Here is a 72,089-nt window from a genome sequence, read left to right as displayed (position 1 = left end):
CTTACCCCACTTCTCTCCTACCCCTCCATCCCAAACACCTCCAGTTCACCTTCTCCTTCCGCTAACCTCACATGTATGCCCTAACCCCAGCCCTCCTCCACCTCCCCTTCCCCTACCCCTTTCCCCTTCCCTCTCTCCCTCCCCTTCCCATCATCCTAAACCTTGCCCTTCCCTTCCACCTTCCCTTCCTACCACTAAACTAGGGGATAGGGTTATGGAAAGGGGATAGGGGTAGGGTTTAGGTTAGGGTTGGGGAAGGTGGATAGAATTAAGGTAAGGGTTAGGGCGGGGTAGAGGTAGCATTAGGTTTAGGGTTAGGAGACATGGGCTAGGGTTAGGTCCAGGTTAGGTTTGTTCGGGGAAGTGGGCTTGTGTTAGGTTTAGAGGAATGGGGTAGGAGTAGGAGGTAGAAGTGGGATGAATGTTGAGGTTAGAGGATGAAATAGGGGTAGGTATAGGGTTAGGGGACAGGGTGGAGGTAGAGGTAGGGTTAGGGGACGTGGGGTAGTGGTTGGGGTATCAGTAGTGTTAAGATTATAGTTCGGGTTTGTGTTCGGGGTTAGGGTTAGTAGTAGGGGAGGGGAATGTGGGAGGCAAGTGGGGGATGGGAACTGGGGAGGGGAAGGAGGGAGGGGTTGGGGAGCGAAACGGGCAGGGGAATGAGGTGGGTTACGGAATAGTTCCCTCCCCATCCCTTTGCCCGCATTTTCCCTGCCTCTCCTCTCCTCCTTCCAGAAGAAGCCGGCTGATGTGGAGCAGTGGGGAACTCTGTGCAACAGTGGAGAATCAGTGGGGAACTCTGTGCAACAGTGGAGAATCAGTGGGGAGCAGAGGGGAACAGTGGGAAACTGTTCGGGAACAGCTGGAGAAAAGTGGGGAACAGTGAAGAACAGTGGGGATCAGAAGGGAACAGTGGGAAACAGATGGCGAACTGTGGATAATGGGGGAACAGTGGGGAAGAGTGAATAAATATGGGGAACAGTGGGGAACTGAAAGGAACAGCCGGAACAGATTGATGAGGAACAGCCGGAACAGATTGATGGGGAACAGTGTGGACCCATGGGGAACAGTGGGGAACAATGATGAACACTGGGTAACACTGAAGAACTGTGGGGAACAGTGGGGAATAATGAGGAACGTTGGGGAACAGAGGGTAACAGGGGAGAACAGTGGGGAACATATGGTGAACCATGGAGAACGTGGGGAACTGTGCTCAAAAGTGTGTGTCAGGTGTGGAACAGTGGGAAACACTTGGGGAACAGCTAGGGAATAGTAGGCAACAGAGGGGAACATTGATGATCGGAGGGAAAAGATGGAGAACAGTAGGGAATTCTGCGGGACAGTAGTGAACAGTGGAGAAATGGTGTGGAACTGCTGGGGAACAGTGGGGACTTGTGGGGAACATGTGTTTAACATGTGTTTAACATGTGTTGAACATGTGGGGAACAGTGTTAAGCTGTGGTGAACACTGTATAACAATGGAGACAGAGTGGAATAGTGGGGAACGGTGGAAACAGATAGCAATCCATGGTGAATGGGGAACAGTGGGGAAATGTGGGAAACAGATTGGGAAAAGAGGGGTATAATGGGGAACTGTGCGGACAATGAGAAACAGTGAGGAATTGCGGGGCAAATGGGGGAACAGTGGGGAACATATTGGGAAATGAGGGGAACAGTGAGGAACAGGTGGGAATAAGTGGGCAACAGTGGGGAACAGGTAAGGAGCAATGAGAAACAGGGGAAACAGATGGGGAACCGATGGTGAACTGTCGGGAAAGATGGAGGTGAACTCTGCATAACAATGGCGAACGGGGGGAATGGTGGGGAGTAGGGGAGAGCAATGAGGAACTAAAGGAACAATGTGGGAAATGGCGGAACAGTGGAGAACAGTTTGGAATAGTGGGAAGCGGCAGAGAATAGATAGAGAACTGTGGAGAATGAGGAAACAGTGCGAAACAGAATGGGAATTGAGGGTAAAAGTGGAGATCCATGGGAAACAGTGGGGAACATAGAATCTCAGTGGGAACTGGTTGGAAACAGTTGCAGAACAGTAGGGAACAGGTGAAAACAGTGGGGAACAGGTGAGAAGCGGTGGGAAACAGTGGAGAACACATGGGGAACTGATGGGTACCTGTGGAGAAATGGCGAGGACCTGCTAGGGAACAGTGCGGACTTATGGTGAACCTGTTTTGAATAGGTTGAGAACAGTGATGAACAAATGGTGAACAGTGTGGAACCGTGGTAAACACTGCAGAACAATGGGGAACGGAGGGGAATAATGTGGAGCAGGCGGGAACAATTAGGAAAGGGAAACTGGGGAAAACTGCAAAATGGTGGAGATAAGACGGAAACTGTAGGAAGCAGGGGGAACAGATGAGGAACAGTGGAGAACCATGGGGAACAGATGTGAAACTTCTGGGAAACAGTAGGGATTGGTGGGGAACAGTGAAGAAATGTTGGGATCAGTGGGGAACTGAGAGGAACAGTGGGAAATAGATTGCAAACTAATGGAGAACAGTGTGTAGCCATGGGGAACTGTGGGGAACAATGGTGAAGACTGGGGACAGTGGGGCAAATTGGGGAACAGTGAGGAAAAGTGGGAAACACGTGGGGAACAGCTGGGGAACAGTGGAGAATAGTGGGCAACAGAGGGGAACATTAAGGAACGGACGGAACAAATGGGGAAATGTGGGGAAAACTGCAGAACAGAGGGGAATAGTGGGGAACAGATAGTGTGGAGAACGGGGGAACAGTAGGGAACTGGTGGGATAGAGTGGAGAACATATGGGGAACAGTGGTGAAGTTGTGGGAAACTGTTGCAGAACAGTACGGAACAGTCTGGAAACTGCTGGGAAACAGTAGAGATTGATGGGGAACATTGAAGAACTGTGGAGAACAGACGGGAATAATGAGGAACAGCGAGGAACAGAGACTACTAAGGGAGAGCAGAGGGAAACAGATGGCGAACTGTGGAGAACGTGTGGAACAGTGGTTAAAAGTGTGTGACAGGTGGTGAATAGTGAAGAACAGTGGGAAAAACTTGGGGAAAAGCTGGAGAACTGTGGAGAATAGTGGGCAACAGAGGGGAACATTGAGGAATGGAGGGAACAGATGGGGAACTGTGGGGAAAACTGCGGAACAGTGGGGAACAGAGAGGAATAGTGGGGAGCAGTGGGGAATAGATTGGGAAATGAGCGGAACTGTGATGATCATTGGGGAACTGTGTGGAACTATCGTGAACAGTGAGGAACTGGCGGAAAACAATGGGAAACAGTGGAGATCTAATGTGGAACAGTGGGGAAGATTGGAGAGATGGTGGGGAAGTGCTGGGGAATAGTGGGGCTTGTGGGGAACATGTGTCGAACAGATGGGGGACAGTGGGGACCACTGCTGAAGTAGGGAACAGAGGGGAATAGTGGGGAGCAGGGGGGAACAATGAGGAAAGGGGAACAGATGGGGAACTGTTCAACTGGGGAACTGTAGGGAACAGTGGGCAACAGAGGGGAACTGTGGGTAACAGTGGGGAGCTGTGGTGAACAGTGAAGAAAAGGTGGGGAACTGCTGGGGAAAAGTGGGGACGTATGGGGAACATGTATCAAGCAGGTGGGGAACAGTGAGGAACATATGGGGAAGAGTGGTGAACCGTGGTGAACACTGCAGAGCAGTGGGGAACAGAGGGGAATAGTGGGGAGCAGGGGTGAATAATGAGGAAAGGGAAACAGATGTTGAACAGTGGAAAACATTTCTGAACAGTGCAGAATAGAGGGGAACATTGAGGAAGAGTGGGGAACAGAGGGGAACAGTAGGGAAAACTGCAGAATAGTTGGGAATAGTGGAAACTTGTGGAGAACATTGGTGAACAGTGGGGAATGGTGAAAAACTGTGGGAAAAAGATGGGGAACAGTGGGGAAAAATGTAGAACAGTGCGGAACAGAGGGTAATGGGGAGCAGTGGGGAACATATGGTGAATCGTGGAGAATGTGGGGAACAGTGGTCAAAAGTGTGTAACAGTTGGGGAACAGTAAGGAACGGTGGGAAAAAGTGAGGAACAGTGGGAAACACTTGGGGATCAGCTGGGGAATAGGGACAACAGAGGCGAACATTGAGGAATAGAGAGAAAAGATGGGGAACAGTTGGGGATACTGCAGAACAGTGGGGAACAGAGGGGAATAGTAGGGAACAGTGGGAAACAGTTCGGGAACATCTGAAGAATTGTGGGGAACAGTGGAGAACTCTGGGGAGTAATTGGGAGCAGTGAATAACAGATGAGGAACATGGGTAACATTGGGAAAAATGGGGAACAATGGGTAACAGAGGGGATCAGTGGAGAACAGATAGCGAACAGTGGGTAACAGTGGACAAAAGTGGGGATAAGTGAGGAACGGGGGTCAAATAGGGAACAGTGGGGAACTCTGCGGAACAGTGGAGAAGAGTGGGGAGCTGTGGGGAACGGGAACAGTAGGTAGTAATGGGAAACAGTAGGTAGTAATGGGAAACAGTTTGGGAACAGCTGGAGAGAAGTGGGTAACAGTAAAGAACTGTAGGGAACAGTGGGCAACAGAGGGGAACTGTGGGTAACAGTGGGGAGCTGTGGTGAACAGTGGAGAATGGGGGAATAGTGGGGAACAGTGGGAAACATTTTGGGTACAGCTGGAGAACAGTGGGAAACAAGTGAAGAACTGTGGGGAACAGTGGGGAACTGAGAGGAACAGTGGGGAACTGTGGGACACAAATTGGGAACTGATGGGAAACAGTGCGGCCCATGGGGAACAGTGGGGAACAATGGTGAACACTGGGGCACAGTGGGGAACCATGAAGACCTGTGGGGAACAGAGGGGAAGAATGAGTAACAGTGGGGAACAGAGGGGAATACTGGGGAACAATGAGAAACAGTGGGGAACAGATGGGAAAACTGGGCAGTAGTGGGGAACAGATTGCAAAAAGTGGAGAATGCGGGTACAGTGGGGAACAGATTGGGAAATGAGGGGAACAGTAGGGAACCATGGAGAACAGTTGGAAAATGTGGGGGTCAGTGGTGAACAGTGGGGATCTGGTGGAAAACTGTTGATTTACAGTGGGGAACAGTGGAGAACATGATGATGAACTGATGGAAAAGCGTGGGGAATTGTGGGAATCAGAGTATAACAATGGGTGAACTGTGGGGAAATGGTGGGGAACTGCTGGGGAATAGTGGGGATTTCTGGTGAACCTGTTTTGAACAGCTGGGCAACAGTGTGGAACCATGGGAAACACTGCAGACAATGGGGAATGAAGGGGAATAGTGGGGAACCATGAGGAAAGGGGAACAGTGGGGAACACTGCAGATCAGTGGAGAAAAGCAGGCAACAGTAGGGAGTAGGGGTACAGGTGGGAAACTGCTGGGCAACAGTAGAGATCGGTGGGGAACAGTTGTGGAACAGGTGAAGAACAGTGGGGTGCAGTGAAGGAATGTGGGGAACATAGTGTCACAGTGGAGAATTGTGGGGAAGAGTGAGGAACTGTGGAGAGCAGTGGGGAATAGAGAGGAATAATGAGGAACAGATGGCGAACGGTGGGGAACAGTGGTAAAAAGTTTGTGATAAGTGGGGAACAGATAGAAACATTTGGAGAACAGCTGGGGAAAGGTGGGGAAAAATCGGTAACAGAGGGGAACATTGAGGATTGTAGGAAAAAGATGGTGAACAGTAGGAAAAATTGCAACAGCCGAGAACAGTGGGGAACAGAGTTGAACAGTGGAGAATGATGGGAACAATGGGTAACAATGGTCAAAAGTGTTCAACAGGTGGGGAACGGAGAGGAGCAATGGGGAACACTGCGTAACAATGGAGAAGAGAGGGGAACAGTAGGGATCAGAGGGGAACAGTGGGGAGCACTGGGAATCAGTCCAGGAACAGCTGGAGAAAATTAGGGAACAGTGAAGAACTGTGGGGAACAGTGGGGAACAGAGTGGAACAGAGTGGAACAGATGGCGAACTGTGGAGAAGGGGATAACAGTGGGGAAATGTGGGGAACAGATTGGGAAATGAGGGGAAAAGTGGGGAACCATGAAGAACAGTTAGGGAACAGTGTGAAACAGTGGGGAAGAAAGGGGACCTGGTGGGAAACAGCTGTGGAACAGTAGGGAACCAGTGGGAAACAGTGGAGAATGAATGGGGAACCGATGGAGAACAGTGGAGAAATGGTGGAGAACTGCTGGAGAAGAGTGGGGCAGATGGCAAACAGTGGAGAACCTGGTGAAATGTGGGTAACTGTGGGGAAAAGATTGGGAAATGAGGCAAACTATGGTGAACAATGGTGAATTGGTGGAAAGCTCCTTGGGTACAGTGGGGAACAGGTGTGGAACAGATGGTGAATAGTGGGGAACTTCTGGGGAACAGTGGTCAAAAGTATGTGACAGGTGGAGAACAGTGAGGAACAAATGGTGAATAGTGTGGAACTGTGGGAAAATTGCAGAACAATTGGGAATGGAAGGGAATAGTGGGGAGAAGGCGGGAACAATTAGGAATGGGGAATAGTGGGTCACATTGCAGAATGGTGGAGAAAAGTGGAGAATGGTAGGGAGCAGGGGGAACAGATAAGTAACTGATGGGGAACTGTGGGGAAAAGGTGGTAAACTGTTGGGAAACAGTAGGAATTGGTGGCGAGCAGTGGGGAAGAGTTGTGGAACAGGTGGAAAACAGCGGGGAACAGTGAAGAACTGAGGGGAATAATGAGGAATAGTGAGCAACAGAGGCTACGAGGGGAGAGCAGTGGGGAACAGATGGGGAAACGTGTGGAACAGTGGTCAAAAGTGATGACAGTTGGGGAACAGTGGGAAACACTTGGGGAACAGCTGGGAACAGTGGGGAATAATGGGAAACAGAGGGGAACAGTGAGGAACAGATGAGGAAGAGTGGGGAACCATGGGGAACTCTGCAGAGCAGTGGGGAACAGAGGGGAATAGTGGGGAGCAGTGGGGAACATTGAGGAATGGAGGGAACAGATGGGAAACTGTGTTGATAACTGCAGAACAGAGGTGTACAGAGGGGAATAGTGTGGAGCAGTAAGGAACAGTTAGCGAATTGTGGAGAATGGAGGAGAAATTGGGGAACAGATTGGGTAATGAAGGGAAAAGTTGTGAACTATGGGGAACAGTGGGGAAACGTGGGGAACAGTGGCGAAATGGTGGGGAACTGTTGGGGAACAGTGTGGAATTTTGGGGAACATGTAACGTACAGATGGGGAACAGTGAGGAACAGAGGAGGAAGTGTGGGGAACCATGGGGAACCCTGCAGAGCAGTGGGGAACAGAGGGGAATAGTGTGGAGCAGGGGTGAACAATGTTAAAAGGTGAACAGTGGAAAACAGTTCAGAACAGTGAAGAACAGAGGGGAATAGTGGGGAGCAGGGGTGAACAATGAGGAAAGGGGAACAAATGGGGAACAGTAGAGATGGGGAGCACTGGGTAACAGATGGAAAAGAGATGGAGAACAACTGGAGTTAGGAACCGTGGGGAACAGAGGGGAACATTGACAAACAGAGGGGAACAGTAGGGAAAACTGCAGAATAGTGGGGAACAGTGGAGACATGGTGTGGAACTGCTGGGGAACATGTGTTGAACATGTGGGGAACAATGAGGAACAAATGGGGACCAATGTGGAACTGTGGTGAACACGGCACAATAATGGGGAACGAAGGGGAATAGAGGAGCGTAGCAGAGAACAATGAGGAACTGAGGGAACATATGGAGAACAGTGGGGAAAATTGTGGAACAGTGGAGAAGACTGGGGAACAGAGGGCAATAGTTGGGAGTGGTGGTGAACAGATAGCAAACTGTGTAGAATGGGGGAACAGTAGGAAACAGATTGGGAAATGAGGGGAACAGTGGGGATCCATTTGGAACAGTGGGGAACATAGAGTCTAAGAGGTGAACAGTGGGGAAATGGTGGGAAACAGCTGTGGAACAGTAGGGAACAGGCGGGGAACAGGTGAGGAGCAATGGGAAACAATGGAGAAGAGATGGGTAGCCGATGGGGAAATGTGGTGAACAGTGGGGACAGATGGTGAATAGTGGAGAACCTGGGGAAATGTGGGTAACAGTGGGGAACAGATTGGGAAATGAGGGAAACTGTGGGGAACTGGTGGAAAATTGCTGGGGTACAGTGGGGAACAGGTATGGAACAGTGGAGAACAGATGGGGAACTGATGGCGAACAGATGAGAATAGTGGTGAAATGGTGGGGAACAGTGGGCACTACTGGGGAACCTGTTTTGAACAGTGAGGTAAAAATGGGGAACAGTTTGGAACTGTGGGAAACACTGCAGAACAATGGGGAATGCAGGGGAATAATAGGGAGTGGGGGAAACAATGAGGAAAGGGGAATAGTGGGGAACACTGCAGAAAGGTGGAGAAAAGAGGGAAACAGTAGGGAGCAAGGGGAATAGATGAGGAACCGATGGGATGCAGGTGGGAACTGTGGGGAACAGGTGGGAAACTGCTGGGAAACAGTAGGGATTGGTGGGTTTCAGTGGGGAACAGTTGGGGAACAAGTGAAGAACAGTTGGGATACAGTGAAGAAATGTGGGGAACAGTGGGGAATATGGGAAAAAAGTGGGGAACGGAGAGTCACAGTGACAAATTGTGGGAAACAGTGTAGAACCGTGGGGAACAATGGGGAATAGAGAAGAATAATGCGGAAAAGTGAGGAACAGTGGGTAAAAGGGGAGAGCAGTGGGGAACAGATGGCCAACCATGGGGATGAGTGGTCAAAAGTGTGTGACAGGATGGGAACAGTTAGGAATAGTGGAAAACATCTTGGGAACAGCTGGGGAATAGGGGCAACAGAAGGGAACTTTAATGAATGGAGGGAAATGATGGGGAATAGTAAGGAAAACTGCGGAACAATGGAGAACACCGGGGAACAGAGTGGAACAGTGAGGAACAGATGTTGAATGCAGGGAACAGTGGGTAACTGGTCAAAAGTGTGACACAGGTGGGAAACAGGGAGGGACAGTGGGGAACAGATGGGGAAGAGCTGGGGAACGGTGGGGAACATAGTGGAAAAATGAGTAACGGGAGGGGGGGGGGAATGGGACACTGCACAACAGTGAAGGACAGAGAGGAACAGAGGGGAACAGTGGGAAACAGATGACAAAAAGTCAAGAATGGGGTAACAGAGGGAAAAAGTTCAGAAACAGCTGGAGAAGAGTGGGGAACATTAAGGAAATGTGGGGATCGGTGGGAAACTGAGAGGAACAGTGGGGAACAGTTGGAAACAGATTGTGAACTAATGGGGATCAGTGTGCAGACATGGGGAACAGTGGGTAACAATGGTAAACACTGGGGATCAGAGGGTATCAGGGGAAAGCAGTGGGGAACAGATGGTGAACTGTGGAGAACGTGGGGAACATTGGTCAAAAGAGTGTGACAGCTGGACAATAGTGTGGAACAGTGGGAAACACTTGGGGAACAGCTGGGGAAAAGTGGAGAATAGTGGCAACATTGAGGAACAGAGGGAACAGAGAGGGAACTGTGGGGAAAACTGCAGAAAAGTGGTGAACAGAGGGGGATAGTGGGAAGCAGTGGGGAATAGATAGCAAACTGTGGAGAACGGAGGAACAATAGAGAAAAGTGGAGAACAGAGTGGAACAGTGGAGAATGCGAGGAACAGTGGTCAAAATTGTGTAACAGGTGGGGAACAGAGAAGAACAGTGGGGAACAGTCTGGGATCAGCTGGTTAAAATTGGGGAACAGTGAAGAACTCTGGGGAACAGTGTGGAGCAGTGGGGTATAGATTGGGAAATGAGAGGAACTGTGGGGGAACAGTGGTGAACAGTGGGGAACTGGTGGAAAACTGCTGGGGTGCAGTGGGGAACTGGTGGGTAACCGATGGTGAATTGTGGTGAACAGTGGAGAAATGGTGGGGAGCAGCGTGGAACAATGAGGAAAGGGGAACAGGTGTGGAACAGTGGACAACAGATGGGGAACTGCTGGGGAACAGCGGGGTCTTCTGGTTAACCTGTTTTGAACAGGTGGGGAACAGTGAGGAACAAATGGGGAACAGAATGGAAGCGTGGGGAACACTGCAGAACAATGGGGAATGGAGGGGAATACTGGGGAGCAGGCAGAAACAATTAGGAAAGGGGAACAGTGAGGAACGCTGCAGAACGGTGGAGAAAAGAGGGAAACAGTAGGGAGCAGGGGGAACAGCTGTGGAACAGATTGGAAGCAGGGGGAACTGTGGAGAACAGGTGGGAAACTGCTGGGAAACAGTAGATATGGGTGGGGAACAGTGGAGAATAGTTGCAGAACAGGTGAATAACAGAGGGATACAGTGAAGAAATGTGGGTAATATGGGGAAAAGTGGGGAACAGAGAGTCACAGTGGCAAATTGTGTGGAAGAATGAAGAACGGGAACAGTGGGGAAAAGTAGGGAGCATTGGTAAACAGTGGGGAACAGTGAAGAACTGTGGGGATCAATGGGGAACAGAGGGGAATAATGCAGAAATTCGTGAACAGCTGGAGAACAATGGGGAACATATGGGAAACTGATGGAGAACAGTGGGGAGCCATGAGGAACAGCTGAGAAACTGCTAGGAAACAGTTGGGATTGGTGGGGAAGAGTAGGGAACAGTTGGGGAAGAGCTGAAGAACAGTGGGGTACAGAAGGAAAAATGGGTACCAGTGGGGAACAAAGCGGAACTGTGGGGAACAAAGGAAAACTGTGTGGAATAAAGGGGAACTATGTGGAACAGTTCAGGAACAGCTGGAAAACAAATGGGAACAGTGGGGAGCAGGGGCAACAGATGGTGAGCCGTGCAGAATGGGAGAAAGTGGGGAACAGATTAGGAGATGAGGTAAACAGAGGGGAACCATGGGAAACAGTGGTGACAAGTGGGGAACAGAGTGGACACATGAGGAACAATGGGCAACAATGCACTGGAACAGTGGGGTACAGTGGGGAACAGTGAACAGTGAAGAACTGTGGGGAAGAGTAGGTAGCAGTAGGAAACAGATGGCAAACAGTGGAGAACAGGGGGAACATATTGGTTAACAGTAGACAAAAGTGGGGAAAGGTTGGGGAACACCTTGTGAATATTGGGGAACAGAGGGGAACAAAGAGGAAGAGGGGAAATTGATGTGGAACACTGTGGAACAGAGGGGAACAGAGGGGAATATTGGGAGCAGTGGATAACTGTGGGGAACAGATAGCGAACAGTGGAGAATGGGGAAAAGTGATGAACAGATTGGGAACTGTGGTGAAGAGTGAGGATCAGGTGTGGAACAAATGGGAACAGATGAGGAATAGACGGGGAACTGATGGGGAACAGTAGAGAACAGTGGAGAAATGGAACTGCTGTGGAACAATGTGGATGTGGGGAACATTTGTCAAACAAATGGGGAACATTTAGGAACAGATTAGGAACACTGGGGAACAGTGCAGGTCATTAGGGAACAGTGGGGAATAATGGGGAGCAAGGGCAAACAATGAGGAAAGGGGAAAAGATGGGGAACAGTGGGAACAATTGGTAAAAGTGTGGAAAGTGCATTGTGGAGAACAGTGGGGTAAAGTTGGGAAAATACTGTGGAACCATGTGCAATAGTGGGGAACTGTGGGGAGCAGGTGTGTAACAGGTGGGAAACTGTTGGAGTACAGTGCGGACTTGTAGGGAACATGTATCAAATAGATGGGGATCAGTGAGGAACAGTTGGGGAACCATAGACAACACTGCAGATCAATAGGGAAAAGTTGGGGAACCATGGACAACACTGCAGATCAGTGGGGAAAAGAGTGGAATAGTGGGGAACAGGGGCAAACAATGAGGAAAGGGAACAAATGGGGAACAGGGAAGAACTGCAGAACAGTGGGGAACAGTGGGGAAATGGGAAACTGCTGGTGAAGAGTGAGGATCAGGTGTGGAACAAGTGGGAACAAATGAGGAATAGATGGGAAACTGATGGGGAACAGTAAAGAACAGTGGAGAAATGGTGGGGAACTGCTGTGGAACAGTGGGGACTTGTGGGGAACATGTGTCAAACAGAAGGGGAACAGTGAGGAACAGATGAGGAACACTGGGGAACTGTGGAGAACAGTGCAGATCAGTGGGGAACAGAGGGAAATAATGGGGAGCAGGGGCAAACAATGAGGAAAGGGGAACAGATGGGGAACAGTGGGAACCATTGGGAAAAGTGGGGAAAGTGCGTTGTGGAGAACAGTGGGGTGAAGTTGGGAAAATACTGTGGAACCATGTGCAATAGTGGGGAACTGTGGGGAGTAGGTGTGTAACAGGTGGGAAATTGTTGGAGAACAGTGCCGACTTGTGGGGAACATGTATCAAATAGATGGGGAACACTGAGGAACAGTTGGGGAACCATGGACAACACTGCAGGTCAGTGGGGAACAGAGGTGAATAGTGGGGAACAGGGGCAAACAATGAGGAAAGGGAACAGATGGAGAACTGCAGAACAGTGGGGAAGAGAGAGGAATAATGGGGAGCAGGGGGGAAAAGTGGGGAACAGTTGAGGACAGTGGGGAGCAGTGGGTAATTCTGGGGATCAGTTAGAAACTGTGTGGAAAAGTAGGGCACAGATGGAAAACAGAGGAGCATCTGATGGGCAACAATGGGAAACATGGGGTACAGTGGATAACAGTTGGGATCTGTGGGGAAAATCAGGAACAGTGGGGAACAGATGTGGAACAGTAGGGAAAAGTTGAAGAAATGGACAACATTGGGGAACAGTGGGGAACCACACTGAACACTTTGGAACAGTGGGGCACAGTGGGTAACAGTGAAAAATGGTGGGGATCATTGGGGAAGAATGAGGAACAGTGGGGAAACTGGGGGAACAGTGGGGAGCAGTGTGGAACAGGTGGCGACCAGTGGAGAACAGTGGGTAATAGTTGGGGGACAGTGAGGAACAAATGGAACAGTTGGGGAACAGTGGAAAACAAGTGTGAAACAATGGCAAACAGATGGAGAACAGTGGGGGACAGTGGGATAAATGGGAACTGTGGGGAACAGTTTGGGAACAGCAGTAAAACAGGGGACCAGGAGGAACAGTGCGGAACAGATGGTGAACAGTGGAGAATGGGAAAACAGTGGGGAAAAGTGGGGAACAGAATGGGAAATGAGGTGAACAATGGGGAACCATAGGGAACAGTGGTGATAAGTGGGGAACTGGTGGAAAACAGCTGAGGAACAGTGAGCAAAACAGTGAAAAACTGTTTAGAGCAGATGGGGAACTGACATGGATCTGTGGGGATCAGTGAGGAACAGTGCAGAAATGGTGGGGAACTTCTGTGAAACTTGTGTCGAACAGATGGGGAATAGAGAGGAACAGATGGGGAACAGTCAGGATCTGTTGGGACCACTGCTGAACAGTGGGGAACAGAGGGGAATAGTGGGGAGCAGGGGGGAACGATGAGGAAAGGTGAACAGATGGGTAACACTGCAGAAAAGTGGAGAACAGAGGGGAACAATGGGTAAAATGGGGAACAGTTGTGGAACAGCTGGAGAAAGTGCAGAACAGTGAAGAATTGTGGGGGTAAGTGGAAAACTGCAGGGAAACAGTTGGAATTGGTGGGGAAGACGTGAAGAACAGTGGGGTACAGAGTAAAAAATGGGGTCCAGTGGGGAACAAAGGGGAACTGTGGGGATCAAAAGGAATCTGTGTGGAACATATAAAACAGCTGGAAAACTGAGAGGAAAAGTGGGGAGCAGGGGGAACAGTGTGGAACAGATGGTGAACTGTGGAGAATAGGGGGAAAAGTGGGGAACAGTCAGGGACATTGGCGGAAAGTGGGGAACAGTTGTGGAACAGTGGGAAAAATGGGGAACTGATAGGGAAGAGTGGGGAACACTGGGAGAATTGGGCAACACTGCAGAACAGATCAGAACAATGGGGAACAGTAGGGAGCAGGGGGAACAGATGGGCAACAGTATGAGGCAGATTGGGAACTGATGGGGTACAGTGTGGACCCATGGGGAACAGTGCGCAACAATGCTGAAAACTGTGGAACAGTGGGGAACTGTGAAGAACTGTGAGGAACAATTGGGAGCAGAGGGGAAGAATGAAGAACAGAGGGGCACAGTGGGGAGCAGAGTAGAACAGGTGGCGAACTGTGGAGAAAAGTGGGTAACAGTGGGTAAATGTGGGTAACAGGTGGGGAACTGTGGGGAACACTTACGACTGGTGGGGAACAGTGGGGAAATGTTGGGGAATGGGTGAAGAAGAGTGATGAACTGTGGGGAACAAATTGGAACAGTACGATACAGTGGGAAAACGGGGATCAGTGGGGAACAAAGAGGAACAGTAGGAAAAATGGGGAACAGTGCAGAACAGTTTGGGAACAGCAGGAAAACAGGGGAACAGTGGGGATAAGGGGAACAGTGTGGAACGGATAGTGAACAATGGAGAATGGGGTAACAGTGGTGAAAAGTGGGGAACTGGCGGGGAACAGTGGGGAGAAGGTGAGGGACAGTGGGAAACAGTTTAGAAGAGATGGGGATCTGATGTGGAACTGCGGGGATCAGTGGGGTACAGTGGGGAAATTGTGCAGAACTGCTGGGGAACATGTGTTGAACAGGTGGGAACAGTAAGGAACAGATGGGCAACAGTAGGGAACTGTGGGGAACATATAGGGAAGAGTGGGGAACATTGCGAAAATTGGGCAAGAGTGCAGAACAGATGATGAACAGTGGTGAACATTAGGTAAAATGGGCAACAGTGTGGAACAGCTAAGGAACTGTGGGTGAAGGTAAGGAACAGTGGGGACCAGTTGTGGGAAAGTGGAGAACAGGTGTGAAACAGTGAGCAACAGTGGGATAAATGGGGAACATTGGGGAAATTGGACAACATGGCGACAGATGTGGAACAGTGGGGAACACTGAGTAAAAGTGGGGAATATAGGGAACAGTGTAGAACCGTGGGGAACACTGCAGAATTAAGGGGAATGGAGGGGAATATTGGGGAGCAAGGGGAAAAATGAGGAATGTTAAACTGATCAGGAACAGTGGGTAAAAGTGAAGAAATGGTGGAGAACTGCGGGGGAATATGTGTCGAACAGGTGGGGAACAGTGAGAACAGGTGGGAACAGTGGGGAACAGATAGGGAACAGTGGGCAACCGTGGGAAACTGATGGGGAAGAGTGGGAACATTGCAAAAATTGGGCAAAAACAGATGAGGAACAGTGGTTAACATTATGAAAAATGGGCATCAGTGCGGAACAGATGGGGAACAGTGCGGAAAAGTAAGTGGGGAACAGTGGGATAAATGTATAACAGGTGAATACCTGTGGGGAACAGTTTGGGAACAGCTTGAGAACATTGGGAATAGATGGGGAACAGTGGAGAACACTGCATAACAGAGGAAAACAAAAGGGAGCAGGGGTAACAGATGGGGAACTGTTGGGAAACAGTGGGGAACCGTGGGGAACGTTTGGGAAACTTTTGTGAAACAGTTGGGATTGGTGTGGAACAGTGTGTAAAAGTTGGGGAACAGATGAAATACAGTGATGAAATGTGGAAAACAGATTTGTAACAGTAGGGTACAGTGGGAAAATAGAGAACAGTTGAAAAGCAGAGGGGAACAGTGGGGAGCAGGAAGAACAGTGTGGAACAGATGGTGAACAGTGGAGAATGGGGGATTAGTGGGGAAAAGTGGGGAACAGTTTGGGAAATGACGTCAACAGTGGGGAACCATGGGGAACAGTGGTGAAAAGCAGGGAACAGGTGGGAAACATCTGGGGACCCATGGGTAACATGTGGGAAACTGCTGGGAAATAGTTGGGATTGGTGTGGAACAGTGTGGAAAAGTTGGGGAACAAATGAAGAACTGTGGGGAACAGTGGGTAACAGATGTGGAACAGTAAGAAAAATGGGGAACAGTGGCGAACAGATGGCGAACAGTTCGGGAACAGCTGGAAAACAGAGGGGAACAGGTGGGGTACGGATGATGAACAGTGGAGAACCGTGGGGACCAGGTTGGAAACTGATGGGAAACAGTTGGGATTGGTGAAGAACAGTTAGGGAAGAGGTGAAGAACAGTGGGGTAGAGAAGGAAAAATACGGCCCAGTGGGGAGCTGTGGGGAACAAAGGGATACTGTGTGGGAACAGGTCGAAAATAGAGGGGAACAGTGGGGAGCAGGGGGAACAGATGGGGAACTGATGGGGAACAATGGGAAGCAGATTGTTAACTGATGGGGAACAGAGTGGACCCATGGGAAACAGTGGGCAACAATGCTGAACACTGTGGAACAGTGGGATACAGTGGGGAACAGTGAAAAACTGTGGGGAACAATGTGGAAAAGTGGGAAAGTTTGAAGAAAAAGGTTACACAGGGGGGAGCAGTGTAGAACAGCTAGCGAGCAGTGGAGAACAGGAAGGTAACATGGGGAAAAGTGAGGAAAAATGGGGAACAGTTGGTGAACAGAGGGAAAAAGTTGGGAACAGTTTGGGAGCAGTGTGGAACAGTGAAGAACTCTGGGGAAGAGCAGTGCGGAACAGATGGCAAAAAGTGGAGAATATTGCGGAACAGAGGTGAACAATGAGGAAGAGGGGGCACCGAGGGGGAACAGTGGGGAATACTGCATAAATGTGGAGAACAGAGGAGAATATTGGGAGCAGTGGATAACTGTGGGGAAAAGATAGTTTCCAGTGGAGAATGGGGAAAAGTGGGGAACAGATTGGGAACTGAGGTGAATAGTGGGGAACTGGCAGGAAATTGAAGGTGAATAGTGAGTATCAGATGTGGAACAAGTGGGGAACAGGTGGGGAATAGATGAGGAACAGTAGGCAACAGTGGAGAAATGGTGGGGAACAATGGGGAACAGATGGGGAACACCGGAGAATTGGGGAGAACACTGCAGATCAGTGGAGAACAGTGGAGAATGGGGGGAACAGTGGGGAACAGATGGGAAAAAGTGGTGAACACTGGGGAACAGTGGAGAACCGTGGGGAGCAGGTTGGAAACTGATGGGAAACGGTTGGGATTGGTGGGGAAATGTCGGGAACAGTTGGGGAACAGGTGAAGAACAGTGTGGTGCAGTGATGAACTGTGGGGAACAGATGTGGAACAGTAAGGTACAGTGGGGAAAATGGGGAACAGCTGGAAAACAGAGGGGAACAGTGGGGAGCAGGGGAACCAATGTGAAAGAGATGGTGAACAGTGAAGAATTGTGGGGAACAGTGTGGAGATGATGGTGAACAGTGGAGAATGGATAGTACAGATGGAAAAGAGATGGTGAAGTGATGGTGAACATTGAAGACCCGTGGAGAACAGATGGGAAACTGCTGGGAAACAGAGGCGATCAGTGTGGAACAATGGAGAACCATTGGGGAACAGTGAGGAACTGTGGAGAACAGCGGGGTATAGTCGGTACAGTGGGGTACATAGAATCACAGAGGGGAACATTGGTGAAGACTGCTTAACATTGAAGAACAATGAGGAAATGGGAACTGATGAGAAACAGTGTGGACTGATGAGAAACAATGGGCTCTGTGGGGAACACTGCAGAACAATGGGGAATGGATGGGGAATATTGTGGAAACGTGCGGAAAACTGCAAAACAAGAGGGAATGGAGAGAAGTATTGGGAAACGGGGAACAATGAGGAAAGAGGAACTGTGGGGAACACTGCAGAACAGAGGGGAACAATATGGAAGAGGGGAACAGTGGGAAGCAGATTGGGAATGGAGTGGACCCATGGGGAACAGTGAACAATGCTGAACACCGTGGAACAGTGGGGAACCATGGGGAACAGCTGGGAAACAGTTGGGATTGGTGGGGAACAGGTAAAGAACAGTGGGGAACAGAGAGGGTAACCGTGGGTAAATTTGGGGAACAGCTGGGGAACAATGAGGAACAATGGGAAGAGTTGGGGAACAGTGGGGAACATTTGGGAAAATGGGCAACGGTACGGAACAGTGGGGAACAGTGAGGAACAGTAGGGAACAGTAGGAAAAATGTAGAACAGATGCGTAACAGTGGGGAACAGTTCGGTAACAGCTGGAGATCAGTGGGGAACAGATTGGAAACTGCTCGACAGCAGTGGGGAACATATGGGAAACTGATGGAGAACAGTGGGGAACCATGGGGAACAGCTGGGAAACATTTGGGATTGGTGGGGAACAGTTGGTGAACAGGTGAAGAACACTGGGGTACAGTGTGAAAAATGGGAAACTGTGGGGAACAAAAGGGAAGGGTGGGGAACAAAGTGGGAGAGTGGGGAACAAACGGGAACAGTGCAGAACAGTTCAGGAACAGCTAGAAAACAGAGGGAAACAGTGGGGAGCGGGAGAACAGTGTAGAACAGATGGTGAACACTGGAGAATGGGGGAAAGTTGGGAAAAGTGGTGAACAGATTGGGAAATGAGGTGAAAAATAGGGACCCATGGGGAACAGTGGTGACAAGTGGGGAACTGGTGGGAAACAGCTTGGGAACAGGTGGGGAAAATGTGAGGGACAGTGGGAAAATGTTTATAACAGATGGGGAATTGATGTGGAATGATGGAGATCAGTGGGGAACAGTGGAAAAATGGAGGGTAACTGCTAGGGAACATGTGTCGAACAGGTGGGGAACAGTGAGGAACAGATGGGGAACAGTGGAGAACAGTGGGGACCACTGCTGAACAGTTGGGTTTAGTGGAAAGCAGGGGAGAACAATGAGAAATGTTGAACAGTGGAATATGGTGGGGAGCAGTAGGGAACAGTGTGGAACATTGGGGAATATAGGGAACAATGGGAAACAGTGCAGAACATTGGGGGAAATGGAGAACAGATGGGGAACTGATGTGTAATATAGAGGAACATTGGGAAACAGTCAGGAATGGTGGTGAACAGATGTGGAACAGTGGGGAAGAGTGGTAAAATTGAAAAAAGTGGAGAACAGTGACAAACAGAGAGGAAAAGTGGAGAGTAGTTGCAAACAGTTCGGGAACAGCAGGAGAACAGCGGAGAACAATGAAGAACTGTGGGGAACCGTAGGTAACAGAGAGGAACAGTGGAGAACTGTGGGGCATAGTCGGGAACAGTGGTGATCAGATGACGAAAAATGGGAAATATGGGGAACAGTGGGGAACAGTTCGGGAACAGTGAAGAACTGTGGGAACAGTGCAGAACAGATGGCAAAAAGTGGAGAATGGGTGTAACAGTGGTTAACAGTGGACAAAAGTCAGGAAAAGGTAGGGAACAGTGGAGACCACTGCTGAACAGAGGGGAACAGCGGGGAATAGGGGGGAGGAATGAGGTAAGTTAAAGAGATGTGGATCAGTGGGTAACACTGTAGTAGTAGTGGGGAACAGTGGGTAAAATGGGGAACAGTGGGGAACAAAGGAGAAAAGTGGGGAAATGTGGGGAACTGTCAGGAACAATGGGGACCAGATGTGGAACAATGGGAAAAGTGGGGGAAATAGGCAAAGTTTCGGAGCAATTGCAGAACTGTGGGGAAAAATGAGGAACTGTGGGAACAGTGGGAAGCATGGGGAAGAGTTGGGAACAGATGGGGAAAAGTTAGGGAAATGATGGGGAAAGGTGGGAATCATTGGGAAATGTGGGGAACAGTGTGTTGTGGAGATTAGTGGGGTAAAAGTGGGAAAATACTGTGGAGCCATGTGTAACAGGTGGGGAACAGTGGGGAAATGTGGGGAACAGTCAGGAACAGTGGGGAACAGAGGGGAAAAGTGGGGGAACATCTGGAGAAAAGTGGGGAACAGTAAAGAAATGTGGGGGACAGTGGGAGACAGAGGGAAAGAATGAGTGACAGTGGGGAACAGAGGGTAACAATGGGGAACTGTCGGGAACAGGTTAAACTGCTGGGAAACAGTTGGGATTGATGGGGAACAGTTAGGGAAGAGGTGAATAACAGTGGGGTACAGAAGGAAAAATGCGGACCAGTGGGGAGCTGTGGGGAACAAAGGGAAACTGTGTGGAACAATTTGGGAACAGGTCGAAAATAGAGGGGAACAGTGGGGAGCAGGGGGAACAGATGGGGAACTGATGGGGAACAATGGGAAGCAGATTGTTAACTGATGGGGAACAGAGTGAATGCATGGGAAACAGTGGGCAACAATGCTGAACACTGTGGAACAGTGGGATACAGTGAGGAACAGTGAAAAACTGTGGGCAGCAATGTGGAAAAGTGGGAAAGTTTTAAGAACAAGGTGACACAGTGGGGAGCAGTGTAGAACAGCTAGCGAGCAGTGGAGAACAGGAAGGTAACATGGGGAAAAGTGAGGAAAAATGGGGAACAGTTGGTGAACAGAGGGAAAAAGTTGGGAACAGTTTGGGAGCAGTGTGGAACAGTGAAGAACTCTGGGGAAGAGCAGTGCGGAACAGATGGCAAAAAGTGGAGAATATTGGGGAACAGAGGTGAACAATGAGGAAGAGGGGGCACCGAGGGGGAACAGTGGGGAATACTGCAGAAAAGTGGAGAACAGAGGAGAATATTGGGAGCAGTGGACAACTGTGGGGAAAAGATAGTGTCCAGTGGAGAATGGGGAAAAGTGGGGAACAGATTGGGAACTGAGGTGAACAGTGGGGAACTGGCAGGAAATTGCTGGTGAATAGTGAGGATCAGATGTGGAACAAGTGGGGAACAGGTGGGGAATAGATGAGGAACAGTAGGTAACAGTGGAGAAATGGTGGGGAACAGATGGGGAACATCGGGGAATTGGGGAGAACACTGCAGATCAGTGGAGAACAGTGGAGAATGGGGGGAACAGTGGGGAACAGATGGGGAGCAGGTTGGAAACTGATGGGAAACAGTTGGGATTGGTGGGGAAATGTCGGGAACAGTTGGGGAACAGGTGAAGAACAGTGTGGTGCAGTGATGAACTGTGGGAAACAGATGTGGAACAGTAAGGTATAGTGGGGAAAATGGGGAACAGCTGGAAAACAGAGGGGAACAGTGGGGAGCTGGGGAACCAATGTGAAAGAGATGGTGAACAGTGAAGAATTGTGGGGAACAGTGTGGAGATGATGGTGAACAGTGGAGAATGGATAGTACAGATGGAAAAGCGATGGTGAAGTGATAGGGAACATTGAAGACCCGTGGAGAACAGATGGGAAACTGCTGGGTAACAGAGGGGATTAGTGGGGAACAATGGAGAAACATTGGGGAACAGTGGGGAATTGTGGAGAACAGCGGGGTATAGTCGGTACAGTGGGGAACATAGAATCACAGAGGGGAACATTGGTGAAGACTGCTTAACATTGAAGAACAATGAGGAAATGGGAACTGATGAGAAACAGTGTGGACCCATGGGGAAGAGTGGGGAACCACGCTAAACACTGTGGAACAGTGGGGAATAGTGAAGATTGGTGGGGAACAGTGGGGAAGAATGAGGAACAATGGGGAACTGGGGGAAAAGTTGGTAGCAGTGTGGAACAGGTGGCAAACAGTGGAGAACAGTGGGTAATGTGGGTAATAGTTGGGGAACAGTGAGGCACAATGGAAACAGTTGGGGAACAGTGGATAACAAGTGTGAAACAGTGGCAAGCAGATGGGGAACAGTGGAATAAATAGGGAACGCTGGGGAACAAAGGGAAACTGTGTTGAACAATTTGGGAACAGCTCGAAAACAAGGGAACGGTAGGGATCAAGAGGAACAGTGTGGAACAGATGGTGAACAGTGGAAAATGGTGGAAAAGTGGGGAAAAGTGGGGAACAGAATGGGAAATGAGGTGATCAGTGGGGAACCATAGGGAACAGTGGTGACAAGTGGGAAACTGGTGGGAAACAGCTGGGGAACAGGTGTGAAACAGGTGAGGAACAGTGGGGAAAAGGTTTGGCACATTGGGAAACAGTTTAGAGCAGATGGGGAACTGATGTGGCTCTGTGGGGATCAGTGAGGAACTGAGGTGGGGAACTTGTGGGAAATGTGTCGAACAGGTGAGAAACAGTGAAGAACAGATGTGGAACAATCGGGATCAGTAGGGACCACTGCTGAACAGTGGGGAACATAGGGGAAGAGTGGGTAAAATGGGGAACAGTTGTGGAAAAGTGGGGAACAGTGGGAAAAATGGGGAACAGTGGGGAACTGATAGGGAATATTGGGGAAAATTGGGCAACAGCGTAGAACAGATGGGGACCAGTGTTGTACATTAGGAAAAATGGGCAACAGTGCAGAACAGATGGGGAACAGTGGGGAAAAGTAAGGAAAAGTGGGGAACATTGCAGAACAGTGGAAAACATTGGGGAACAGTGGCAAACAGAGGTGAAGAGTGGAGAGTGGCGGAAAACAGTTCGGGAACAGATGGAGAACAGTGAAGAACTGTGAGGAACTGTAGGCACCAGAGCAGAACAGTGGAGAACTGTGGGGAATAGTCGGGAACAGTGGTAATCAGATGACTAACAGTAGGATAAATGAGGAACAGTGGGGTAAGAAGGGTAAGAGTTCGGGAACAGCTTGGAAACAGTGTGGAACAGTGAAGAACTGTGGGGAAAAGATGGTGAACAGTGCAGAACGGGTGGAACATTGGGGAACAGTGGACAAAAGTGGGGAAACGATGGGGAACAGTAGTGAACACTGTGGAACAGTGGAGAAAAGAGGGGAATTATTGGGGAGCAGTGCATAACTGTGGGGAACAGATAGCGAACATTGGAGAATGGGGAAAAGTGGGGAACAGATTGGGAACTAGGTGAACAGTGGGGAATTGGTGGGAAACTGCAGTTGAATAGTGAGGATCAGGTACAAGTGTGGAACAGGTAAGCAATAGATGGTGAACTGATGGGGAACAGTGTGGAACAGTTGGAGAACAGTGAGGAACAGAGGGGAAAATTCAGGAACAGTGCAGAACAGTTGTGGAACAGTGGGGAACATTGGGGAAAATTGTAAAAAGTGGGGAAAAGTGGGGAAACTGTGGGGAACAGTGGGGAACAGGTATAAAACAGTGGTAACCAGTGGGGAAAATGGGGAACAGTGGGGAACAGATGGAGAACAGTGGTAGAGATTTGTAAAAAAATGGGCAACAGTACGGAACAGATGGGGAAAAGTGTGGAAATGTGGGGAACACCAGAACAATGGGGAATGGATGGGAATATTGGGGAACGGGGTAACAATGAGGAAAGTGGAACACTGCAGAAAAGAGGGGAACAATGGGGAGCAGGGGGAACAGATGGGTAACTGATGAGGAACAGTAGGGAACAGTGGGAAGCAGATTTTGAACTGATGGGGAACACTGTGGACACATTGGGGATCACTGGAGAACAATGGTGAACACTGTGGAACAGTGGGGCCCAGTGGGGAACAGTGAGGAACTCAGGGGAAGAATGAGGAACAGTGGGGAACAGAGGGGCACGTTGGGGAGCAGTGTAGAACAGTTGGCGAACAGTGGAGAACAGGGGTGTAAAAGTGGGGAACAGATGGGAAACAGTGTGGAACAGTTGGAGAACAGTGGGGAACAGAGGGAAAATTTCAGGAACAGTGCAGAACAGTTGTGGAACAGTGGGGAACAGTGGGTAAATTGGGATAAATGCTTATCCCAAAAGTGCAGAACATTGGGGGAAAAGGGGAACAGTGGGGAACAGAGGAGGTAACAGTGGGTAAATTTGGGGAACAGGTGGGGAACAGTGAGGAACAATTAGGAACAGTTGGAGAATAGCGCGGAACAGAGGGAAAAATTCAAGAACAGTTCAGAACAGTTATGGAACAGTGGGGAACAGTGGGATAAAAGGGTATCAGTTAGGAAGTGTTGGGGAACAGTGGGAAACATTTGGGAAAATGGGCAACAGTGCGGAACAGTGGGGAACAGTGAGGAACAGTAGGGAACAGTAGGAAAATGTAGAACAGATGGGTAACAGTGGGGAACAGTTCGGGAACAGCTGGAGAACAGTATGGAACAGATTCGGAACTGCTGGACAGCAGTGGGGAACATATGGGAAACTGATGGAGAAGAGTGGGGAACAGCTGGGAAACAGCTGGGATTGGTGGGGAACAGTTGGGGAACAGGGGAAGAACAGTGGGGTACAGAGGGGCACAGTTGGGAACAGTGAAGAACTCTGGGGAAAATGAGGAACAGTGGGGAACAGAGGGGCACATTGGGGAGCAGTGTAGAACAGTTGGGGAACAGTGGAGAACAAGGGTGTAACAGTGGGTAAGTGTGGGGAACAGAAGGGAAACAATGAGGAACAATTAGGAACAGTTGGAGAATAGTGGGGAACAGAGGTGAAAAATCAAGAACAGTGCAGAACAGTTGTGGAACAGTGGAGAACAGTGGGGAAAAGATGGGGAACTATGGGGAACATTGGGGAAAATGGGGAACAGGGCGTAACAGATGCAGAACAGTGGGGGACAGTGAGGAACATTGAGGAACAGTGGGGAAAATTAGAGAATGGTGAGGAACCGAGGGGAAGACTGCAAAATAATGGGGAATGGAGCAGAATATTGGGGAGCAGGGGTGTAAGAATGAGTAATTGTAAATAGATGGGGAACAGCGGGGAATACTGCAGAACAAGGGAACAAAAGGGAGTAGGGGGAACAGATGGGAAACAGTGGGGAACCGTGGGGAAAAGTGAGGAACAGTGCAGAACATTGAGGAATATGGACAACATTGGGAAACAGTGCAGAACATTGGGGGAAATGGGGAACAGTGGAGAACAGATGGGGGACTGATGTGGAATATAGGGGAACATTGGGGAACAGTCGGGAATGGTGGTGAACAGATGTGGAACAGTACGGAACAGTGGGAAAAATTGGAAACAGTGGGGAAAAGTGGACAACTGTGGGGAACAGTTGGGAACAGAGGGTAACAGGTGTGAAACAGTGCAAGAACAGTGGGAAAAATGGGGAACAGTGGGGAACAGATGCAGAACAGTGGTGGAGATTGGGAAAAAAGGGCAACAGTGTGGAACAGATGGGGAATATTGTGTAAACATGGGGAACACTGCAGAACAATAGGGAATGGAGAGAAGTATTGGGAAACGGGGGAAGAATGAGGAAAGAGGAACAGTGGCGAACACTGCAGAACAGAGGGGAACAATATGGAGGAGGGGGAACAGTGGGAAGCAGATTGGGTATGGAGTGGACCCATGGGGAACAGTGGAGAACAATGCTGAACACCGTGGAAGAGTGGGGAACAATGGGGAACAGCTGGGAAACAGTTGGGATTGGTGGGGAACAGGTAAAGAACAGTGAGGAACAGAGAGTGTAACTGTGGGTAAATTTGGCGAACAGCTGGGGAACAATGAAAAACAATGGGAAGAGTTGGGGAACAGTGGGGAACATTTGGGAAAATGGGCAACAGTACAGAACAGTGGGGAACAGTAGGTAAAATGTAGAACAGATGGGTAACAGTGGGGAACAGTTCGGTAACAGCAGGAGAACAGTGGGGAACAGATAGGGAACTGCTCGACAGCAGTGGGGAACATATAGGAAACTGATGGAGAACAGTGGGGAACCATGGGGTACAGTTGGGAAACAGTTGGGATTGGTGGGAAACAGTTGGGGAACAGGTGAGGAACAGTGGGGTATAGTGGGAAAAATGGGAAACTGTGAGGAACAAAGGGGGAGAGTGGGGAACAAAGGGGATTAGTGGCGAACAAATAGGAAGAGTGGGGAACAAAGGGGAACTGTGCGGAACAGTTCAGCAACAGCTGGAAAACAGAGGGAAACAGTGGGGAGCAGGAGAACAGTGTAGAACAGATAGTGAACAGTGGAGAATGGGGGAAAGTTGGGAAAAGTGGGGAACAGATTGGGAAATGAGGTGAAAAATAGGAAACCATGGGGAACAGTGTGACAAGTGGGGAACTGGTGGGAAACAGCTGGGGAACAGGTGTGGAAAATCTGAGGGACAGTGGGAAAAAGTTTAGAACAGATGGGGAATTGATGTGGAATTGTGGGGATCAGTGGGGAACAGTGGAAAAATGTTGGGGAACTGCTGGGGAACATGTGTCGAACAGGTGGGGAACAGTGAGGAACAGATGGGGAACAGTGGAGAACAGTGGGGACCACTGCTGAACAGTTGGGTTTAGTGGGAAGCAGGGGAGAACAATGAGAAAAATTGAACAGTGGAGAATAGAGGGGAAGAGTGGGGAACAGTGTGGAACTTTGGAGAATATGGGGAACAATGGGAAACATTTCACAACATTGGGGAAAATGGAGAACAGATGGGGGACCGATGTGTAATATGGAGGAACATTGGGGAACAGTCAGGAATGATGGTGAACAGATGTGGAACAGTGGGGAAGAGTGGTAAAAATTGGAAAAAGTGGAGAACAGTGGAGAACATTGGGGAACAGTAGCAAACAGAGGGGAACAGTGGAGAGTAGTTGCAAACAGTTCGGAAACAGCTGGAGAACTGCGGAGAACAATGAAGAACTGTGGGGAACCGTAGGCAACAGAGAGGAACAGTGGAAAACTGTGGGGAATAGTCGGGAACAGTGGTGACCAGATGACGAAAAATGGGAAATATGGGGAACAGTACGGGTATAGCTTGGAAACTGTCTGGAACATTGCAGAACTGTAGGGAACAGTGCGGAACAGGTGGCAAAAAGTGGAGAATGGATGTAACAGTGGGTATCAGTGGACAAAAGTCGGGAAAAGGTGCTGAACAGTGGAGACCACTGCTGAACAGTGGGGAACAGCGGGGAATAGGGTGGAACAGGGGGGATGAATGAGGTAAGTTAAGCAGATGTGGAATAGTGGGTACCACATCAGAATATTGGGGAATAGGGGGAAAATGGTGAACAGTGAGGAACAAAGGAGAAAAGTGCGGAAATGTAGGGAACAGTCAGGAACAATGGGAAACAGTTGTGGAACAGAGGGAAAAGTGGGGGAAATGGGCAACACGTCAGAGCAGTTGCAGAACTGTGGGGAAATGTGAGGAACTGTGGGGAACAGTAGGAAAAATGTAGAACAGATGGGTAACAGTGGGGAACAGTTCAGTAACAGCTGGAGAACAGTGGGGTACAGATTGGGAACTGCTCGACAGCAGTGGGGAACATATGGGAAACTGATGGAGAACAGTTGGGAACCATGGGGAACAGCTGGGAAACAGTTGGGATTGGTGGTAACCAGTTGGGGAACAGGTGAAGAACAGTGGGGTACAGTGGGAAAAATGCGAAACTGTGGGGAACAAAGGGGAGAGTGGGGAATAAAGGGGAAGTGTGGGGAACAAATAGGAAGAGTGGGGAACAAAGGGGAACTGTGCGGAACAGTTCAGGAACAATTGGAAAACAGAGGGAAACAGTGGGGAGCAGGAGAACAGTGTAGAACAGATAGTGAACAGTGGAGAATGGGGGAAAGTTGGGAAAAGTGGGGAACAGATTGGGAAATGAGGTGAAAAATAGGGAACCATGGGGAACAGTGGTGACAAGTGGGGAACTGGTGGGAAACAGCTGGGGAACAAGTGGGACAGTGGGAAATGTTTAGAACAGATGGGGAATTGATGTGGAATTGTGGGGATAAGTGGGCAACAGTGGAAAGATGTTAGGGAACTGCTGGGGAACAAGTGTCGAACAGGTGGGGAACAGTGAGGGACAGATGGGGAACAGTGGAGAACAGTGGGGACCACTGTTTAGTGGGAAGCAGGGGAGAACAATGAGAAAAATTGAACAGTGGAGAATAGAGGGGAAGAGTGGGGAAGAGTGTGGAACATTGGGGAATATGGGGAACAATGGGAAACATTTCAGAACCTTGGGGAAAATGGAGAACAGATGTGTAATATGGAGGAACATTGGGGAACTGTCAGGAATGGTGGTGAACAGAGTGGTAAAAATTGGAAAAAGTGGAGAACAGTGGAGAACATTGGGGAGCAGTAGCAAACAGAGGGGAACAGTGGAGAGTAGTTGCAAACAGTTCGGGAACAGCTGGAGAACAGCGGAGAACAATGAAGAACTGTGGGGAACCGTAGGCAACAGAGAGGAACAGTGGAGAACTGTGGGGCATAGTCGGGAACAGTGGTGATCAGATGACGAAAAATGGGAAATATGGGGAACAGTGGGGAACAGTTCGGGTACAGCTTGGAAACAGCGTAGAACAGTGAAGAACTGTGGGGAACAGTGTGGAACAGATGGCAAAAAGTGGAGAATGGATGTAACAGTGGGTATCAGTGGACAAAAGTCGGGAGAAGGTGGTGAACAGTGGAGACCACTGCTGAACAGTGGGGAACAGTGGGGAATAGGGTGGAGCAGGGGGGAAGAATGAGGTAAGTTAAGCAGATGTGGAACAGAGTATTGGGGAACAGTGGGAAAATGGTGAACAGTGGGGAACAAAGGAGAAAAGTGGGGAAATGTGGGGAACAGTCAGGAACAATGGGAAACAGTTGTGGAACAGAGGGAAAAGTGGGGGAAATGGGCAACAGGTCAGAGCAGTTGCAGAACTGTGGGGAAAAGTGAGGAACTGTGGGGAACAGTGGGAAGAATGGGGAAGAGTTGGGAACAGATGTGGAAAAGTTAGGGAACTGAATGGGAAAGGTGGGAATCATTGGGAAATGTGGGGAACAGTGTGTTGTGGAGATTAGTGGGGTAAAGGTGGGAAAATACTGTGGTATCATGTGTAACAGGTGGGGAACAGTGGGGAACAGTGGGGAACAGCTGGAGAAAAGTTGGGAACAGTAAAGAACTGTGGGGGACAGTGGGGAACAGAGGGGATGAATGAGTAACAATGGGGAACAGTTAGGGAAACGGTGAAGAATAGTGGGGTACAGAGGGAAAAATGGGGAACTGAGGGGAACAAAGGGGAACTGTGTGGAACAGTTTGGGAAAAGGTCGAAAAAATAGGGGAACAGTGGGGAGCAGGGGGAACAGATGACGAACTGATGGGGAACAATGAGAAGCAGATTGTTAACTGATGGGGAACAGAATGGACCCCTTCGAAACAGTGGGCAACAATGCTGAACACTGTGGAATAGTGGGGTACAGTGGGGAACAGTGAAGAACTGTGGGGAACAATGGGGAAAAGTGGGGAAGATTGAAGAAAAAGGGGACACATTGGCGAGCAGTGTAGAACAGTTGGCGAACAATGTTCTCCATTGTTACACCCCTGTTACACAGGGGTGTAACAGTGGGTAAATCTGGGGAACAGCTGGGAAACAGTGAGGAACAATTAGGAACAGTTGGAGAATAGTGGGGAACAGAGGGAAAAATTCAGGAACAGTGCAGAACAGTTGTGGAACAGTGGGGAAAATGGGCAACAGGGCAGAACAGATGAGCAACTGTGGGGGACAGTGAGGAACATTGAGGAATAGTGGGGAAAAGTAGAGAATGGTGTGGAACCGTGGGGAAGAATGCAAAATAATGGGGAATGGAGGGGAAAAAGTAGCGAACACTGGGGAACAGTTGAGGACAGTGGGGAGCAGTGGGTAATTCTGAGGAGCAGTGGGGAACAGATGGTGAACAGTGGAGAACTGTGGAACTGTGGTAAACTGGAAATGTGGGGCTCAGAGGGAAAAGACGAGCATCTGATGGGCAACAATGGTAAACATGGGGTCCAGTAGGGAACAGTTGGAATCTGTGGGTAACAGTCGGAAACAGTGGGGAAAATGGGTAACAGTGCGGAACAGTGGGGAACAGTGAGGAACAGTAGGAAACAGTAGGAAAAAATGTAGAACAGATGGGTAACAGTGGGGAACAGTTCGGGAACAGCTGGAGAACAGTATGGAACAGATTGGGAACTGCTGGACAGCAGTGGGGAACATATGGGAAACTGATGGAGAAGAGTGGGGAACAGCTGGGAAACAGCTGGGATTGGTGGGGAACAGTTGGGGAACAGGTGAAGAACAGTGGGGTACAGAGGGGCACAGTTGGGAACAGTAAAGAACTCTGGGGAAGAATGAGGAACAGTGGGGAACAGAGGGGCACATTGGGGAGCAGTGTAGAACAGTTGGGGAACAGTGGAGAACAAGGGTGTAACAGTGGGTAAATGTGGGGAACAGATAGGAAACAGTGAGGAACAGTTAGGAACAGTTGGTGAATAGTGGGGAATAGAGGGTAAAATTCAAGAACAGTGCAGAACAGTTGTGGAACAGTGGAGAACAGTGGGATAAAAGGGTATCAGTGGGGATAAGTTGGGGAACTATGGGGAATAATGGGGAAAATGGGCAACAGGGCGGAACAGATGCGTTACAGTGGGGGACAGTGAGGAAGATTGAGGAACAGTGGGGAAAAGTAGAGAATGATGTGGAACCGTGGGGATGACTGCAAAATAATGGGGAATTGAGCAGAATATTGGGGAGCAAGGGGGTAAGAATGTGTAAAGATAAATAGATGGGGAACAGTGGGGAATACTGCAGAACAAGGGAACAAAAGGGAGCAGGGGGAACAGATGGGAAACAGTGGGGAATCGGGGGAACAGTGAAGAACAGTGCAGAAAATTGAGGAATATGGAGAACATTGGGAAACAGTGCAGAACATTGGGGAAATGGGGAACAGTGGAGAACAGATGGGGGACTGATGTGGAATATAGAGGAACATTGGGGAACAGTCAGGAATGGTGGTGAACAGAGGTGGAACAGTACGGAGCAGTGGGAAAAATTGGAAACAGTGGGGAAAGTGGACAATTGTGGGCAACAGTGGGGAACAGATGCAGAACAGAGGTGGAGATTGGGAAAAATGGGCAACAGTGTGGAACAGATGGGGAATATTGAGGAAACGTGGGGAACACTGCAGAACAATAGGGAATGGGGAGAAGTATTAAGAAACGGGGGAACAATGAGGAAAGAGGAACAGTGGGGAACACTGCAGAACAGAGGGGAACAATATGGAGGAGGGGGAACAGTGGGAAGCAGATTGGGAATGGAGTGGACCCATGGGGAACAGTGGAGAACAATGCTGAACACCGCGGAACAGTGGGGAACCATGGGGAACAGCTGGGAAACAGTTGGGATTGGTGGGGAACAGGTGAAGAACAATGGGGAACAGAAAGGGTAACGGTGGGTAAATTTGGGGAACAGCTGGAGAACAATGAGGAACAATGGGAAGAGTTGGGGAACAGTGGGGAACATTTGGGAAAATGGGCAACAGTGCAGAACAGTGAGGAACAGTGAGGAACAGTAGGGAACAGTAGGAAAAATGTAGAACAGATGGGTAACAGTGGGGAACAGTTCGGGAACAACTGGAGAACAGAGGGGAACAGATTGGGAACTGCTCGACAGCAGTGGGAAACATATGGGAAACAGTGGAAAACAATGCTGAACACCGTGGTACAGTGGGGAACCATGAGGAACAGCTGGGAAACAGTTGGGATTGGTGGGGAACACGTAAATGGTGGGGAACAGGGAGGGTAACCGTGGGTAAATTTGGGGAACAGATGGGGATCAGTGAGGAACAATGGGAAGAGTTGGGGAACAGTGGGGAACATTTGGGAAAAAGGGCGACCGTGCAGAACAGTGGGGAACAGTTTGGTAACAGCTGGAGGATAATGGGGAACAGATTGGGAACTGCTCGAAAGCAGTGGGGAACATATGGGAAACTGATGGAGAACAGTGGGGAACCATGGGGAACAGCTGGGAAACAGCCGGGATTGGTGGGGAAGAGTTGGAGAACAGGTGAAGAACAGTGGGGCACAGAGGGGCACAGTTGGGAACAGTGAAGTACTCTGGGGAAGAATGAGGAACAGTGGGGAACAGAGGGGCACATTGGGGAGCAGTGTAGAACAGTTGGGGAACAGTGGAGAACAGTGGGATAAAAGGGTATCAGTGGGGAAAAGATGGGGAACTATGGGGAACATTGGGGAAAATGGGCAACAGGGTGGAACAGATGCGGAACAGTGGGGGACAGTGAGGAACATTGAGGAACAGTGGGGAAAAGTAGAGAATGTTGTGGAACCGTTGGGAAGACTGCAAAATAATGGGGAATGGAGCAGAATATTGGGGAGCAGGGGGGTAAGAATGAGTAAAGATAAATAGATGGGGTACAGCGTGGAATACTGCAGAACAAGGGAACAAAAGGGAGCAGGGGGAACAGATGGGAAACAGTGGGGAACCGTGGGGACCAGTGAGGAACAGTGCAGAACATTGAGGAATATGGAGAACATTGGGAAACAGTGCAGAACATTGGGGGAAATGGGGAACAGTGGAGAACAGATGGGGGACTGATGTGGAATATAGAGGAACATTGGGGAACAGTCGGGAATGGTGGTGAACAGATGTGGAACAGTACGGAACAGTGGGAAAAATTGGAAACAGTGGGGAAAAGTGGACAATTGTGGGGAACAGTTGGGAATGGTGGTGAACAGATGTGGAACAGTACGGAACAGTGGGAAAAATTGGAAACAGTGGGGAAAAGTGGACAATTGTGGGGAACTGTTGGGAACAAAGGGTAACAGTTGTGAAACACTGCAGAACAGTGTGAAAAATGGGGAACAGTGGGGAACAGATGCAGAAGAGTGGTGGAGATTGGGAAAAATGGGTAACAGTGTGGAACAGATGGGGAATATAGAGGAAACGTGGGGAACACTGCAGAACAATAGGGAATGGAGAGAAGTATTGGGAAAAGGGGGAACAATGAGGAAAGAGGAACAGTGGGGAACACTGCAGAACAGAGGGGAACAATATGGAGGAGGGGGAACAGTGGGAAGCAGATTGGGAATGGAGTGGACCCATGGGGAACAGTGGAGAACAATGCTGAACACCGTAGAACAGTGGGGAATCATGGGGAACAGCTGGGAAACAGTTGGGATTGGTGGGGAACAGGTAAGGAACAGCGGGGAACAGAGAAGGTAACCGTGGGTAAATTTGGGGATCAGCTGGGGAACAATGAGGAACAATGGGAAGAGTTGGGGAACAGTGGGGAACATTTGGGAAAATGGGCAACAGTGCAGAACAGTGGGGAAAAGTGAGGAACAGTAGGGAACAGTAGGAAAAATGTAGAACAGATGGGTAACAGTGGGGAACAGTTCGGGAACAGCTGGAGAACAGTGGGAACAGATGGTGAACAGTGGAGAACTGTGGTAATCTGGAAATGTGGGGCTCAGAGGGAAAAGACGAGCATCTGATGGGCAACAATGGGAAACATGGGGTCCAGTGAGGAACAGTTCGAATCTGTGGGGAACAGTCGGAAACAGTGGGGAACAGATGTGGAACAGTAGGGATGTGGTAGAAATGGAGAACACTGGGGAACAGTTGTGAACAGTCTAGAACTGTGGGGTCAGTGTGGAAAAGTGGGGCACAGATGGAAAACAGAGGAGCATCTGATGGACAAGAATGGGAAACATCGGGTGCAGTGGTGATCACTGTGGAACAGTGGGGAAAAGAAGAGTATTATTGGGGATCAGTGGATAACTGTGGGGAACAGATAGTGAACAATGGGGAAAAGTGGGAAACAGATTGGGAACTGAGTGGAACATTGGGGAACTGGCGGGAAACTGTTGGTGAATAGTGAGGATCAGGTGTGCAACAAGTGGGGAACAGGTGGGGAATAGATGGTGAAATGATGGGCAATAGTAGGGAACAGTGGAGAAGTGGTGGGAGACTGCTGGGGAACAGTGGGGACCTGTAGGAAATATGTGTTGAACAGGTGGGGAACAGTGAGGAACAGATGGGGAAAACTGGGGAACCGTGGAGAACACTGCAGAGCAGTGAGGAACAGAGGGGAATCGTGGGGAGCAGGGGCAAACAATGAGGAAATGGGAACAGATGGGGAACAGTGGAGAAAATTGCAGAACCGTGGGGAACAGAGAGAAATAGCGGGGAGCAGGTGGAAACTGTTGGAAACAGATGGGGAACAGTGAGGAACTGTGGGGAATGGTGGGGAACACTGGAGAAGAGTTGAGGACAGTGGAGACCAGTGGGTAATTCTAGAGATCAGTGGGGAACAGATGGTGATCAGTGGAGAAATGTGGAAAATTGGGGCACAGATGGAAAACAGAGGAGCATCTAATGGTCAACAATGGAAACATGGGGTACAATGGGTAACAGTTGGGATCTGTGGGGAACAGATGTGGAACAGTAGGGAAAAGTGGGAGAAATGGGGACAGAGGGGAACAGTGAGGAACAAAGGGGAACAGTTAGGGAACTGATGGGGAAAGGTGGGAATCATTGAGAAAAGTGGGGAACAGTGCGGTGTGGAGAACAGAGGGGTAAAGGTGGGAAATACTGTGGAACCATGTGCAATAGTGGGGAACTGTGGGGAGCAAGTGTATAACAGTGTTGAACAAGTGGGAACAGCAAGAGAACAGTGGGGAACAGTGATGAAATGTGGGGAATAGTGAAGAACCGTGGGGAACAGTGGGGAGCAGTGTAGAACAGATGGCAAACAGTGGACAACGGTGGAACAGTGGGTAACAGAGGAGAAATGTTTGGAACAGTGTGGAGCATTCGGGAACAGTGGAGAACAGAAAGGAACAATGAGGCAAAGGTGGAACAGTGGTGAACACTGCGGAAAAGTGGAGAAAATTGGGGAACAGAGGGGATCAGTGGAGAAATGTGGGGAATAGTACGAGAACAGTGGTGATCAACTGGTGAACAGTGGGAAAAATGGGAAAAGTGGGGTTCAGCTTGGGAACAGTGTGGAACAGTGAAGAACTGTTGGGGAAAGTGGGGAACAGAGGGGAAAAATGCGTAACAGTGGGGAACAGCGGGTTACAGGGGAGATCAGTAGGGAAAAGACGGCGAACATTGGAGAACATGGGGAACAGTGGTCAAAAGTGCGTGACAAGTGAAGAACACTTGGGGAACACTGGTGTTTTGTGGGCAACAGAGGGGAATATTGAGGAATGGAAGGAAGGGATGGGGAACAGTGGAGATGTCTGAGGAACAGTGGGGAACAGAGTTGAATAGTGTGGAGCAGTGTGGAACAGATAGCGAACTGTGGAGAATGGGGAAACAGGGGGCATGGCAAGATGACGTAAGGATCTCGTGCCTTCCAGTCCTCTCCTGACTCTATCTTATTGTTTTGTCTAGAAATGCCCGTTAAAATTCTTTAAAAGTTTAGATAACTTCAGTGCTGTTAATTTAACTTATGATGGTACAATTGGTGGAAAATAGCAAAAATAAAACGACAACAGATTATCAAAAAACTACATTTTCCAAAAGTTCAAGTTTTGGAGCCTACCTACAGGAAAGACATCGAGACTCAGCCTGAAATGGATCCCAGGAGAAAGGTACAGCTTTTGGATGTAGAGTTCAATATTACATCGGTAGAGGCCTCTAAAGAGGGCGCCAAACAGCCTTTTGAACAAAGAGTTACTCAGGTTCGCACATGTGCAGTAGCATCTGACGGCAATGTTATGAATGAACCACTTGTAGTAACATCAGTTGAAGTACCGGCTGGGGAAAGGCATTTGTCAACTGTAGCGGTGGCACTGCAAACTGCACCTTTTGAGATAAAAGAACCAATACAACTTGATGTACTGTGAGAAATTAACACATTATGGACTGGGGAAAATCTCGGCCAGCATCCTCCAGTCATTGCTGGAGAGGCTGTGGCTGGGGTTTCCACACGCAGCTATACAAGGAAGACAATCAGAATGAAGGAAGCAACAGAAGACCCTTTGGTTATGCAGATTCTGTTGAGCCAGAATCTCTTCCAATTGAAAAGATTCTTGTGAATCTTGAATCTAAATTATCTTATACAATGCAGGGATTATCTAAGATTATGACTGAACTTGGTACTAGGTTCAATACTCTGATGGAAATAAATTCTCAACAGATTGGAGCTTTTAAGCTTGAAGTGAGAGATAAATTTAATTCGTGTGAAGAAGATATAGACAAAATACGAGATCAAGTTTCAGATGTGACCAAAATGGTCGAAGACTTACAAACTCAAAATAAAAATTTGGTAAAAAGATTGATTATTTGGAAAACCAATCCAGACGGAACAATATAAAGATTATTGGTTTGCCGGAAGGAATGGAGGGACCAGACCCAAGAAAATTTTTTACTGAATGGATTCCGCAGGTGCTGGGTCAAGAACATTTCCCGGAAGGTATAATACTGGAACGTGCTCACAGAGCCTTGCGTAGAAGATCTATTTCAGGTCAAAGTCCAAGACCTGTTTTGGTTCGTTGCTTGAATTATTACGACAGAGAAATAATTTTACGAGTGGCTATTAGAAATGCACAACAGAGAAAATCACCCTTGATGATTCAAAATAATCGAGTTTTCTTCTATGCGGATTTGAGTCAAGAAGTTATGTTCCAACGACGGGAATTCAACTCTGCTAAAGAGTTGTTGTGGAAGAAAGGTTATAAGGCAACCTTTAGATATCCAGCTGTTTTGAAGGTTTTTCAAGATGGTTACCAACCAAAGGTTTTTGATTCTCCAAAGGAAGCTATAGCATTTGCTCAAGAGCTGCCAATTACTCAGTTTCAACAGAGATGTAGTCCGCCGTGATCTCTAAGGAGACAAGAGATGGAAGAAAAGAGCCGTGCTCCAAGAAGGAATGGTTGTAATGGCGACTCGGCAGTTGGAGCTGATTAAAAGAAGAGTTGTTCTTTTTTTTTCTAATTTTTTTTAAAAAAAAGAATATTAAATAATGATGATGTTAGTTTAAGATGAAGTGAGAGTTGGGGGAGAGAACTGGATGGGCACTATTTCCTGAAAGTCATCTGCTATGTGTGAGTTATCTCACACCCATTTTTTTGGGAGTTACCGCATTGCGCGGTTTAGTCCTCCTACCCATTTTTTTTCCTTTTTTTGTTTTTTTAGATTAAAGAGTGAAGGGTTTTTTTTGTGTTTATAAAAAAAGCATAAGAAAGTATTTGATTGTTTAAAAAACTAAAAATTGATGTGGTTTTTTTTGTAAAGTTTATTCAGTAGATAAGGAATATTTGAAATTTAAATGTGAATGGGATGGATAAGTTTTTTTAAAATATTTTTTCTTTAACTTTAAGGTGAAAGGAGTGGTAATTCTGGTGTATATTATTTTGCTATTTTAGTTATAGAACGAAGGGAATAATGGTGAAAGTTATAAATTGAATTGTACAATTCTTAATGAGGCTTGAATTTTGTTTGTGGTTTATGCTCCATTTGTTGAAGATATAGATTTCGTTGTAGATGTGTTTTTATTACTTGGATATCTGAATTTTAACGTAATGATTGGGGACATTTAAATGTGGTATTGGAGCTTTTATTGGATAATTATTCAAGAATAAAAGGGAAAAATGGTGGGAGTATTAAAATTGAATTGAACAATGTTTAATGAGGTTTGAATGTTGTTTTAAGATGGTGGTTTATGTGACTAATATGATGATAGATGAGAAGTTAGTTGATATTTGGTGCTTTCTCTGTAGGGAAAGTTTTTTTTCATCTTTTTTTTCATGCTACAATTTTTTTAAAGAATTGATTATTGTTTAAGAATTTTTGATAGACAATGTTACTAACTTTAATTTTTTATATTAAGTTTGAGTTAAATATATGTTTCATCTTAACTCTGTTTGTTAAATATATGCATTTAAGTTTGATTTAAATATGTTTTTTAAGTCTGATATCTTAGTATTAATTATTTTTCTTTTTATTAGTATTTTAATTGGTTATGTTTTTGTTTTTTTGGTAAGTGAGTTTTTTTCTCACATATATTATTAACTTTATTAATTCTTCACTCTTTATTTTGGGGGAAAGGGTAATGGACTAATTTGAGTTGGGTTATTAATGTGTAATAATTATTGGGGAGGGTATAGTTTATTTAGATTACTGATACTGTATTGTAATTTTATTATTTTGTTCTTAATTTTTTAAATGTAATTCTATATGTTATTCATGTTATAAAATCTTAAATAAAGTTTAAAAAAAAGAGAATGGGGAAACAGTGGGGAACAGATTGGGAAATGAGGGGAACAGTGGGGAAGCATGGGGAACAATGGTGAAAAGTGGGGAACTGGTGGGAAACAGCTGAGGGACAGTAGGAAACAGTTTAGAACAGATGGGGAAATGTTGGGGAACATGTGTCGAACAGATGGGGAACAGAGAGGAGCAGATGGGGAACAGTGGGGAACATTCGGGCCACTGCTCAACAGTGGGGAACAGAGGGAAAAAGTGGGGAGCGGTGGAGAACAATGAGGAAAGGTGAACAGATAGGGAACAGAGGTGAACACTGCAGAACGGTGGGGAACCGAGGGAAAAAGTGGGGAAGAGTGTGGAACTGATGGGGAACAGTGGAGAACACTGGGGACAGTTGAGAATAGTGGGGAACAGTTGGAGAACAGCTGGGGATAAGCGGGGAACTGTTGGGAAAATTCGGGAACAGGTGTGAAACAGTGGGGAACAGAAGGATAAATGGCAAACAGTGGGGAACATTGGGAAAAATGGGTAACAGTGTGGAACAGATGGGGAACAGTGTGGAACTGTGAGAAATCCTGCAGAAAAATGGGGAATGTGAGGAACAGTGGGGAACAGATGGGGCACTGTTGCGGAATATAGGGGAACAGTAGAGAACAGTTGGCAACCTTGTTGAACAGATGTGGAACAAAATGGGAGAAATGGGATACAGTGGGGAAAATTCGGGAACAGTGAGGAACATGTGTGAAACAGTGGAGAACATCGGGAAAAATGGGGAACAGTGGGAAAAATGGGCAACAGTGTGGAACAGATGGGGAACAGTGTGGAACCCTGGGGAACACTGCAGAACAATGGGGAACAGAGGGGAATATTGAGGAGCAGGGGGGAACAATGAGGAAAGGGGAACAGATGGGGAACACTGCAGAACCAATGAGAATAGAGGGGAACAAAATGGAGTGGGGGAACTGATGGGGAACAGTGGGAAACTGTGGAAAACTGTGGTTAATAGGTGGGAAACTGCTGGGAAACACGGGATTGGTGGGGAACAGTGTGGAAAAGTTGGGAAACAGGTGATCAACAGTGGGTACAGTGAAGAACTGTGGGGAACAGATGTGGAACGGTAGGGAACAGTGGGAAAAATGTGGAACAGTGGGGAACAGTTTGCAAGCAGCTGGAGGACATTGGGAACAATGGGGAATTGTGGGGAACAGTTGGGAAACTGCTGGGAAAATGTTGGGATTGGTAGGGAACAGGTGAAGAGCAGTGGGATACAGTGTGGAAAAGGGGGAACAGCTAGAGAACAGTGGCAAGCAGTGTGGAACAGAAGGCGAACAATGGAGAGCAGTGGGGGCAAACAGTGGGTAAGAGAGGACAAATGTGGGGACAGTAAGGAACAGCAGGGAACAGATGGGGAACAGCTGGAGAACAGTGGGGAACAGTGAAGAACTGTGAGGAACAGATGTGCACCAGTAGGGAATAGTGAGAAAAATGGGTAACATTGGGGAACAGTGAAGAACTGTGGTGGAACAGTGGGGAACAGTGTAGAACTGTGGGGGAACGGAGGGGAACAGAGGGTAATGGGGAGAGCAGTGGGGAACATTTGGCGAATATTAGAGAATGTGGGGAACAATGGTAAAAAGTGTGTGATAGGTAGGGAACAGTGGGGAACACTTGGAAAAAATTGGGGAATTGTACTCTATAGAGGGCAACAGTGGGGAGAATTGAGGAATGGAAGGAAGGGATGGGGAACAGTGGAGATCTCTGTGGAACAGTGGGCAACAGAGGGGAATAGTGGGGAGCAGTGGGGAACAGATAGCGAACTGTGGAGAATGGGAGAACAGTGGAGAAAAGTGGGGAACAAATTGGGAAATGAGGGGAACAGTGCGGAACCATGGTGAACAGTGATGAAAAGTAGGGAACTGGTGGGAAACAGCAGGCGGAACAGTGGGGAACAGGTGAAGAACAGTGGGAAACAGTTTAGGACAGATGTGGAACTGATGGGGAACTGTGGGGACTTATGGGGAACTGTTGGAAGGGCAGGAAGGTACCATATATACAGATTTGAAATATGCGTTTGGAGTGGTACACACATTTGGGAAAATTTGGAAAGAATGAAGGATGATGACAGCAAGAGGAAAAGAACTGGCTCATGAGCAACAAACTGAAAAGACTTTGGAAGCATTAATCAAACCAAAAAGAATTGCCACAGTACATGTACCAGGACATCAGAAGGTGAACTCACCAGAAGCACGAGGAAATCGGATGGCTGATGAACTGGCCTGACAAGCGGCATGATCAGGAACAGTGCATGCACACGATGACTCTGATACCTCCCAGAGAAGGGCTGAAGAAGGTCCTATCTTTTCTCTCCCTGAAGAAGAACAAATGGAAAAGATGGGAGCAAAGACGATGGAAAATGGTGGCTCCCCGATGGAAGACAATTGTTAAATAAAGAAATCACCCAGAAAATTCTAGGCGAATTGCACTCACACTCCCATTGGGGAGCGCAAGCACTTGTGATGCATTCTTGCAGCTGAGTCTATATCCTAGCAAGACAGATAGTGAACCTCTGTGTGGTCTATTTAAAGGTTAATAAGTTAAGTAAGGTATTCCTGGAGGAGGACAACTTTTAGCAATCTGTCCATTTCAGCGGATACAAGTGGATTTCACCAAACTCCCTAAGGTCCAGCGATGGAAATTTCTACTACTAGTAGTGGACCACTTCACGAGATGGGTTGAAGTGTTCCCCACCATCAATGCCACTGCACAAGCATGTAATTCTGGAACAAATTATACCCCAATATGCAATAACCAAATCCATCAACTCAGATTGGGGAAATGTGATAGTACAGATCTATCACCAATGTACATAGTGTATATAGTTACTGTATCTAGACTGTGCTTACAGCGATTGGCTGAGAGCTAAGCCACACCTATTGTCTGGGCCTAAAAGGGTTGTGTCCTGAGCCAGGTCGGATCATTCCGGACCGGTCGGCCACCTGTGAAGAGCTCCTGTCTTTTGCTAATAAAAGCCTTGGTTTGCATCAACAAGTCTTTGATTCTTTCGACGAGCTGTACAATTTTATTAGCAAAAACATATATTTTTTGAAAGGGATGGAGCGTTTAACTCGGCCAGAAAAACTTGATATCGACCCACAGTCAGCTACAGCCTTCAAAGCCTTTAACTTCTGGCTGCTGAACTTTGAAAACTTCCTGAGATTCATTGAGGTGAGGAGGATAATCAGCGTCTAGCAGCATTGTTGTCAATGGTATCCTTGAGAGTATACAAGAACATCCAGGATGAGACCACTTACATCGCAGCCATAAAGATACTGAAAGAACTGTATGATCAACGAGTGAACAGAGTTCATGCCCGGCTTGTGCTTGCGTTGAGGAAGCAACAGCCCAGCGAGACCAGCAGGGCATATTTACAAGTATTAAAGGCGTTGGGCAAGGACTGTAATTGTGTGGACAAAACTGCTGCCGAGATCACAAACGATCTCGTCCGGGATGCCTATGTGGCCAGGCTCCGATCAAACGAAGTGAGGCTGCGCTTGCTCGAGCAAAGGGTAGAAAAACTAGAGGACGTGGCCTGGATTGCAATCACAATGGAGGATGCAGCCTTAAAGTCCACTGAGTTCTCTAGGGACTGGACCCCTCGTTCTGATGTGAGTACCACTCCCTGAGATACTGACGGTCTGTCGGCTGCTGCTACACTGCCCCGTGCGAACCCAAAATGTTATTTCTGTGGGAGGGACAAGCACAGCAGGTCCCAGTGCCCACCAAGAAAAGCCTTAAAAAGAGCCACTTTGCTGAAGTCTGTAGGTCTAAAATGGCCACCAGCAAACACAGTGCCTCGTGTGAAGCCCAATCGCATCTATCCCATTCAAACTCTTCTTCCCAAGAGCTCTTGTCCAATGAGAGTGAGGGCTCCCCTGCACGGCAACGCCTGACATCACGGAGACGCCGAACCCGGAAGGGGCAGCCCACTCGCTCACCCCTGTGCGGAACACTCGACCCGGCCTCGGTCCTGACTGTAGCTACCGCGGCTGCTGCCGCCGCCACGGACAACCCCGGGGCCGACGCTACCGCTGCTGCTGCCACCGCCACAGACACCCCCGGGGCCGACGCTACTGCTGCTGCTGCAGCTGCCATAGCCACCCCTGTGGCCAACCAGGTACTCACCCTAGCGTCCATCGCTGATGACCGCCGGGGCCCGACCGCCACAACCAACGACCTACCCACCACCAAACGTAAGCAACTACAAACCCCACTACTTACCTTTCATCCGCCGACGCCTCCACAACAGCACTTCCGGGAGTCCCCCCAACCTGCTCCTCCAGCGTTGACGACATCTATTACGTCATCCCGTTGCGTGACGTCATCCCATTGCATGATGTCATCCCATTGCGTGATGTCATCCCATGTGTGAAACTCCCCTGTCAACTGCTTCAATAACACTAAACCAGCAATGCTCTCATCCCCTCACCAGAGCAATGGAACTGATTAAAGTGCATGGACACTTTCTTGCGGTCAATTGACAACATCAATTGACAACATCAATTGACAACATCAATTGCTTATTTGACTCTGGGTCAACTGACAGTTTTATCCAGCCAGATCTGGCCCTCCATTGGGGACTTGACATTATCCCCACTACCCAGAGGATCTCATTAGCGATGAGGTCGCACTCAACTGGGATAAAGAGGTATTACATCGCCACGCTGTAAGTACAGGGCATAACGGTCACCCACTTCAAATTATTCATCCTTCCCCAATTGTGCACCCCAGTGTTGCTGGGATTAGGCTTTCAGTGTCAGTTCCTCTCGGTCTGCCATCGCCCCATCCCTGAAGCACCCGAGCAACTCACCCCCGTGCCCTGGGGCCAATCCTGCGGCCTTTCCACACTCCGGATTGCCCCGCCAGCACTCTTTGCAAACCTCACCCCTGGCTGGAAGCCTGTGTCCATCAAAGGTCGGCAATATAGTTATGAAAACAGGCAATTCATTAGGAGTGAGGTGCGTAGATTGCTGGATGAGGGCATCATCGAACCCAGTTCAAGCCCCTGGAGAGCCCAGGTGCTGGTTGTCAAGAACGGGGAAAAACTACGGATGGTGGTCGACTATAGCCAGACCAATAACCGCTTCATGCTCCTGTATGCGTACCCCCTGCCACGCATCACAGATGTGGTGAACCAGATCACCCAATACCGCATATTTTCCACCTACGTTCGGCCTACCACCAGCTCCCGATCCGCTGAGAGGATCAACCATTCACGGCCTTTGAAGCGAATGGGCGGCAATATCAATTTCTCAGGGTACCATGCGGGGTCACGAATGGTGTCGCGGTCTTCCAGCAGGAAATGGACCGGATGGTGGACCAGAACGGGCTAACCGCTACCTTCCCGTATCTGGACAATATCACCATCTGCGGCCATGACCTGCAGGACCACGACGCCAACCTAGACAAATTTCTTCAAATTGCCCGTCGGCTGAACCTGACTTACAATTTGGACAAGTGTGTCTTCCGGACCACACAACTTGCTATTCTAGGTTGCGTGGTGGAGAACGGGATAGTCATGCCAGGTTCTGACCGCATGCATCCCCTAATGGACATCCCCTAAATCTGACATCGCCGCTGTGACGCTGCACGCGAACGATGAGTCTGTCCCGTTTCAAGTCGAGAGCGATGCATCCGACTTCGCTCTGGCAGCCACCTTGAACCAGGCCAGTCGGCCTGTAGCCTTCTTCTCCAGAACCCTCCAGGGTCCAGAGAGTAGACACTCCTCGATTGAGAAGGATGCCCAGGCCATAGTTGAAGCGGTGGGTCGTTGGAGACATTACCTTGCTGGGAGGCGCTTTACACTGCTGACTGATCAACGTGCGGTCTCCTTCATGTTCAGCAACACCCAGCGTGGTAAGATAAAAAATGACAAAATCACTAAATGGAGAATCGAACTCTCCACCTTCAACTATGACCGGCCTGGTAAGCTCAACGACCCGCCTGACGCGCTCTCCAGGGGGACATGCGGCAGCATACAGATGGACAGACTACAGAAACTCCATGAGGCACTCTGTCATCCAGGGGTCACTAGGTTTGCCCACTTTGTGAAGGTGCGCAACCTACCCTACACAGTCGAGGAGATCCGCTCCATGACCCGAGCCTGTTTGGTGTGCGCTGAATGCAAGCCCCACTTCTTCCATCTGGATAACTCCCATGTTATCAAAGCCACCCGCCCCTTCGAGAGTCTTAGCGTAGACTTTAAGGGACGCCTACCGTCGACCAACTGTAATATCTACATCATTACGTCCATCGATGAGTACTCCCGCTTCCCGTTCGCTGTGCCCTGCCCAGACACCACTGCCACCTCAGTGATACAGGCCCTTCACAGTATTTTCGCCATCTTCGGGAACGCCAATTCCATTCACAGTGATAATGAGTCCTCATTCATGAGTGCAGAGCTGCAACAGTACCTTCTGGAGTGTAGTATCACTTCAAGCAGGACCACGAGCTATAACCCACGCGGTAAAGGCCAGGTCGAGAGGGAGAATGCCACCATATGGAGAGCGGTTACACTGGTTCTCCACTCTAAAGGTCTCCCCACCTCTCACTGGCAGGAGGTTCTCACTAGTGCCTTACACTCCATCCGCTTCCTCCTATGTACCGCAACAAATGCCACCCCCCATGAAAGGATGTTCCTTTTCCCAAGGAAATCAGAATCAGGAACCACTGTACCGGCATGGCTCACCGTCCCTGGCCCTGTCCTTTTGCGACGCCACGTCCGGCACTCAAAGAACGACCCCTTGGTCGACCAAGTGACTCTACTCCACGCAAACACACATTACTCCTACGTTGAGTTCCCAGACGGGCGGGAGGACACTGTTTCAGTGCGGGACCTAGCTCAGGACGTGGTAGACCCAGCGACCCCCCCAACCCATCCTTCCACAACTCTTTATTCCCCAGGCCCCATGCCGCAACAGAAGGACCAACAGCACCCCAATGACCCAGGCCATCCTGCCGACAACACGACTGGGGAATTCAGCGAAGGAGCAGTCGCACCCGACGAGCCTGCTGGCGACACCACTCCAGCGACCCCAAACCCGGCACCACGGTGGTCACGCCGGATGGTCAGTTCCCCTGACCGCTACAGTCCTTAACCTACCCCTTCCTTTCATTCACTCCCTCGTTTTTTTTTGGTTTTTTTTTCCAGGGTCAGTTCTCCAAGAAGGGGTGAATGTGATAGTACAGATCTATCACCAATAGATGTATATAGTTACTATATCTAGACTGTGTGATTGGCTGAGAGCTAAGCCATGCCTATTGTCTGAGCCTTAAAGTGTTGTGTCCCTAGCCAGGTCGGATCATTCCGGACAGGTCGGCCACCTGTGAAGAGCTCCTGTCTTTTGCTAATAAAAGCCTTGCTTTGGATCAACTAGTCTTTGATTCTTTCGACGAGCTCTACAGGAACGCACTTCGCTTGCAAAATTCACAGCCATGGCATCCAAAGTGGAGCGAATGAATGCCACTTTAAAAATGCAAATAACAAAACTAAAAGAAGAGACTAAATTACCCTGGACCAAGTGCTTACCGATAGCTCTTCTCAGAATTCGGACAGCCCCATGACAAAACATTAGAATATCCCCCTATGAGATGTTATTTGGACTCCCATATTTGGATGTGGGTAGAAGGAATACCTACAGTCGAAAATAATGATGTGTTTTTAAGGAACTATTTATTGGCAGTCTCTCGTTTTTTTGCAGATTTAAAAGCTAAGGGTCTGCTGGCGCAGAGCCCTCCTCTGTTAATGCTGGTGACTGGGTCCTGATCAATTCGTGGAAAGAAGAAAAGCTTCAGCCCCGGTGGATCGGACCATATCTAGTACTGAACAAAGAAAAAGGAGTGGACACATGCTAAAAGTTAAATAAATGGGATCCTACAGTATCAGATAGATGTTTTTGCTGTAAGAAGGAAACGGGAACAATAGTACATGTAATTTGGGCATGTGAGAAAGTGGAAAAATTTTAGGAAGATCTAAATTAGGTATTAAATAAAATCACAAAAAATAACATACCAAAAAATCCAGAGATCTTTCTTCAAAGTAATATAAGAAGTAAAGAACTTGGCCTCAATTTGTATGAAGCACAAAAAATATTTATTATGATAGCTTTAGCTGTAGCAAAAAAATGTATAATGTCAACCTGGAAATCAGAAAATAGCCTGAGAATGCAGCAATGGTACATGGAAATTAATAAATGTATTCCATTGGAAAAATAACATATAATTTAAGAAATAACATCACAGTATTTGAACAAATTTGGGAACCATACATGGAACACAACAGAGAGGTCCTACCGTGGACCTCCACCCCCTAAAATGAAAAAATGAGAAGAAGACTAAATGAACTGACCCACTGTGTAAAAGTAGATGACACAATTTTCTTGTTTATTTTCATTGTGTGATGACATTGTTTAATGGGTTATTGCATTGTATATGTTGAACATTTAGTGGGTGGCGAGAGGAGTGGGAAGGAGGGAGGGAAGGGAGGGGGGGAAGGGGAGAAAATGACACTGTGATTATTCAAGAGTTTGTGTGTATTTTGGTCAACATGGTTCATAGTGTGAAAAATAAAAATTTTAAACAAAATGAATAAAGGGACCAGTAGACCCACCACCAGCCACAGAAGGAAGGAAAGAGGAGTAAAAAGGAACAGAAAAGAAAACTACAATAATGAAACTTTTACGCTTACTATTTCAATTTGACTTATACATATCATATTGCGTATTGAACCTAAAAATTCTTTTAATCCTCTATGTACTAATTATGCTAAGAACTAAAATCAAACAGATTGTAGGATTTGTGCGAAAATTCCACACCATGACAAGTCAGGAGTCCCCTTAGTAGCAGTCCCTCTCTCCCGACACGAATTATTTGATAAATACACCTTGCCCAGCAACAGTGATCCACGACTGAAGATAAATACAAAGGGTGGTCGATACGACCAAAACCAATAAAGTCAACAACTAATCAGTCTGGTGAGTTGCTTCCTTTTGAGGAACCAACTAGGAGTTTCCAATTTCATGCAGAATTGGACCGTCACACGACTGAGAATCCCGCACCCTGTAAATATGTAATTAGTACATATTGGGTGTGTGGATGTAAAATTTATTAATGGTTTCTCGGGGAAAAGGAATGTTGGAATGGGACAAAAGGGTTTAAATTGACCTGTACACTTAAAGGTTGGAGTGGATGTTGTTACCTGGCCTACTTAATTCCCCATGTCCATGATCTTAACCAGCTACCTGTACTAGGCTCATCCCATGGGAAAAGCAAAAGAAGGGTGACTGAAGGCGATCGTCTCATGTGGACATTTTTCCCAACATATGGAGCTGCACGAAGAGTGGATGAGATTCAAGAATTAGCAACCACCCTAGATGAACTAGTAAATGATACAAACCTGGTGCTTGGGGAAGTCCAATCCCAAGTCTGGGCAATAAATACAGTAATGGCTGCCATGCAACTTACAGTCCTCCAAAAACACATGGCCCTTGATTTTATTTTGGCAGAGAGAGGGGGGACTTGTGCTTTAATTGGTTCTGAATGTTGCACATACATCCCGGATGAATCAACTAATATCTTGGATTTGGTGGTCCATATTAAAAAGAGTAGAGAGAAGATTCAGGAGGCTTGAGACAAATATAAAAAAGGAGGTGACTGGACATGGGGAGTTTGGAATTTTGGAGGTTGGGAGCCATGGTTAATGCACTTTGCTATATCTTGTTTAATGATTCTAGTGGGCTTATTGATTGGATCAGCCATTCTACTGGAACGAAGCAGATGTTATAAAAAAAACCCCATGGCAGATGAACAACAACAAATTCAACTCATGTTACAACAATTTGAGGAAACAAAAGGTGATCAATAATGCAGTTTAATCAGAAATACATGGTAAAGAGAAAAAAGGAGGAATTGTGAAAAATGGTTGAATGTGATTACACTTGCACCATTCTGTGAAAAGTGATTGAATGCAAAGTATGTAGATAAGAGCTTGAGAATAGACAGTACTAGCTAGTCGGCCCCTTCTTATCTCGAGCCCGAAGGATGCAAGGAACTGGTTCAGGTTGATATAGTGACCTAAGGTAGTCTATAGCTAGTATGTTGCTTGCCTAATAGAGACATGAATATTAACTTAGACACCCCTAAGGAGGGAATGAACTAATTAATATAACAGGTAATGTATGAAGAGGGAGGAACTGAGTGATACCTGGATTGACCAGGGACACCCAACTCTGAAGACTCAAAATAAAGCTGAACCTGTTCTTCAAAACTTTGTCTCCAGAGTAAGGATTGTGAACACTTTATATTTCATGGTGGAGAATGCATGGTGAACAGTGGAGTACTGTGGGAAACAGTGTGGAAAAGTGGGGCACAGTTGGAAAACAGATGAGCTTCTGATGGTCAACAATGGGGAACCATGGGGTATGTTGGGGAACAGTGCGGAACATTGTTCCCCACTGTTCTCCTTTCCTCATTGTTCCCCCCTGCTCCCCACTATTTCCCTCCAATCCCCATTGTTCTACAGTGTTCCGCACGGTTCCACTCTGTTCTCCAGATGTCCACCTGGTTCCATACTGTTCCCCACGGTTCCCTACTTTTCCCCACAGTTCTGCACTATTCCCACCATTCCCCAATTTTGCCCTCTGTTCCCCACTGCTCCCCATTTAACCCACTGTTCCCAATCAACTGTTCTGCACTGTTGCCCATTTTTCCGAATCTTCTCCACTGTTTCCCATCTGTTCCCCATATATACCTCTGTTTCCCACTGGTTCACGCCTGTTCCTGAATGTTCCCCACAGTTCCTCACTTTTCACCTCTGTTCCCCACTGTGCCCATCTGTTCCCCAGCTGTTCCCCAACAGGGGCAAGAATGAGGAGCAGTGGGGAACAGAGGGGCACAGTGGAGAACAGGTGATGAACAGTGGAGAACAAGTGGGTAACAGAGGATAAATGTTGGTAACATTTGGGGAACAGCTGGGAACAGAGGGGAAATATCAGGAACAGTGAGGAATAGTTGTGGAACAGTTGGATAAATGTGGAACAGTGGGGAACAGACACTTGGAGAACAAATGGGCTACAGTGGGTAACAGGGCAGAACAGGTGGGGAACAGTGGGGAGAAGTAGGGAACCGTGTGTTGCAGGAGGTTCCATACTGTTCACCACGGTTCCCTACTTTTCCCAACTGTTCTGCATTATTCCCACTGTTCCCCACTTTTGCCCTCTGTTCCCCACTGTTCCCCATTTAACCCACTGTTCCCCATTTAACCCACTGTTCCCCATCAACTGTTCCATGCTGTTGCCCATTTTTCCCAATCTTCTCCACTGTACCCCATGTATAACCTCTATTCCCCAGTGGTTCACACCTGTTCCTAACTGTTACCCACAGTTCCCCACTTTTTCTCTCTGTTCCCCACTGTGCCCCTCTGTTCCCCAGCTGTTCCCCAACAGGGGGAAGAATGAGGGACAGAGGGGCACAGTAGGGAGCAGTGTAGAACAGGGGTGGGGAAGATTGGGGAAAATGGGCAATGGGGCAGAACAGATGCAGAACAGTGGGGAAAAGTAGGGAACAGTGTGGAACAGTGGGGACAGCTGGAGAACTGTGCGGATAGATGCGGAACAGTGGGAAGCAGATTGGGAACAGAGTAGACCCAAGGGGAACAGTGGGGAACAATGGTGAACACTTTGGAAGAGTGAGGCACAGTGGAGAACAGTGAAGAACTGTGGGGAACAGAGGGGAATAATGAGGAACAGTGGAGAACAGAGGGGAACAGTTGGAAAACAGCTGGAGGGCTGTTGGGGAACAGCTGGGGATTAGAGGGATAAATGGGGAGCAATGCAGAACGGATGGGGAACAGTGTGGAACCATGGGGAACACTGCAGGAAAATGGGGAATATTGTGGAGCAGGGGGAACAAATGGGGAACTGGTGGGGAACAGTGAAGAACCTTGGGGAACAGGTGGGAAACTGCTGGTGAATAGTGAGGAGCAGGTGTGGAACAAGTGGGGAACAGGTAAAGAATAGATGGGGAACTGATGGGGAACAGTAGGGAACAGTGGAGAAATGGTGGGGAACTGCTGGGGAACCGAGGTGACTTGTGGGGAACATGTGTTGAATAGGTGGGGAAATGTGAGGAACAGATGGGAAACACTGGAACTGTGGAGAACACTACAGAACAGTGGTGAACAGAGGGGAATAGTGGAGAGCAGGGGCAAACAATGAAGAAAGGGGAACAGAGGCTGAACAGTGGGTAGAATGTTTAACGGCGATGAACTGTAGACTGAGGCAGATACTGTGACACCGGGTTCACAATGGTAATAAGGTTTAAGGTTTAAGTAAAAAAAAACTGTGGCAGATAAATTGATACCAGGTTCACAGTAGAGAGTGGTTTTACTGTGACACCGGAATCACATTGGGGAGAGGGTTTATCAGTGCTGTACAATAAAATGTGGAAGATACTGTGACCTTAGGTTCATAGTGGGGAGAAGGTTTAATGCTGATGTACAGTAGACTGAGACCAATATGGTGACACTGGGTTCACAGCAGGGCAAGGTTTAACAGTGATGTTCCATAAACTGTATCAGATACTGTGAAAACCAGGTTCACAGTGGGGAAAAGGTTTATCAGTGATACAAAATAAACTCTGGCATATACTGTTATACCAGGTTCACAGTGGGTAGAAGGTTTAACAATGAGGTACGGTAGACTGAGACGGATACTGTGAAACTGGGGTTCATATTAGTGAGATGGTTTAATGTTGAGGTTCAACAAACTGTGGCAGGTACTGCAACACCAAGTTCACAGTGCAGAAGAGGTTTAAATGTGAAACACAGTACATTGTTGCAGATACAGTGACACAGAGTGAACAGTGGGGAGAAATTTTAATGGTGATTTTCGGGAGACTGAGGGAGATATTATTTCACAGGGTTCACAATATGAAGAAGGTTTAACGGTGATGAATGATAAATTGAAATAGATAAATAAACCAGTTGGGCAGTGGGGATATGTTTAACAGTGATGTACAGTAGATTGGGGGAGATATTGTTACACCATGTTCACAGTGGGGAGAAGGTTTACTGATGATGTAGGGGAAACTGAGGCAGATTCTGTAAAACCGGGTTCACGGTGGGGAGAACGTATAACAATGCTGTACAAAAAACTGGGGCAGACAAAGTGACAGTAGTTTCACTGTTGCGAGAATGTTTGATGGTGATGTACATTAGACGTATGCAGATACTCAGACACCTGCTTCAAAGTGGGGAGAAAGTTTAATGGTGATGTACGGTTGACTGAGACAGATACTGTGAAATCAGGCTCACAGGGGGAGAAGCTTAAATGATGATGAACGGTAGACAGAGATTGATACAGTGACACAAGGTTTACAGCATGAAAAGTAATATACGAGAAACTGTGTCAGATACTGTGACACCAGGTTCACAGTCAGAAGAAGGTTTAATGACGATGATTGGTAATTTTAGATAGATACTGTGACACTAGGTCCACAGTGGGGATAAGGTTTAACGGTGATGTACGGTGGACTGAGGAAGATATTGTGGCACCATGTTCACAGTGGGGAGAATGTTTAATGGATGTATGATAAACTGTGGCATTTGCTGTAACACCAGGCTCAAAGTTTACTGGTGATGTAAGGTAAACTTTGGCAGATACAGTGACACCAGGTTCACAGTGGGGAGAAGGTTTACTGGTGATGTAGGGGAAACTGACGCAGATAGTGTGACACTGGGTTGACTGTGAGGAGAATGTTTAACAGTGCTGTGACACTATGGCAGATAAAATGACACTGGTTTCACTGTTAAGAGAATGTCTAATGGGGGATACGATAGACGTAGGTAGATTGTTTGACACCAGCTTCACAGTGGGGAGAATGTTTCACGGTGATGTATGGTAGACTGAGGCAGATACAGTGACACCGGGTTCACAATGAAAATAACTTTTAAGGGTAATGTAAAATAAACCGTGGTCGATAAAGTGACACCAGTTTCACAAAGGGGAGTGGTTTAATGGTGCTGTACGGTAGACTGAGGCAGATACTCTAACACCAGATTCACAGGGGGCAGAAGGTTTAACGTTGATGTACACTCGACTGAGGCAGAAACTGTGAAACAAGATTCACATTCATTGGAAGGTTGAACAGTGATGTACTCTAAACTGTGTCAGATACTGTAACACCAGCTTCATAGTGGGAAGAAAGTTTAACGGTAATTTGAGCTAGATACCGTGACTCCAGATGCACAGCAGTGAGAAGATTTAACAGTGATGAACAGTAGAATGAGGCAGATGCAGTGACACCCTGTTCACCGTTGGGAGAAGGTTTAACTGTGATGTACAATAAACTGTGGCGGAAACAGTGACAAATGGTTCACATTGGGGAGAAGTTTTAACGGTGATTAATGTTAGACTGAGGCAGATTCTCTGACTGAGTTTTCAGTAGTGAGAACATTTAAAAGTGATGTACAATAATCTGTGTCAGATACTATGAAACTGGCTCACAGTGGAGAGGTGCTTAATGGTGATGTACAGGTGACTATGCAGATACTTTGACTCTGGGCTAATAGTGGGGAGAAGGTTTATTGGTGATGTAGGGAAACTAAGCCAAATAGTTTGACACTGGGTTGACAGTGGGGAGAATGTTTAACAGTGCTGTACAATAAATGGTGGCAGATAAAGTGACACTAGTTTCACTCTTGGGAGAATATTTAATGGTGGGATACAATAGACGGAGGCAGATACTCTGACAACAGCTTCACAGTGGGTAGATTGTTCAACGGAGATGTACGATAGACTGAGACAGATACTAAGACAATGGGTTCACAACAGAAAAAAAGGTTTAAAAATGATGTACGATAACCTATGTCAGATACTATGACAGCAGGTTCACATTGGGGAGAATGTTTAATGGTGATGTATGGTAGACTTTGGCAGATACTGTAACACTGAGTTCATAGTAGTGAGAAGGTTTAACAGTGCTGTACAATAAACTGTATCATATACTGTGACACCAGGTTCACAGTGGGGAGAAGGTTTAACGGTGATGTACAGTAAATTGAGATAGATACCGTGACACCAGGTGCACAGTGGGCTTAAGTGATGTACAGTAGACTAAAGCAGATAATGTTACACAGCGTTCACAGTTGGTAGAAGGTTTAATGGTGATTTACAGGAGTCTGAGGCAGATACTGCGACACTGAGTTCACAATGGGTATTAGTTTAAAGGGTGATGTAAAATAAGCTATGACATATAAAGTGACACCAGATTCACAGTGGTGAGTGGTTTAATGGTGATGTACGGAAGACAGAGGCAGATACTGTGACACCGGATTCACAATGAGGAGAAGGTTTATCAGTGCTGTACAATAAAGTATGGAAGATACCGTGACCCCAGGTTCACAGTTGGGAGAAGATTTAATGATGGTGTACGGTAGACTGAGGCAGAAACTGTGACACATGGTTCACAGCAGTGAGAAAAGTAATGGACAATAAACTATGTCAGATACTGTGACACCAGGTTCACAGTGGGGAGAAGGTTTAACAGTGATGTACGGTAGACTGATGCAGATACTGTTCAAAGGGGGGTAAAATGTTTAACGGATGTAAGATAAACTGTGGCAGAATCAGTGACAAATGGTTCACTTTGGGGAGAAAGTTTAATGATAGTGTACGGTAGACTGAGGCGGATATTGTGACACCGTGTTCAAAGTTGAGAGAAGTTTTAACTTTGATGAACGATAAACTGTGGCAGATACAGTGACAAATGGTTCACTTTGGGGAGAAGGTTTAATGATGGTGTACGGTAGACTGAGGCAGATACTGTGACACATGGTTCACAGCAGTGAGAAAAGTAATGGATGCTAAACTATGTCAGATACTGTAACACCTGGTTCACAGTGGGGAGAAGGTTTAACAGTGATTTACTGTAAATCGAGATAGATACAGTAACACCAGGTTCACAGTGGGTATAAGGTTTAAAAGTGATGCACTGTAGACTTAGGCAGATACTGTTACACCATGATCACAGTGGGGAGAAGGTTAAACGGTGATGTACGGTAAATTGAGGTTGATACCATGACTCCAGGTGCACAGTAGATATAAGGTTTAACAATGATGTACGGAAGACAGAGGCAGATACTATGACACTGTGTTCATAGTTGGGAGAAGTTATAACAGTGATGTATGATAAGTTTTTTAATGAGATTTGGCTTAAAGATAACCCTGACCATCAGCCTCCTGGCATTTCTGTGGGGTCTGTGGCAGGGGTTTTTACACCGAGCCAAACTGCAAGAAAAGCTACTAAATTAAAGGAAGGGATAGAAGGTCCTTTGATTCCACAAGAACAGCAGGATCCCACTATGTTTGAATCCACTTTTGCTGATATATTTTTCAAGAGCCTTGAACATAAGATATATTCTTCAATGATGCACTTAGGTGAATCTATGAACATTCTTACTTCTAAGATTAATGCATTGGTGGATGTTAATACTCAACAGATGGCTGATTATGGAGCTTTTTAATTCGAAACTATTGAAAGACTTGAGATGTGTGATCAAGGATTATCTGATGTACAAGATCAATTGCAAGATGTGAATAAAACAATTGAATCGTTACAGATTCAGAATAAAAATCTAGCAAAAAAGGTTGATTATTTGGAGAATCAATCCAGACAGAATAATGTGAAAATTGTTGGTTTGCCAGAAGGTATAGAAGGGCTAGATCCAAGAAAAATTTTCACTGAATGGATTCCATAAGTGTTGGGACAAGATAAGTTTCCTGAAGGTTTAATATTGGAACGGGCTCATAGAGCTTTGAGAAGGAGACCTTTTTCAGGACAGAATCCAAGACCTGTTCTGGTTGGCTGTTTAAATTTCTGTGATAGAGAGACTATTTTATGTATGGCTATCAGAAATGCACAGCAAAATAGATGGCCTTTGATGGTTCAGAGTAATTGTGTTTTCTTTGAGTCAGGAAATTATGTGAATTTAATTCTGTGAAAGAATTGCTGTGGAAAAAAGGATATAAGGCAACATTTAGGTACCTGCGGTACTGAAGATTTTTCAGGATGGATATCAACCAAAGTTCTTTGACAATCCTAAAGAAGCTATGGATTTTGCTCAGTCTTTGCTGATTATGCAATTCCAGGAACGATGTAGTCCTCCACGGTCTCCAAAGAGGGCAGAGCTGCAAGATGGGAATCAGATTTCTTGAAGAAATGGAAGAAACGGTGGTCGCAATGGCAAAGTTGATTAAAAAATTTTAAAAAATATATTTTTTTTGTTGAGAAGATTTCAAATAGTGATGGGAATTGGGAGAGGGAACTGGGTGGGCACTAATTCCCAGAAGTCATCAGCTGCGTGTGAGTTATCTCACACCCAATATTTTGGGGTAGTTACCTCATTAGGCGGTTTAAAGAGGAGGAGGTAATTGTGACCTCCGACCTGTTTTTTTTTCTTTCTAATTTTTGGGTTAGGGAATGAAGCCTTTTTTTTATTATCTTTTTTTAAATAATTAATTTTTTTATATATAATTTTTTTTGTGTTTCTGGTTGTAATTTCAAAGGGGAATTAAGGGTTTTTTTCTTCTTTTCTTTTTTTTTCCTTCTTTTGGGGGGGTGGGTTCTTTTTTTACTCATTTTTTTCTTTTTCTCTCTTTTTTTACTTTTTTTGTTTGTTTTTTGTTGTTGTGTTTTATTGTGTAAGAAATGTCTAAATTGAAGTTTGCTTCTCTTAATGTTCAGGGTTTAAATAATCCTATTAAGTGTAAGAAGGTACTTGCTTATTTAAAAAAATTAAAAGTTGATGTTGCTTTTTTACAAGAAACTCATTTAACAGATAAGGAACATTTGAAACTCAAACGTGAATGGGTTGGGCAAGTTTTTTATTCTTCGTTTAATTCTAAGGCAAAAGGTGTGGCAATTTTGGTACATAAGAATCTACCATTCCAGTTACAGAACAAAGAGAAAAATGGTGGAAGATTATTAAAATTAAATTATACAATCTTTAATGAGGCATGGACTTTGCTTGATGTTTATGCTCCTAATGTTGAAGATACAGTTTTTGTTGTGGATATGTCTTTATTACTTGGACAATTGAACTCTAATGTGATGATTGGGGAAATTTGAATGTGGTATTGGAGCTTTTATTGGATAAGTACCCAAGAGTAATTAAGAAGTCTAAGATGGTAATTCAAGTGATTAATATGATGGCAGATTTGAATTTAATTGATATTTGGCGAAGAGTTAATCCTATAGAGAAAGATTTTTCTTTTTATTCATTGCAACATAATTCTTTTTTAAAGAATTGATTATTTTTTAATATCAGCACATTTGCAGGATAGGGTTATAAGGCAGTATAAAGGCTAAATTGGAGTATAAGGCTAAATTGGTTTCGGATCATTCATTACTATTATTAGAATATTTGAGTTCACAAGATGTTCAGAAAGCTTCAAGATGGAGATTTAATACTATGCTATTGCAAAAAGCAGAATTTATTAGTTTTTTAAAACAGCAAATTGAAATTTTTATTGGTATTAACTGTAATTCTGTTTCTATTCATTTTGTTTTATGGAATGCAATGAAAGCTTTTTTGCGAGGCCAAATTATCAGTTATGCCTCTAAAGTAAAGAAGGAGAGAATTAAAGAGATTGAAGACTTAGAGAAAAAGATAACTGTTACTGAAAAAGAATTTGAAAAACATGCTACCGAAATGCAAAAGAATCAGTTAACTAATTTAAAATTTAAATATAATGAATTACAAACATATCGGTTTGAATGTTTAATGAATCGAACTAAGCATAAGTTTTATGAATGGGGTGAGAAAGCTCATAAAGTTTTGTCATAGCAATTAAAAAAAGAACAATTATCTAGGATTGTACCAGTGATTAGATAGAAAACAGGTATTACTTTTAATCAAAAGGAGATTAATGAGGAATTTTGTAATTTCTATAAACAATTGTATACTTCAGAATGTAAAGATGTAACTGGAGATGCAATGGATTCTTTCTTGAAAATTATTAACTTGCCACAATTGAATCAAGAAGATAGACAAGAGTTATATAAACCTTTTACAGATGATGAAATAGAAATGGCAATAAGAGATATGCCGAATGGAAAGGCACCTGGTGAAGATGGGTTTTCTATAGAGTTTTATAAAGTTTTTTTATGCTGATGTATCTTCTATTTATAAGGATGTATTATAACAAACTTATAATACTTTTCAATTACCTGAGTCTTGTTCTAACACAATAATTATGGTTATACCAAAAAAAATAAAGACCCTTTACAGGTTTCTTCTTATAGACCAATATCGTTGTTAAATGTAGATTATAAAATTGTAGCTAAAATTATCGCTAATAGATTAGCTCAGTATCTGCCTAAAATTATACATGGTGATCAAACGGGATTTGTAAAAAATAGGTATGCCTCAGATAATATTTTACGGTTAATAACCTTGATAAATAAATCTAAATTTCAGTTGAATTATCCAATAGTGGTTTCATTGGATGCCGAAAAGGCTTTTGATAGAGTGGAATGGAAGTTTCTGTTCAAAGTACTTGAGAAATTTAGTTGTGGTTCTTCATTTATTGGAATGATAAAGGCTTTATATTATAGCTTGAAGGCTAGAATTGCTGTTAATGGCCAAATTTCAGAATCTTTTAGTTTGACAAGATCTACTAGACAAGGATGTCCATTGTCACCTGCTTTATTTGCTATAGTTATTGAACATTTAGCACAATTAATACGTCAAAATGAAAATGTTAAAGGTATGTGAGTTCTGAATGAGGAATACAAGATTAATTTATTTGCTGATGATGTTTTATTATATTTGGTGGATCCAGATACTTCTTTACCTGCAATTCAAGAATGTTTAGAAATTTATGGCCAATTATCTGGTTATGAAGTAAATTGGGCTAAAAGTGAAATTTTGCCAATTTGTAAAGATGATTATTCAGTGTATAAAAATATTACAAATTTGAAGTGGTCTACACAAATTAAATATTTAGGAATTAATGTTAATACGAAATTTCAAGAATTATACTCAATTAATTATCTTCCTTTAATAAAAAGGATTAAATTAGATTTGATTAGGTGGAGGGATCTACCTTTGGATTTACTAGGGAAGATTAATACCATAAAAATGAATATTTTTCCTAGAATACAATATCTGTTTCAATCGATTCCTTATTTTTTTAAAAAAAGTTTTTTTAAGAACTTGTATAAAGCGATTAGAGAATTCTTATGGAAGGGAAAATTTCCGAGAGTAGCAATGAGAAAATTGATGTGGGATTTTCAATTTGGAGGTTTAAGATTACTTAATTTTCAGCATTATTACGAAGCAGCTCAATTTAAATTTCTTAGTGCATTAATGAATATGGACGACCCACCTAGTTGTGTAAAGATTGAAATGGCGGTTATTTTAGAAAAATTTCCTCATGAGTTTTTGTTTCGATGGAATAAAAATTTACTACGAACTTACGATGTGCCAATATTGAAACATTTATTGAATTTATGGACAAGTAAACTTAAAAAATTGGGAATTAAAAATATATATTCTGGAAGATTGCGATTATATAATAATCAACTTGTTCCTTTTACGGTCAAAGGGAAAAGAAGGGAATAAAAAATTTATCTGATTGTTTTTCTGATGGTTGTTTTTGTTCCTTTGACGAATTACAAAGGAAATATAAGTGGAAATTCTATATTTGTATATTATCAGTTAAGATCTGTTGTAAAACAGGTCGACATATGATTTTATTACCTGAATCTTGTTTTGAAGAATATGTACTTTCAATACCAAAAAAGGGATATATATCTGAATTGTATTGTATTTTACAAGAAATTGATAGTAAAAAAGACTGGGATAAAGGTAAGTTGAAATGGGAAAAAGATTTAGGACATAAAATATCTGAAGAAGCTTGGATGGAAATTTGTCAGAAATTAATTAACGCTAGACTAGCAATGATTAATTATAATTTTATTCATCAGCTATATTTAACGCCGGAGAAATTTTAAAAAATTGGTCTTAGTAAGTTGGATTCTTGTTTTCGATGTGATCAGACGGCCAATACTTTTTTGCATACTGTTTGGCTTTGTGATCGATTGCAACAGTTTTGGAAAGGTATTCAATCTACTTTTAACAGTTTATATAATATCCATCTTGTATTAGATCCCGATATATTTTTATTACGGAACATGCAATCATTAATTGATTTAGGTTTAGAGGATTATCAGATTTCCTTTATCTATTTAGCTTTAGTCGTGGCTAATAAATGTTTAGCACTTACTTGGAAAGATAAAAATATACTAACTTTAGATAAGTGGTATTTGGAGATACCAAATACCCCAACAATGAAGACCCCAACAATGAAGACGCTGTTTACATCCGGTACCGCACGGATGGCAGTCTCTTCAATCTGAGGCGCCTGCAAGCTCACACCAAGACACAAGAGAAACTTGTCCGTGAACTACTCTTTGCAGATGATGCCGCTTTAGTTGCCCATTCAGAGCCAGCTCTTCAGCGCTTGACGTCCTGCTTTGCGGAAACTGCCAAAATGTTTGGCCTGGAAGTCAGCCTGAAGAAAACTGAGGTCCTCCATCAGCCAGCTCCCCACCATGACTACCAGCCCCCCCACATCTCCATCGGGCACACAAAACTCAAAACGGTCAACCAGTTTACCTATCTCGGCTGCACCATTTCATCAGATGCAAGGATCGACAATGAGATAGACAACAGACTCGCCAAGGCAAATAGCGCCTTTGGAAGACTACACAAAAGAGTCTGGAAAAACAACCAACTGAAAAACCTCACAAAGATAAGCGTATACAGAGCCGTTGTCATACCCACACTCCTGTTCGGCTCCGAATCATGGGTCCTCTACCGGCACCACCTACGGCTCCTAGAACGCTTCCACCAGCGTTGTCTCCGCTCCATCCTCAACATCCATTGGAGCGCTTACACCCCTAATGTCGAAGTACTCGAGATGGCAGAGGTCGACAGCATCGAGTCCACGCTGCTGATGATCCAGCTGCGCTGGATGGGTCACATCTCCAGAATGGAGGACCATCGCCTTCCCAAGATCGTGTTATATGGCAAGCTCTCCACTGGCCACCGTGACAGAGGTGCACCAAAGAAAAGGTACAAGGACTGCCGAAAGAAATCTCTTGGTGCCTGCCACATTGACCACCGCCAGTGGGCTGATAACGCCTCAAACCGTGCATCTTGGCGCCTCACAGTTTGGCGGGCAGCAACCTCCTTTGAAGAAGACCGCAGAGCCCACCTCACTGACAAAAGGCAAAGGAGGAAAAACCCAACACCCAACCCCAACCAACCAATTTTCCCTTGCAACCGCTGCAATCGTGTCTGCCTGTCCCGCATCGGACTTGTCAGCCACAAACGAGCCTGCAGCTGACGTGGACTTTTTACCCCCTCCATAAATCTTCATCCGCAAAGCCAAGCCAAAGAAGATTTGGAGATGAAATTTTGTTTGACTATGGAAAGGATATCTTTTTCAATTCAGGATAGGATGTCTTTTTGTAAGTTAAAGTGGACTCTGTTTGCTAATTATATGCATTTAAGTTTGATTTAAATATATGGTTAAGCTTGATATTTTAGTATTGATAAAAACATTTTTTTGTTGTTAGAATTTTTTTTAGGTTAAGTTTTATCTCTTTTTTTGTAAGTGGGTATTTTTTTTCCAAATATAATATTGTTAATTTTATTAACTCTTCACTCTTTATTTGGTGGGGGGGGGGGGGAGGGCTGGACTAATTTTAAGTTAGATTACTAATATTGTGTTACAATTAACAGGGGGTCTATTTTGCGTAGTTTTCTGATGTAATATTGTAATCATACCATTTTAATTTTTTTTTATTTTTCTTTAAATGTAATTCTCTATTGTATTCATGTTATAAAATTTTAAATAAAGTCTTAAAAAACAAAAGACTGAGGCAGATTCTGTGAGACCATGTTCACAATGGGGAGAAGGTTTATCAGTGATGTATGGAAGTCTGAGGCAGATAGAATTACACTAGTTTCACAGTGGGGAGAAACCTTGACAGTGATGTGCAGTGCACTGAGGCAGAAACTGTGACACTGGGTTCAGAGCAATGAGATGGTTTAAAAATGGTGTACGATAAACTATGTCGGACATCAGGTTCACAGTGGGGAGAACGTTAATGGTGATGTACAGTAAATTGAAATAGATACAGTGAGAACAGTTGCACAGTGGGGATAATGTTTAACAGTACTGTACGGTAGACTGAGGCAGATACTATTACACTGTGTTCACAGTGGGGAGTTTTAACTTTGATGTACGATAAACTGTGGCAGAAAGGGTGACAAATGGTTCACATTGGGAAGAATGTTTAACGTGCTGTACGGTAGACTGGGGCAGATACTGTGACACCGAGTTCACAGTGGGGAGAAGGTTTAATGGTGAAGTACAGTAGACTTCAGCAAAAACAATAAAACCAACCTCACAGTGCGGAGAAGGTTTACTGGTGATGTCAGGGAAACTGAGCCAGATAATGTGACACCACATTATGAATGTTTAACAGTGCTGTACAATAAACTGTGGCAGATACAGTGACCCCTGTTTCACTGATGGGAGAATGTTTAATGGTGATATATGATAGACTGTGATAAACTCACAGTGGGGATTTTTAACTTTGATGTACGATAAACTGTGGCAGAAAGGGTGACAAATGGTTCACATTGGGAAGAATGTTTAACGTGCTGTAAGGTAGACTGAGGCAGATACTCTGACACCAACTTCACAGTGGGGAGAATGTTTAACGGTGATGTATGGTTGACTGAGATAAATACTGAGACAATGGGTTCACAGCAGTGAAAACATTTAACAATAATGTGTGATAAACTGTATTAGATACTGTGACACCAGTTTCACATTGGGAAGAAAGTTTAAAGATGATGTACGGTACACTGAGGCAGATACTGTGACACCAATTTCACAGGGGAGAAAGTTTAACAATGATGTATGGTATAATGAAACATATACTGTGACACTGAGTTCACAGCAGTGAGAAGATATAACAGTAATGTACAATAAACTATGTCAGATACTGTGACACCAGTTTCTCAGTGGGGATTAGATTTAACGGTGATGTATGGTGCACTGAGACAGAAACTGTGACACCGGGTACAGAGCAATGAGGAGGTTCAACAGTGATGTACTGTGTCAGATACTGTGACACCAGATTCACAGTGGGAAGAAGGTTTAATGGTGATGTATGGTAGACTGAGGCAGATACTGTGACACCAGGCTCGTTGTATTGTTCATTTCTCTTATTTACAACATCTCATTTATATGCTCCATTTTTTTTTTGTGGCAACTTCCAAACATTCCATAAACTTCTATTCTAATCATATTTTGTTCATTGAAATAGGTCTCTTAAGTAAGTTGCACAAAATTAAATTCATTACTTGGGTTTGGTTCAATGGCACTTCATTATTTTTTAAGACCCTCGTTTTGTGCTTTCTGCTTTGCCCAGCAGATTCACCAAATGGACAACCAACCCTGTCTTCTCAGCTTGACCCAACATCTCCTCTATAAACTTAAGCAAACCAAGGAGACCAAAGTTAAAATTTTCACATTTGCATTTTCAAAAATAAAAATGGCGCTGTGACTTGCAGTTTCACATCATAATCCCACTTGCTAAACTTGCAAGCAACTGCACCGCAAGCGAACTACTTGGTTAAAGCAAAGATTCCACCCAGTCACCCCATTAAAGGCCTACAAGTTAACAACAGGTAGCAACCCAAAAGTTAAATACAAAGATCTGTATCATGAAGATTAATGGGCTTAAAAAAAAACATTTCCGCTATTGACAGAAAACTCATCAGGGAACACCAGGCTCTTGTTGAACAATTCCTGTTGTATTCCTCAAAATGGTTTGAATTTTGATTTCAAGCAGTGTCATGTGGTGAGATTGTGAGTCCAGAACAACCCTGCCCACACACTCCCTTAAATACCTGCAAAGTTCTGGCTCACCTCTGCTCCACGCTAAAGATATCAGAGCTTTTCTGAAGAGATAACGGACTTCAGATGCTGGTACATTGAGTCAAAAACACCCTAAACTTCCCTGAAAAACACACCTCTCTCTGAAAGCCAACAAGAACCTTCCTGAATGGTAATCAGAGCACCAAAGCCTGGTGAACTTTATATATGTTAAATTCTGTGCACAATATAAGAATGGCCTGCAACAAGTGAACTTGGAGGAATGAGAAGTGAGGAACCAAGGAACTTTTCTGAACTTACACACATATTACACACATATGCACTTAGAATTAGAAGGGGGATAAGGTTATGATAAGGGTCCTGGCATCTTTTGAAAGTTATTAATTTACTCTTCAATATGTGTTTGTAAATATCAACAAGATATAATATAATTTAGCTGTTGTGTCATTGGAGAATTCCCTTTCCATTCAATCAGAATTAGAGTTTTGGATGCCGTATTTGAGAAAAGATATGCTGGTGTTGGAGAAGGTTCAGAGATGATTTACTGGAATGATATCAGGAATGAAAGAGTTAGTGTATGAGGAACAATTGTTGACTCTTCCACTGTACTAGTTGGAGTACAGAAGGATAAGGGGGACCTCAGAGGCATTTCAAATGCTGGATGGACTAGGCAGAGTTCATATAGCAAATATGTTTCCCATGGTAGGGGATTCTAGGACAAGAGAGCATAATTTCAGGATAAAAGGGTGTCAATTTAAAACAGATGTGGAAAAATTGATTTTGTCAGTGGGTTGTGAATCTGTGGAACTGAGGTAATTGGGTGTATTTAAGGCAGAGATTGACAGGTATTTGATGAGTCAAGAAATCAAGGGTTATGGGGGCGTGGCAAGATGGCATAGAGTCTATACGTATAATCTCGTCCTCTCTGGCCAGACTTTTAAGTACCTATTTTTTAACTCTTTGTTTTCAAGTTTAAACATTTTAAATTTTAGTTTAAAGTATCAAGGGATTATTATGGCTACTAATGGTAAAAAGATTAAACCTCAAGTGCAGGTTACATTTTCGAAGTGCTGAAGATTTGGGGCCTTGACGACTTGATACAGCCTCAGGCTTAATCTCTTCAGTATCTAAACCTCAAAGATTGCCTGTGGGAGTTGAAAAAAAATGTCTATTACTCACCAAGTGAAGGATGGTGCTGGAATAACCCGTTCTCTGGAAGAAGAAATGCATCAGGAAGCACTTCAATCTGAAGAAATTGCTTTTCTTCGTGATTTCATGAAAAAACGAGATGCGGGGAGAGACCAGCGACAACCCCCTGAGGAAGTAGGGGTGCCGTTGCTGGGAGTCCAGACCCGCAGTAAAACTTTTAAAATGCCTTCTGTTGAGTTGCAGCAGGAGCTGCAGTTACTTTGTTCTGCCACTATGTCAGAGAGAGCAGGGCTGAGTTTTTCTGACCTACAGTGTATGCAACTAAATGATATTGTTCAAGCTGTTATTAAACCTTTGACATCTCAAATGAATGAAATGGCTCAAATGAATGCTGGTATAAGTTCAGATATAAGTTCAGAATTAAATATGGTTAAGACAAATGTGGGTTCATCTTATGAAGAATTTTAAAAAAAATTCAGACTGCTTTTTTGGACTGTAAACAACAACTGGCTTCTAATACAGAAAAAGTGCTGAAGGTTGAAAAATCAATCATAGAATTGGGAGAATGTGAGAAGAAGCTAGAGAGGAAAAAGACTACTTGGAGAATCAAAGCAGAAGGAATAATGTGAAAATTGTTGGTTTGCCAGAAGGTATAGAAGGACAAGGTCCTCTTCATTACTTTAAAGAATGGATCCCACAAGTATTAGGGCAAGATTTTTTTTTCTGGGAGATTGGTACTGGAAAGAGCCCATAGAGCTCTAAGAAGAACACCCTCAGCTGGTCAACCACCGAGACTGGTAATAATTTGATGTTTGAATTATTTGGACAGAGAAGCAAAACTTCGACTAGCAGTGCAGATTGCGAGACAACGACAAACTCCGTTATTGATTCAGAATAGCAGAGTTTTCTTTTACCCTGATTTGAGTCAAGAGGTTATTCAATGTCAATGTCGATTTAATCCAGTTAAAGAAGTTTTGTGGCATAAAGGTTATAAGTCTACTTTTCACTACCCTGCAGTGTTGAAGGTGTTTTATGGAGACTATCAATTTTGTTTTTTTGAAAATGATCATGAAGCAATGATTTTTGCTGATTTATTGCCAGATATAAGAGGACAAAGATGTAGTCCAGCATTATCTCCTAAAGAAAAATCTGGTTCTTCTGGAAACAGAAGAAATGGCAGAAATGAGAAAAGGGGAATGGAAATAGTCCAACTTCTTCTGAAATGGGATCTTCGAGATTGAAGTCTCTTGGATGAAAAGAAGAATTTTCTTTTTCTTACTCTTTTTTTTGTTATTATGATATTTTGATATATTAATTGTTTGGCTGGGGAGGGAGAGATGTGCTCTAAGTTTTTTACTAGTCATCAGCCACTGGGGGGTGACCCACACCCAATTTTTACTTTGGGGATTACTATCTTTTGGTAGTTTTTTTTGGGGGGGGATTTTCTTTTTTTTCTTTATTATTATTTTCATTTTAGTTAATTTTTGATTTGTGAATTTTTTTTCCTATTGCAGAGCCTATATACGTTGATTTGAGTTTTCATATTAAGATATTATTGGTATTTAGTAATAATAATAGATAAGTCAGTGTTGAGGTTTACTACTTTTAATGTTGGAGGATTAAACAGTCCAATTAAGTGTAAGAAAGTCTTGATGTATATTAAGAAAATGAAAATTGATATTGCTTTTTTACAAGAAGCACATTTGAATGTCAAGTAAAGTATGAAATTAAAGAGGGACTGGGTTCGACTTGTTTTTTCCTCCTCATTTAATTCTAGGGCTAAAGGTGTAGCAATTTTGATACTTAAAATTTTATCTTTTGAATTACAATCAATGGAGGAAAAGGCAGGATGTATTCTTAAATTGAATTGTAAGATTTTTAGTGAATTTTGGACTTTACTTAATATTTATGCCCCAAATGCAGATGATGAAATATTTATTTCAGATGCATTTTTATGTTTGGGTCAGGCTAATGATAATATTTTATTTGGTGGTGATTTTAATTGTGTTTTGGAACCTTTATTAGATAAATCTCCGAAGAAAGTTAAGAAATCCAAGATGGCAGTTCAGGTTCAAGTGTTGTTGAAAGATCTTAATTTAGTAGATATTTGGAGACATCTCAATCCGACAGAGAAAGATTTCTTTTTTTATTCATCTAGGCATGAATCGTTTTCAAGGATTGACTTCTTTTTAGTATCGGCACATTTACAAGGGAAAATACAACAAGCGAAATATAAAAGTAGGGTGATTTCAGATCATTCTTTGTTATATTTTATATATGCAACTTCTGAAAAAATCCAAGTGGCTTATCGTTGGAGGTTTAATACAATGTTGTTAAAAATATGGAATTTATTGATTTTTTGAAAAAACAAATTAATTTATTTTGAAAGAAAATTCTAATTCTGTTCAAAGTAGCTTTGTATTATGGGATGCTATGAAAGCCTATTTGAGAGGACAAATAATTAGTTATACTTCTATAACAAAAAATAATTGATTAAATCAGAGTTTTAAATTAGAGAAACAGATTGATGAGTTAGAAAAGGAATTTCAGAAAGATGCTACAGAAGATCAGAAAATATAATTATCTAGGTTGAAATTGGAATATAATACTTTGCAATCTTATCAATTTGAATGTGTGATTAATAGGACTAAACAACGGTATTATGAATGGGGAGAGAAAGCACATAAGGTACTGGCATGGCAATTAAAGAAAGAACAGATTTCGAGGACTATTAATGCTGTTAGATGGAATTCCCTTATTATAAACCTCATGAGATTAATGATGAATTTTACTCATTTTATAAAAAGTTATATACATCTCAAGGAAAACAAGAAACTGGATCGATTGATCTCTTTTATCACAGTTGAATTTAGAGGATGCAGATATACAGGAGTTAGAAGAACCATTTACTGATTCGGAAATTAAAATGGCTATGCTGCAAATGCCGAACAGTAAATCACCTGGTGATGATGAATTTTCAGTAGAATTTTATATAAAAATTTATGATGATTTATCTACAGTGTTTGGGGATGTATTACATCAAGTTGGAGAACATTATGAATTACCTGAGTCTTATTAATTACAGTAATTCCAAAAAAAGATAGAGATCCTTTGAAGGTATCTTCATATAGACCAATTTCGTTGTTAAATGTAGATTATAAAATAATAGCTAAAGTATTAGCAAATAAATTGGCTAAACTTTTACCTAAGTTGATTCATATGGATCAAACAGGTTTTATAAAGAATAGATATACTTCAGATTACATTTTGCATGTGATTAGTTTGATTAATAGATTTTGAAAATCTTCAGATCATATCTCTAGATGCAGAAAAGGCATTTGATAGAGTTGAATGGAACTTTTTGTTTAAAGTTTTGAAGAAATTCAAGTTTGGTCCTTTTTTTAATGGTTGGATTAGGGCTCTATATAGTAAACTGGGAGCTAGAGTATTGACGAATGGTTTGATTTCAGAACCCTTTAAGCTAACTCGATCAACTTGTCAAGTTTGTCCTTTATCACCGGCTTTGATTGCGTTAGTGATTGAACCTTTAGCACAGCTGATAAGACAAAATACACAGATACAAGGTATGAAAGTTTTAGACGAGGAGTATAAAATTAATTTATTTGTTGATGATGTATTGGTGTATTTAACAAACCCAGCTCAGTCACTTTTGCACTTGAAGGAGTGTTTAATACAATATGGATGTCTTTTTTGAAATAAAGTTAATTGGGGAAAAAAGTGAAATATTACTGGTAAGTGAAGGAGATTATTCAGTTTATAAGAATATTATTAATTTGAAATGGACTGATCGAATTAAATATTTGGGTATAATTTTGAATGTTAATTAACAATATTTATATAAATTAAATTATGTTCCATTCATGAAAAAAATTAAAACTGATTTGATCAAATGGAAAGATTTACCTATTAATTTAATGGGTAGGATAAATACAATTAAGATGAATATCTTTCCGCGTATACAATATTTGTTTCAATCTATTCCATATTTATTTGATAATATTTTTCTTCGAGATTTGAATAAAATGGTTAGGGAGTTTTTATGGAGAGGTAAATTTTCGAGAGTAGCTTTGAATAAATTAACTTGGAAATATGAGTTAGGGGGATTACGTTGACCACATTTTCAAAATTATTATGAAGCAGCCCAACTTAAATTTATTAGTTCATTGATGGATTTGGTACGGCCTCCTAGTTGGGCCAAAATTGAGATGGCAAATATTTCTGAATTTGAAATAATCAATTTTTGTTTAGATGGAATATAAATTTGTTACAACAATATAATGTGCCTATACTAAAACATTTAATGAAGTTATGGATAAAGAAAAATAAAATGTCAGGCTCCAGGGGTAAATTATCAGCTTTGATTTCGTTGTCTAATAATAAACTTATTTCTTTTTCAATACATAATCAAAGTTTATTGCATTGGAGATTTAAAGGTGTGAAAAATCTGGGAGATTGTTTTAAAGAGGGTAAATTTTTATCTTTTAATCAGATGAGGGAAGGTTTTGGTATTGATAAGAACTCTTTGTTTCTATATTATCAAATTCAATCTTTGGTAAGATGTATGTTTGGTAGAGATATGATTTTACGTGAAATTATTAAATTTGAGACTTTTCTTATGAAGGTATCAGAGAAGGGTTATATTTCATCTATGTATCAAATATTACAGGATGGTATGGATAAAAAAAGGTTTGGGATAGATCTAAAATTAAATGGGAAGCAGATACTGGTTTTATTTTTTCCGAAGATGATTGGTTAGATATTTGTTATGATAGTGTAACTAGACTGATAAATGCTCGTATTGCAATGATTAACTATATTTTTTAATATCAATTATATTTAACACCTGAAAAATTAAAAGAAAGTACGGTTTTCATGAATCAGACTTGTTTTAGATGTGGTGATACGGTTGGAACATTTTTTCATGCCGTTTGGTCATGTATACATATACAATCGTTATGGATGAAAATTCAATCATTTTTAGAATATCTGTATAAGACGAAAATAGTTTTAGATCCAACAGTATTTTTATTGGGTAGTTTGCAACCTTTGAAAGGCTTGGGATTAGCTAAGTTTTAGCTTGCTTTTGTATATTTAGCTTTATCCGTAGCGAAAAAATGTATTGCTAGTATGTAGAAAGATACAAATATGATTGATATTAATATTTGAGATGAAATATTGTTTAATAATGGAAAAAATTATGTATGTTTCCTGTGATAATTATAATTATTTTATTAATAAGAGGTTGTTATATTCAGAATATTTACATTTCAATTTACATTGATTAGATCTTAATATGTATATTTAATTTTTCTTTAATATTTTTTCTTTTTTCTTTCTTTATGGCTCTCTTTCAGAGAGTTGGCTGAAGTGGGCGTTCCTTTCTTTTCTCTTTTTTTATATATAAAAAATAATGTTTATGTTTATTGTTAATTGTTGTATATGTCAGATATTATTTGTTTTTTGAACGAATAAATAAAGTTTTTAAAAGAAATGAATCAAGGGTGATGGAGATAAAACTGGGCATGGGGCTGAGTGGAAGAATGGTGGAACAGACTCGATGGGCCTATTTCTGCTCCTATATCTTGTGATCCTTATCCTACAGAACACCTAGAAAACTTTCCTCTTGTATTCCATTCTTATAAAACAGTCTGCATCATGGTTTTATGTCATGTGAACACATTTCTGATTGCATCCCATGTTACAACTAACCCAATGCAAATCCTGCATTGAGAGGACGGCAGCATCCTCATTTTAAAAATTGATATTGAGCAGCTCAAATGAGATATCTTGTTTCATTTTTTGAAAGGGAAACATTGCCATCAAATAATATAGGTGAGAGAAAAGCAGAAGATTTTATATACAAGGTGGTTGGTGAAAAAGATACACCATTTTGAAATATTTGATTAATATTTGGAATAAAATAAATGATGAAATTGGTGTAAGTGGATGTACATCACCCAGAATGGCTTTGATTCAAAATCCTCATATCTTTTTCAAAGGATCATCAATTTCTGGATAGCTGGTTTCGTAAGGGGATTATAAATGTGGAAGATTGTTACGAAAGGGGTCAATTAATGTCATTTGAGCAACTGAGAAATAAATATTGTATAACTCATAGCAATATTTTTTGATATTTCCAAATAAGAGCATATCTGAAGGATAAGTTAGGACCAACCATGTTGTACTGAAATAGAAATTCCTTCTCGAGGGATTGTTTAAAAATTTACTTCGATAATGTCCTCTTTATTACAAGTAGGAACTTTTATATGAGAAGTTCATAAGTCTAGACAAATGTGGGAAATGGATCTGAATATTGTAATTGATTGGTAAATATGGGCAGATTCATATAAGGATCTCAATGTAAGATATAAATGAGTTCAGTATAATTCTTTTTACATCAATCATGTACCAGATGTCAGCAAGGATTTTATCTGGAAATTGCACCTGGAGTCAAGTGACTCAGGCAGTGGGATTTCAAAAGCTCTACAGGAAGCTGATTTGGCAATACAGATCACGTAATCCAGGGGAGGTTATTCATTCACTTCAATTCAGCAGTCTGGAACTGTTGACCAGAGTTCCACACTGCAGCAGTGAGGAAGGAATTCACAACTAGTTTTTGTTAAAAATTGGGAAATCTCTGAAATTCATATATTTTAATGCCAGGAGTATTGTAAAAAAGGTGGATGAGCTGAAGGTGTGGATTGATACTTGGAAGTGTGATGTGGTAGCGATTAGTGAGACATGGTTGCAGGAGGGATGTGATTGGCAACTGAATATCCCTGGGTTTCGTTGTTTTAGGTGTGATAGAGTCGGAGGGGCAAGAGGAGGTGGGGTTGCATTGCTTGTCAGGGAAAATATTACAGCGGTGCCTAGGAAGGGTAGATTAGAGGGCACATCCATGGAGGCTATTTGGGTGGAACTGAGGAGTAGGAAAGGAGAGGTTACACTTGTAGGGGTGTATTATAGACCACCCAGAGGGGACCGAGACCTAGAGGAGCAAATCTGTAGGGAGATAGTAGATATTTGTGATAAGGACAGGGTTGTAATTAATTTTCAACATATAGATTGGGAAACACATTCTGTGAAAGGCCTGGATGGGTTAGAGTTTGTGAAATGTGTGCAAGATAGTTTTTTACAACAATATGTAGAGGTGCCGACCAGAGAAGGAGCAGTGTTAGATATACTGTTGGCAAATGGGAAGGGTCAAGTGACGGAGGTTAGTGTTGGCGAGCACTTCGGTTCCAGTGATCATAATGCCATCAGCTTCAATGTCATTATGGAAAGAGAGAAGTCAGGGCCAAGGGTTGAGGTTTTTGATTGGGGAAAAGCTAGATTTGAGGAGATGCGAAAGGACTTGCAGGGTGTGCATTGGAACAATTTGTTTTATGGGCAGGATGTAGTAGAGAGATGGAAGTCTTTTAAAGATCAGATTTTGAGAGTGCAAAAGCGTTATGTTTCTGTTAGGTTAAAAGGAGGGGCAAAAGGTTTGAGAGAGCCGTGGTTTTCAAGGAATATTGGAAACCTGGTTCGAAGAAAAAGGGAGGTGTACATTAGATATAAAAAGCATGGAGTTAAGGAGATGTTTGAAAGGTACATTGAATGTAAGAGGAATCTTAAGAGAGGAATTAGGAAAGCTAAAAGAAGGTACGAGGAAACTATGGCAAGCAGGGTGAAAACTAATCCAAAAGAGTTCTACAAATATGTTAATGGTAAAAGGAAAGCTAGAAACAAAATTGGTCCCTTATAAAATCAGAGCGGAAAACTGTGTGTGGAGCCTAGAGAAATGGGGGAGATATTGAATAGTTTCTTTTCTTCGGTATTCACTAAGGAGAAGGATATTGGGAGATGTGAGATAAAAAAAAGCAAATTGGGTAAATATGGGGAATATAGAGATTACAAAAGATGTAGTTTTAAGGATTTTGAAGAATATAAAGGTGGATAAATCTCCGGGACCAGACGGGATCTTCCCCAGGACATTGAGAGAAGTGAAGGAGGAAATAGCAGAGGTTCTGGCGGTAATTTTCCAAATGTCATTAGATATGGGGATAGTGCCGGTGGATTCACGCATTGCGCATGTGGTTCTGTTATTTAAAAAGGGTTCAAGGAGGAAGCCTGGCAACTATCAGCCTGTAAGTTTGACGTCTGTGGTAGGTAAATTAATGGAGAAAATTCTTAGAGATAGTACTTATAAACATGTGGATAGACAGGGTCTGATCAGGAGCACTCAACATGGATTTGTGGGAGGAAGGTCATG

Source organism: Narcine bancroftii, chromosome 13 (assembly GCF_036971445.1).
Source record: "Narcine bancroftii isolate sNarBan1 chromosome 13, sNarBan1.hap1, whole genome shotgun sequence".
Taxonomy (NCBI): domain Eukaryota; kingdom Metazoa; phylum Chordata; class Chondrichthyes; order Torpediniformes; family Narcinidae; genus Narcine; species Narcine bancroftii.
This window is presented reverse-complemented; position numbering follows the sequence as displayed.